This window comes from Malania oleifera, chromosome 4 (genome assembly GCF_029873635.1).
Source record: "Malania oleifera isolate guangnan ecotype guangnan chromosome 4, ASM2987363v1, whole genome shotgun sequence".
Lineage (NCBI taxonomy): Eukaryota > Viridiplantae > Streptophyta > Magnoliopsida > Santalales > Ximeniaceae > Malania > Malania oleifera.
The window spans coordinates 86461014-86533102 of record NC_080420.1 but is presented as its reverse complement, the minus strand read 5'-3'; the positions used below and the strand labels follow the sequence as shown (position 1 = coordinate 86533102).

The 72089-nt window shown below is 37.2% G+C and overlaps 2 protein-coding genes across 2 annotated transcripts; one reads left to right on the top strand and one right to left on the bottom strand.

Annotated features, from left to right (window-relative positions):
- Positions 1-26716: 26716 nt before the first annotated feature.
- On the bottom strand, positions 26717-49751 carry LOC131153859 (serine carboxypeptidase-like 20). The gene is made up of 16 exons (XM_058106309.1): positions 49663-49751; positions 35881-35901; positions 30947-31063; positions 30658-30803; positions 29410-29486; positions 29147-29269; positions 28892-28994; positions 28785-28822; positions 28581-28682; positions 28208-28288; positions 27741-27977; positions 27489-27551; positions 27282-27397; positions 27000-27113; positions 26884-26929; positions 26717-26800 (listed from the first exon to the last, which is right to left on the bottom strand). Exons 1-16 carry the CDS (start codon positions 49749-49751, stop codon positions 26717-26719), a joined length of 1557 nt encoding a protein of 518 aa, XP_057962292.1.
- A 20917-nt stretch (positions 49752-70668) lies between these two features.
- Positions 70669-71247, top strand: LOC131153858 (uncharacterized). Its single transcript, XM_058106308.1, has one exon. The coding sequence runs from the start codon at positions 70669-70671 to the stop codon at positions 71245-71247; it is 579 nt and encodes a 192-aa protein (XP_057962291.1).
- Positions 71248-72089: the final 842 nt, after the last annotated feature.

The window sequence follows — 72089 nt, the reverse complement described above, 5'->3', positions numbered from 1 at the left end:
CAAAGTCTTCTTTCTTTCTTTCTTTCTTTCTTTCATTCCTTCTTTCTTTTCTTTTTTTCCTTTTTAGCCAAGTAAAGTTTTCTCCTATAGATAGTAGATGCATTTTTGTCATCCTCTAATAACATAATAATGGCACATGAAAATATGTATATAATGTATTACTATATATTCTTGATTTAAAAATTTTGACCTCTCTCTAGCTTAATTTTGTCATCAACCTTTTTCTTACATGAACAGTTTTTTTTTTTTTTTTAATCTGTATTCTAATTCCTTTTACTATTTATTGTTGAAATATTAAAATATGAATGAAGTTATAATTAAGTGCTTCCCTTTCACGAAGCAAAAGAATGTGGTACTATAACCCATTTAATCCATTTAAGCGCAATTAATTGCTATACAATTACAAAAATCAAAAAGTGAAGTCTACACTAAGATGCGCTTTAGTTTTTAAGGATCACGTGTACCTAGAGATGCTTTAGTATTTAGGATCATGTGTACATAACATGTAAATGTGCCTAAGTTCTCTCTTTCTTATTCTTTTGGAAAGACTAATTCATCTTAATTAAATTTTTATTTTTATAATAATTTAAAATTTCACTTCAAACATCAAATTAAAGAAAAACTAATCAACCACACAACAGGTTTGCAAAACTTCCATCCTCTCCCCACATGCCACATAGGTCCATAATGATCAATAGCTATGATGCAAAGCATTTTTCTACCCTCTACACTACTGCCATTGTAAAGGCTACTACTGTCAAATTGTTCTTGTAGCCATGCAAGCAAAAACTTAAATTTTGGCTTTAGTTTTTTTCTTCTTCTTCTTTTTTTTGAGTTGGTATAGGCTAAAGGAAGAATACATAAGCTATAGGCACAAGTATTACTTATATGTCAGAAAATGAAAGAAGAGATTATGTTTAGATTAAGGATTTTGTTTGGGAAAAATAATAGAAAAAAATTATTTTCACTATATATTCTCCTTATATCATATGCTACTGAATCATTTGAAAAATTGAAATGTTGTTAAGATGAAAAAAATTTAGTCTAATATAATTAAAAATTAAAAGTAAAATCAAATAAAGACATGAAAAATCTAATTTTTTGTCTATTTAACAATATATTTTATTTTTTTCCCCTACATTTCCAGATAACTAAATATGAAAAAGTGCATCATTTCATATTTTTCATTTTTTTTCCTAGGCTTTGTTTGGATTAATGATTTTATTTGAAAATAAATGAAAAATAAGAAAGAAAATTTATTTTTAATTATATTTTGTTGTGCAAATTGATGCGTCGTGAGAAAACACACAGTTTCGGATCGTGCAATGCAACAACCAACGATGAAGAATACAGAAAACACACACACACACACAAATAATAGGAAAATCAAATAAACACACGACACAAGAATTTATGTTGTTTTGCAATGTGCCTATATCCACGGGGTTAAGCGGCATCAATATTCAAACTAAATATTCAAACTAGGGTTATAATATTGCTTATATGCTAACCTTACATGTACAAAGGACTTAGGAAGTTCCTAAAATACCTCTATATCAATCCCCAGAAGTTATGCCTCCGAATCCCCAACTTATTGATCTTCCCAATTCAAAATCGAAAAACTGCACCGAGCAAAACCGTCGACGGTTTTACTAAAATTGAATCCATTGATGGTTTCAGACAAACCGTTGACAGTTTCTTCCCTAAGTTAAATCGTCGATGTAACTGTCGACTGTTTCTTCTTGGAGCCCAACTTCCTTGTTTTTCCTCAACATGCTTTCCCTGTGCATATGTTCCACTCATCAATATGAGCCATGTACTCCAAAATATCTTTATTTATATCAAGTATTTCGTAAAACATAAAATTTTATAGAAGTGATATCATCTAATAAAAATTCATTTTTTATTTTATTTTTATGGATAAAAGGCACTCAGCTCCCTTGAGATCTGGTAAAAAGATAGTGACTTCCCCTGATATTTCATAATTTCATTTTCATCCCCCAAAGGTTTCAAAAATGTCACAAACACCCCCTGAGGTTGGGTAAAAGACACAAACTTCAACTTATTTTGCAAAAAGACAAGTATTTTGAAAGGAAGTTTCTAAAATTCTTGAAACCTCCGGAAAGATTCTTACAATTTTTTAAACCTTAGAGGACGTCGATGTCTTTTTGCTAAATTTCAAATTAGGTTAGTGTCTTTTGTCCTATTTTTATTTATATCAATAATATTAAAAATACAAATTTGTTGAATTGGGATCGTCTTATCCTTATACTCCCATCATATGTTGCCTACTTCCATAACCAATCTAAATTGCCTTGTTCAAGCGAAGGTAAGCCCCTACTAGCACTTAACCAATAGGGCTAACCCTTACATATATAAGAAATGTCTCCCTAGCTTTTTTATGTTTGTCCAAGAAAGAGGTTGGGATAGGGAACAAGGACCAAAATACTATTTTTCTCAAACCAAAAAAAAAAAAAAAAATGTGCTTTTGATGGGAGTAAGTTTTCTTTTGTTAGATAGACAATTTGACTTCCATGAGACAAGTGTGAGTTTCAAATTATTATTGTAGTTCAATCTATTTATACTAAATGTTCCCAAAAAAACAAAAAAACAAAACAAAAACAAAAAAAAGAATCAAACTTTTCTTTCTTTCTTTCTTTCTTTCTTTCTTTCTTTCCTTTTTTTCTCTGTTTAGCAAACTAAAGTTTTCTCCTATACATGGTAGATGTATTTTTGTCATTCACCCTCTAATGACATAATAATGACACATGAAAATATATATATAAAGTATTAATATATATTCTTGATTTAAATATTTTGATCTTGCTCAAGAAAGAGTAAAATTTCTAATCTTAAATTTTCTTCTTCTAGACCCCTCTCTAGCTTAATTTTGTCATCAACCTTTCTTACATGAAGAGTTTTTTTTTTTTTAATCTGCATTCTAATTCCTTTTACTATTTATTGTTGAAATATTAAAATATGAATGAAGTTATAATGAAGTGCTTCCCTTTCATGAAGCAAAAGAACGTGGACTTACTAGAACCCAGTTAATCCATTTAGGCGCAATTAATTCCTATACAACTACAAAAATCAAAAAGTGAAGTCTATACTTAGACGCGCATTAGTTTTAAGGATCATGTGTACCTAGATATGCTTTAGTACTTACGATCATGTGTATATAATATGTAAATGTGCCTAAGTTCTCTCTTTCTTATTTTTTTGGAAAGACTAATTCATCTTAATTAAATTTTTAATTTTATAATTATTTAAAATTTCACTTCTTTTTTTTTTTAAGAAGCACGACACCTCCATTTATTTATTGATAAACCTTCACTTTTGGTAGAGGAATACCGTGGTTACAAGACAATCAATGGGAGAAACAAAAGACAAATCATTAGAGGCCTCCCAAAAAACAACACCAACATCCAGCCAAAAATAAGGTTACAAGTCCAAGTAAAGCAAAACAAACCAAGGATCTACAAAACAAATCTCATGCAACAAAACAAACAAAAGATAAACAACATAAAGTATAAACCAAAACCAACAGGAAATCAGCTAAACATACCTCATATAAGTCGTACCTATCTTCTCCTATTTATGCAACCCATTGATAACTCTAGGGAGTTGACTACTATTTGTAAATAAACTATTCCTCCCCATAGCACCTTGTTGAGCCAAGGCATCTACCACTTTGTTCCCTTCTGTAAGAACCCGAACCGTGATAACTGGGTTTAAATAAATAAGAGAGGAGAAAATTGGGAATTTGGCAGATTTTGTCGATGAAGCCTCTGTTCTTCTCGTCAACGAAATTCAGAGACTCGTCGACGAGGAGAAGCCGAGGAGTCTCAGAAAACCGGTGATCTCAGATTCGTCGACGAGGCCACCGATTTGTCGACGAAGTCAGTGGAAGATTTGTCGACGAAGGTACCATTTCGTCGACGAATTGGGCCAGGCCAAAAGGGGTATAAATAGAATATTCTTTACTTCCAAGCTGAGAAACTTCAATCTTATCTCTCTCTCTCTCTCTCTCTCTCTCTAAACCTCTCCCTACTCTCTCTCTCTCTCTCTCTCTAGATTTCTTCGCTGATCATTGATGAAATTAGAAATTTGAAGTTACCATGAGGATCGTGGAAGGATTCTCTACAACTTCTACGGATGGAAATCTCGTTTCGAAGATTTTCGGGTTTTGGCGAAAAATCGAGGTAAGGCTTGGTTTTCATTTTTGATCTGCTAGTTTTGTAGGTAACTGTCTTGAGAGCATATTTTGTACTGTGATTTGTAGGTTTTGGAACTCGGTTCGCTATTTAGGGGCCTTGGACTTTAGGATTTGTTATTCGGGGAAAAGGTAAGGGGAACTATGTTTATCTTGGTTATTTTTGAAATCGAACTCGATGGAATTGTGGTTCACGGTCCTGTGTGTGTTTTGACTACTCATTTGGGGCGATCTAACAGGGAAAACTATAGGTTTTTCATTATTACAGTTTTGGAAAAAAAGGGGCAACGGGCTGTATCTCTGGTTTTGTTGAAAACCATGGGTATATGTTGATTTATACTGTGTGTCGCGACGTCCAGGGAGCGTGTGTGCCCCGGGCGGCGAAATGAAAATTAATTTTAATATTTTCAGAAAAAATGAGAATATTGGAGTCACCACTAACCTTTTAATGTGGTTAGAACACATGATTACTACCCCGTTAGGGGTAGAGTGGGTCTACGTTACCAGAGTTATGCTCGGGAGTTCGGTTACGCAAGGGGAAGGTACAAGCACTCCCTACGCGCCCATTTTTACGAACGACACCTAATTAATTTAGAATTATCCCTAAGTTAATTTAAAAAGTTTTTAAATTACTCCTTTTATGAATTTATAAATACACATGGAAAATAAATAAATAACTAAAGAAATATAATATATACATATATATTCCCTCAGAGCTTAAAGGTACGTGAAGACTGAAGGCTCATACCCCAACATTAAAATCATAGGGATTTACGTACACGAAAATAAATAGTAAAATAAAATAATGAGAGTAAATATCATAATACATAATACAAAATTTGAATATACTTGAGAAACGAAAATACAAAGAATATTGGATATTAATAATAATAATAAAAAGTAATAACAATAGTAACAATAATGAAAACATAATACTATAATAATATTCATATACTAATAATACCATATTAATATTGCAAGCTATAATGTAATAATAACATACAATGATACCACAATGAAACTACATAAATAATTAAAGAATAATAATTATATACTAATAATAATATCACATGATAATAACGCTACCTTAGCATATGAATATGTATGTATGATAATAATAAATGACATGTACTCTTATATATTGTAATAATAATACGTAAATCAAATATATATACGTACACTAATAGTAATAATAATATCTATTTTAACACACACACACACACACACACACACACACATATATATATATATATATATATATATATACCTGTATAAACTACACATCTAAAAACATACATATGTATCTGTATATAATAATAAAGATAATAATTACAGCAATACTAATACTAATAATGATAATAAGCAAATTTTAATAATACCAAACCTACCTTAATATTAACACATAATTAATGATAACATGTACAATATGAAAATAATTAAAGAAATAAATTAATCCTATAATTAACACGTAAACTATACAATTTGGAAACAAATCAAGTAAAATATTGGGAACAGTTCAAATTATAATCTATTATGCAAATATATATATATGGGTACAATATGGAAACATGTGATAATTAGGAAATATACCAAAATCTAACATGGAGATACAATAATAATACGAAAATAAATATGTAATCAAATATACGATAAGAAGGGTAGGTTAAAGTAACATAAAAATGCACATAAACATATGAGGTGATCACAATAATAAGATGTAAACTATACAATTAAGTGATAATATAAATATGGCAATAAATAATTAAGGCAATGACAATAATACACAATTAAAATATGCAATCAATAATAACATAAATATAAATATATAAGGTCATCATAATAATAATCACATAAATATGCAACATAATAGTAATAATAATATGCAAAATAAATATATAATGATAATATTAACATGACAACAAAAATTATTACATTTAAATATTACAATTGAAATCTTACCTTGGCAATGAAAAAAAAAATCCTACAACAATGAAGACAAACCAATTAGTGTACCACAAAAGAAATTTAAACGACTATCACAACAAGGATATGTAACCCGTAATAACAATGTTAAATCATAAAACACGTATAACTAAATATATATATATATATATATATATATATATAAACTGTTTAACATAATCAACAATTATTCGTAACAATATAAACAATATAAACCCTAAATATGGACATGTATACATTGAAATTAATAATGACAATAAAAACATAAAAATTCCATATACATACAAATATGACGATAACAAAAGTTTTAACTATAATATACAACAATAATCATAGCAATAATAATACAACAATAGAATATCAATACTAATAAAATCAATATGATAATCAACATAATAACAATACTAATAACAATATCCAAACAATATAGTAATTTTACTAATAATGAAATACAAACAGAATAGTATAAAAATATTATAATAATGTTATTAATAATAAGATACAAGCGATGTAACAATATTACTAATGATAATATGTAAATAATAATATTAATACTACTAATAATATAGGAATAGCAATAAATGTAAAATATATAGGTATATGTATGTATATATATATTAACACTAACAATAAAATAAATATATATATGTGTGAGTGTTGTGTGTGCTTTAGTGTGTGAGTGAGTGCGTGTGTGTGTGTAGTGCATAGATGCAAGGAAACTCACCAGATACTTACCAAGATGAAGATGGCCCTAGAAGAAAGATGGGAAACACCGCGAGTGGAAGTGCCACTGCAGGTTGCTGCTGTTGGGCTTTGGCTGGAGCAGAGGAGGGCCTTCGGGTCTGTTGTGGTTGATTCTCGGCTGCTGCAGAGAGGAGCCGCTGGCGTGGTTGCAGCAGCGCTGTGTGTGAAGTCGTGGTCGTGAACTGCTGTGCTGCAGAGCAGAGATGCTCGGCTGGTGTGGTGTGGATGGTGGTGGAAACAGATGGGGCTCACGGTGATGCTGTGGTGATGGAGATGGCTGCCGGAGTTGCCGCTGCTGCTGGGTGTTTGGGAAGCTGTTGGTTCGGGGCCGCTGTGGTGCTCCGGCGGGAGATTGTGCAGGAATAGTGGAGCTGGTATGGTGGTGTCGGGACTGGTGTTCTTGCTCAGCAGATGGAGGATGCTGCGGCTGTGGCGACGAACGAAGAAGACACGGTGGCAGTGATGGGGCTGTGAGTGGCCGGAGGGAAGCTGGGCTGGGGCTGTTGTGGTGGCTGTGACAGCAGCTGAAGAGAGGGACTGAGAGCAGAGAGAGATGGGAGAGGAAGGCTCGGGGGCGGCTCCTTGCGTGAAAAAGAGAAGCAAGAAACTAGGTTTTTTTTTTTTTTTTTCTCTTTGGCTGCCTCCGCCCCCTCCTCTTGGCTGTGCGCCCCTCATGCTTTTATAAAAAAAAAAAATTGGAAACCCTAAACCCTTCTTTGATTTTATTTCCTTTTTCTCTTTTTTTTTTAAATTCTTTTTATACTTCTTATGGTAATAATAGATCTAGTAATAATAATAATAATAATAATAATAATAATAATAGTAAAATAATAGTAATAGTAAAGTATAAATAATAATATAGGATAATAATAATAATAATAATAATAATAATAATAATAATAATAATAATAATAATAAATAACAATAATAATAATAATAAATAACAATAATAATAATAATAAATAAATAAATAAAATATACCCAAAATAATAATAGTAAAGTAACACTAATTATAATACTAGTAATGAATAATAATAAACAATACAAATAATTATAAGAAAATAATAATAAAATAATAAAATAATAATAATAAAAATAAGGTAATAATAATAATAATATAATGAGAAGGGACCCCTTTGTTATATTTGGTTAGGGCAAAAATAGGGTGTCTACACTGTGATATTGGGATGACCATGCCTTGACTTGTTTAAACTCTATTTGTTTGAAAAATCATGATTTAGATTACCAGGGTGTGATTTTTTTTGTTATATGAGCATGCATGTGTGTGTGATGTGTTGAAATGCTAGTAGGAACTGGGTTTCGAAATTGTTCTAGGTATTAAGAGTGTCCGGCTCTATATCCGAGAGCGTGTATTTATCGCCTGCCACGTAGGCAAGAGTGTCTGGCTCTATATCCGAGGGCGTGAGCCTATACCGGCAGATCAGGCCGAAGGGTATGGATCCACCAATTATGCGTCAGTACGATGCCCTGGGAGTCGGGGACTAGCCATGTTCCGATGGCGCCGTGCTTCACGGGTTGGCCGGGCCAAAGCCGAATTGTCACGGACCGGTTTCTGACCGAAGGGTGTGACGACACCGAGGATTACTGATCATGTGTATGTGTATGTGTGCGTGTATGCACTGTGAAATATTAGTACTGAAATGCATTTAATTGCGTGTATGTTGTATCATGATAACACTCAAATGCCACACACCGATACAACTTATGTTTTTCCTTACTGAGAGATGTCTCACCCCTGCTATACGTACATTTTTACAGGTCCTTCGGGTAATCGGAACTAGCGTCCTGGTGTAAGGAGCGTAATGGCCAGTGTACCGCGTTTAACATTAGGTAAGTGCTAGGACTGTAATTTTGGTGGGTTGCCATTTTGGGATGTGATGGGCGCCTGTTTGTATGTTTTGATAGAGCATTGTGTCTGCTCTTGTATAGACTCTGGTATGGTGCTGCATATGTATGTATGATTTTTTCGCTACGTATATGATTTTGTTTGGATGTGTTTAGGGTGCCTGGGAACCCTACAGGGTCGGACCCTCATCCTTTGTACTGTATCTTTGGATGATTTGTGTGATACAGGGACAGGTTAGATTACATTTTCACCCTTGGGTTCCATTCGGGATTCAGGGCGTGACACCTTCTTAATACCAATGCTTTATCGAAAAGTCTACTCCCTCTAATAAACCAATAAGCTGCTCCCAAAAATCTCACAAATACCACAAGGAGCACCTACTAGATCTTATCCAATTTACTACAATATTCAAATCACATTCAATATCAATACTAGTATGACCCAAATGTTTGCAAATCTTTATTCCCTCCAACATAGCTCTCAATTCAGCTTCATTATTTGAATAAGAATCAAAATATTTGGAAAAACCAAAAACAAAAGAACATGTACGGTCTCTAAGGATGCCACCACCACTCGCTAGCCCTGGGTTCCCCAAACTATTCCTGTCCAAATTTAGTTTTAACCTCCCTTGCCTCAGTTTTAGCCATCTCACACATTGCACAGTTTTAATTCTTTTATTCATAATTGCACTTCCAGATTCTACAATATTTGAAAATCAGCATCCTTTAACTAAGTCATTCCTGTCATGTTCCTGCTCAAAACTCTCACCCAATACTTAATGGACAGCCACACATCTGTACTACTCTCCAATTTCCCCTCCATTCTGGCCGCACATCTCCTTCTCCACAGCCTCCAAACTATTAAACAAGGAATCAAACCCATCAATGATCCCAACTGAGAAAATCTAGAAGCCCTATTAAACCACATTTGAACTCTTTCTTTCCAACTTTGTTGCCAAAGAAAAGGAACACCTACCTCCACCGAAACCTTCCTTATTTAAAATTTCACTCCAAACATCAAATTAAAGAAAGACTAATCAACCACACAACACGTTTACAAAACTTCCATCCTCTCCCCACATGCCACATAGGTCCATAATGATCAATACCTATGATGCTAAGCATTTTTCTACCATCTACACTACAGCAATTGTAAAGGCTACTACTGATGGATTGTTCTTGTAGCCATGCAAGAAAAATCTTAAATTTTGGCTTTAGTTTTTTTTTTTTTCTTCTTCTTTTGGTATAGGCTAAAGGAAGAATACACAAGCTATAGGCACAATATTACTTATATGTTAGAATATGAAAGAAGAGATTATGTTTAGATTAAGGATTTTGTTTGTGAAAAATAATAGAAAAAATTTGTTTTCACTATATATTCTCCTTATATCATATGCTACTGAATCATTTTAAAAATTGAAATGTTATTAGGATGAAAAAAAATTAGTCTAATATAATTAAAAATTAAAAGTAAAATCAAATAAAGACATGCAAAATCTAATTTTTGTCTATTTTACAATTTATTTTATTTTATTTTTTTTCTAGATAACCAAATATGAAAAAGTGCATCGTTTCATATTTTTCATTTTTTTTCCCTATGCTTTGTTTGGATTATTTGAAAATAAATGAAAAATAAGAAAGAAAATTTATTTTTTATTATATTCTGTTGTGCAAATTGATGCGCTGTGGGAAAACACACCGTTTCGGATCGTGCAATGCAACAACCAACGATGAAAAATACAGAAAACACACTCACACACAAATAATAAGAAAATCAAATAAATACACGACAAAAGAATTTATGTTGTTCGGCAATGTGTGTCTATGTCCATGGGAACAAGCGGCTGAATTTCACTATCAACATTCAAACCAAGGTTATAATATTGCTATATATGCTAACCCTACACGTACAAAGGACTTAGGAAGTTCCTAAAATACCCCAGTATCAATCATCGGAGGTTAAGCCTCCGAATCCCCAACCTACTGATCTTCCCAATTCAAAATTCAAAAAACTGCACCGAGCAAAACCGTCGACAATTTTACTAAAACTGAATCCATCGATGGTTTCAGACACACTGTCGACGGTTTCTTCCCTAGGTTAAATCACCGATGTAAGTATCGACCAAACTGTCGATTGTTTCTTCCTGCAGCCCAGCTTCCTTGTTTTTCCTCACCATGCTTTCCCTATGCATGTGTTCCACTCATCAATATGAGCCACATACTCCAAAATATCTTTATTTATATCTAGTATTTTGTAAAACATTAAATTTTATAGAAGTGATATCATCTAAAAATTTATTTTTTATTTTATTTTTATGGATAAAAGACACTCAACTCCCTTGAGATTTGGTAAAATGATAGTTGAGTTTTCATCCCCAAACGTTTCAAAAATGTCACAAGCACCCCCTGGGGTTTGGCAAAAGACGCAAACTTCTACTTATTTTGCAAAAAGACAAGTATTTTGAAAGAAAGTTCCTAAAATTCTTGAAATCTCTAGAAAGATTCTTACAATTTTTGAAACCTCAGAGGCCATCGATGTCTTTTTGGCAAATTTCAAATTAGGTTAGTGTCTTTTGTCCTATTTTTATTTATATCAATAATATTAAAAATACAAATTTGTTGAACTGGGATCGTCTTATCCTCATACTCCCAGCATATGTTCAAGCGAAGGTAAGCCCCTGCTAGCACTTAACTAAGAGAGCTAACCATTACATCTATAAGAAATGTCTCCCTAGCTTTTTTATGTTTGCCCAAGAAAGAGGTTAAAAAAAAAAAAATGTGCCTTTGATGTGAGCAAGTTTCCTTTTGCTAGATTGACAATTTGACTTCCATAGGTGTCGTGACGTCCCGGGGGCGCGTGTGCCCCGGGCGGCGGAATTAAAATTAATTTAATTTTTAAGGAAAAACATGGAATATCGGAGTCGCCACTAACCTTTAGTGTGGTTAGAACACGTGATTACTACCCCGTTAGGGGTAGAATCGGTCTACGTTACCAGAGTTAGGCTCGGGAGTTCGGTTACGCGAGGGGAAGGTACGAGCACCCCCTACGCGCCCATTCTTACGAACGGTACCTAATTAATTTGAAACTATCCCTAGGTTAATCTAATAAATCTTTAAATTATTCCTTTTTGTGAATTTATAAATACCTATGAAAAATAAATAAATAAATAAATATATACATATATTCCCTCAGAGCTTAGGGTACGTAATGCCCGAAGGCTCATACCCTCGCAATAAAATCATAGGGATTATAAAAATCAAAAATATTTAATAATAAAATGTATGTATATAAGAAAATAAAATAATAATAATCATTATAATAATGAACATAATAATAACAATAATAATAATAATAATAATAATAAATAACAATAGTAAAAATAATAATAATGGTACTAATGATAATAATAATAATAATAATAATAATAATAATAATAATAATAATATTAATATTAGTAATCCCATAATGACAATAATAAATAATATTAATACGCACATATTAACAATAAATACATATTCTAAATATCATAATGGTAACATAATAATTTCACACATGATAATAATAATACACTATAAACAAAAGGTAATAATAATAATCTTCCTAATGGTATACACCCCTAATATCCTATAAATACATTTACACTCATATGGAAATAATTGATAAAAAAGATAAACCAAGATTCAAATTAAAACATGGAAACCTATGCACAAGTAAAGAAATAATGTAATTATGGAAACAAGGTATTGCTGAAAATAATAAATACAAAATGGTTGCCAAAATTAATACACAACCCTAACTATACAAATATTAAATACAAAGTGAGTACAATAATGACCAAAAACCCTAAATACATAATTTATATGGAAGCAATTTCAACCCTAAAAGTACATCAAGATACAATAAATCAAAATATGAGAATATAATAAATCAAAACATGATATATAATGTTAAAAATATATAGTAGTAATGCAGCAATTTTAAATATACCCTAATATACAATATAATAACATAATCTCAAAATACTAAGGTTACCAAGATGAATGATATTGTGTACATTAAAATACTACAAATATGATAGTAATAAATATATAATATGTAATATCCATTATAATATTGAACATACCTTAAAACTAACATGCCAAATACACTAAAATACTAAACACAATATTACTAGATATATCAACATGCTAACCGTAACCAATATATAATATATGCAAATCAACTATATAAACATAAGCATAATAATGAAAGAATCTACATAATAAACACAATAATAGCATATAACAATAATGAAACAATCTACATAATAAATATAACAAATACATAATAATAAGAAACTTTAATAATGAAAATAATAATAAATAATAAATAATAAAAAAAAAAGATGACTAGAAAATTCAAAATTTGTCACTTGAGACCCGATCAAACAAAAAATGAATCCTACAAAAACAAAATAAGCCAATTAGTATTTATAATAAATATGACAAAAATCTAAACATGAATATTAAATACTAATATTACAACATTAAAAAAAATCCTGCAATAATAATATCAACTATTCAATATACATAATAAATAGGACAAAGATTTAAACGCCCCTAAAAAAAAAAAATCAATACGTGTGTGTGTGCTGTGCATGTGTGTGTGTGTATATGGACAGCCATGCAAAGGCGCTTACAGAGGGAGGCTGAGGGATGGAGCAGGGGAGGCCGAGTTAGGAACGTGGACTGACAGAGATCGGAACAGGATCGGGGACGAAGACCGGCGCACGGTCGCCGGGAACTGTGACGGCGGGTATCGCCAGAGTGTTGCAGCGATCTGGAACCTGCGGCTGGGCCGTGGAGGTTCTGATGAACGAGCAGTGGTCGGATTGTGATGGAGTTGCAGAGGGTCTCGGCTAAGTTTGTGCAGGAACAGAAGGCTGGCAACCCATCAGGACGGGAGGACCTTCACGGTGGCAGGAGTGACGCGCGGAATCCTGGTGGTTGGCCGGAGATGATGGCTGGGTGCGGTGGCGGTTGCTAGAAGTAAGGTGGCCGGAGATTAGGGGCTCGGAATCCTGGTGGTTGTTGGAGGAGCGCCTGGAGGCTGTCGGAGGTATTGGTTTTCAGGCTTGCTCTCCGTGCGCTGTCTGGGATGAGGTTGAGGGCGGCTGGGTTGTTTGGTTTGTGGTTGTGTTGTGAGGCCGGACTAGAGGGCTGTGAGAAACCGAGGGAGTAGAGGGGAAGATGGAGAGAAGAAGCAGAGGCTGCTCTGCAGCCGTGTGTGCATGAGGATGGATAAAGAAGGATGGCTGTAATGAGGGAACTGAGAGAGAACTCTAGTGATGGAGAGAATGAGAGAGATGGAAGAGAGGCTAGGTGAGACGTAAGGGTTTTTTCTTTTGGCCTCCCCCCTTTTCCTTTGTGCGCCCGTCCTCTTATAAAAAAATTTGTGAAAACCCTACAAAACCTTCCTTCTTTGATTTTTCTTTTTCTTTTTTCTTTTTTTTATTCTTTTATTCTTATGGTAATAATGAAAAAGGAAATAATTTAATAATAACTATCATAATAATATAAGTATCCATAAGATAATAATAATAATAATAATAATACTACTAATAGTAAATAATAATAAATAATTATAGTAAAAATAAAAATTAAGATACTATTGGTAAAATAATAATAATAATAATATTAATAAAGTAATAATACTAATATTAAAAGTAATAAATAATAATAATGATAACATTACTAAAAATAATAAGAATAATAATAGCCAAAATAAGATACTCATGCTAATAATAATAATAATAATAATAATAATGATAATAAAAATACTAGAAAAATAATAGTAGAGTACTAATAATATAGGAAAATAATAATAATAAAAATAATAATAATAATAATAATAAAAATAATAATAATAAAATAAGAGGGGACCTAGTGTTCTATTTGGCTAGGGCAAAAATAGGGTGTCTACAGCTGCCCCTTTTTATAGGCTTAGTTGCTTCAATGTAACGTTAGGAACTTTCCTACGTTTTTTGTAGCAATAAGCCTGCAAAGATAAAAGACACCTATTTTAACCAAGCCATTCAACGCTCTATGGCTTTTCAGGTTAATCAAGAGTTGTTTATTTCTGCCAACCAGACAAGATCTGCACTGAATGTAAGAATCCAGGTTGAGGTACACAGGGATGGCTTGCTACGAATGTAAGAATCCGAGCCGCAGGGATACGATGATCCAGCCATGGGACACAATGATGGCTTGCTTCGAATGTAAGAATCCGAGCCGTAGGGACACGATGATCTAGTCATGGGACACAATGATGGCTTGCTTCGAATGTAAGAATCCGAGCTGTAGGGACACGATGATCCAGCCATGGGACACAATGATGGCTTGCTTCGAATGTAAGAATCCGAGCCATAGGGACACGATGATCCAGCCATGGGACACAATGATGGCTTGCTTCGAATGTAAGAATCCGAGCCGTAGGGACACGATGATCCAGCCATGGGACACAATGATGGCTTGCTTCGAATGTAAGAATCCGAGCCGTAGGGACACGATGATCCAGCCATGGGACACAATGATGGCTTGCTTCGAATGTAAGAATTCGAGCCGTAGGGACACGATGATCCAACCATGGGACACAATGATGGCTTGCTTCGAATATAAGAATCCGAGCCGTAGGGACACGATGATCCAGCCATGGGACACAATGATAGCTTGCTTCGAATGTAAGAATCCGAGCCGTAGGGACACGATGATCCAGCCATGGGACACAATGATGGCTTACTTTGAATGTAAGAATCCGAGCCGTAGGGATACTATGATCCAGCCATCTCAACAAGTAACAAGGTGTGTAAGCAAAGTTTTGAAAGTTGTTACTCTATTTGGAGAATGCACTTGGGGTAAAGTCTGAATGTCATTGAATGAATCCCCCTGTCTTTGGTATTTGTTGCCCCAGTTCAAAATAAATCAACGTATGTCTGGGGTCAACTTGCCCTAGTTTTCCAAGTAAATCAATGCGTGCTTGGGGTCAGTTACCCAGCTCATATTTAAACACAACAGGAATCTCTCCATCAAGGATGTCAAATAATCATTTGAAAGCTCAAGACAAGTGTGAAGGGTGCTCTATTGCTGCTTGTGATGCTAGAATGCAATGATATGCCGCTATATGTATGCATGTTGCTAACTTATAATGCAGTGATATGTTGCTATTAATATGCATGTTACTAACTTGTGATTATATGTATGCATTTTTATTTTTTGTGTAATGTATGAAACGCACAATGGCGATGCATGAAATGTATGGTAATGCGTGAAATGCATGACAATGCATAAGATGCATGGTAATACATGAAATGCATGACAATGCATGTAATGCAGGGCGATGCATAAGATGTATGGTAATACATGAAATGTAGGTAATGCGTGAAATGCATGATAATGCATGAGATGCATGGTAATACATGAAATGCATGACAATGCATGAGATGTGTGGTAATGTGTGAAATATAGGTTAATCCATGGCAATGCATAAGATGTATGGTAATGCATGAAATGCATGACAATATATGAAATCTAGGTAATGCATGAAATGTATGACAATGCATGAAATTTGAGGTAATGCATGACAATGCATGAATATTTTCTCTCAATGCACTTGTGGTCAATGACCTCATCTTTGGTTTCCACATGAAACTCGGCATATTTGAATGGATCTGTAACTGATCTTGGCTTAATCTTCTTTATTCATCCAGTCATGAAAGTGATCGACTCAGCTCAAAAATCGCAAAATCTGCCCTAGTTGAATGGACCTACAACTGATCTTGACTCTGATTTCCTAGTTCAATCCGATAAGAAAGTGCTTGAATGGGACCTACTGAGACTTAACTCGGAATTTGCCCCGGTTAAATTCATCTGCCACCGATCTTGACTCTATTGTTGGATTTCTTTTGAACTTGACATAACATTTGCTGCTCTTTCTCCACAAGGATCTTCTTTATAGAAATTTCTGGTGATTCTGAAACTCTTTGACTATCCATCCTCTTTTAATGCTCTGAAGAATAAGAAGGGTTAATCTTTTTTTTTTTTTAAGGAACGAGGAATGATTATGCAATTATGACATCAACTTGCTAAATCAAAAGGCCATCTGTACAAAATAAATGTTTTATCATGTTTCAATGCTTTCATAGGGGAAAATTCATACCAGTATTCAAGAGTCGTATAACGTTGATTTTCCAGCCTAGATGATTGTCCTTCTCTTCAACTGCCCCTGTTTTATCAACTCATGCTTTGATCTCAAGATGGTCTTTAAGACTCGGGACGAAACGTAGGCTTAAGGATGTAGGATTTCAGAATAAAAGGGAAACTAAGGTTCAAAAATACCACCCCAAATAATGTCTTATGCCCCTAGTTCCTGTTGAGGCATTTTGCAAGATGTTGACCGAACTTGTTATTTAAACAAGCTGCCTACGTACCTTTTCAGGATCAGGTCATTACGTAGTTCAGACTCAACATTGAGTCTGACAAATCATTTAAGACAACAAATGTATACCAATCTGGTCAGGACTTTCATTTGGACCATAATGTAGGCTAAGGATATGGGTTAAAGAAGAAAGGAGTTACATAAGGCTAAAAAATCATCAATTTTATCAGGGGTAATTTGGTCAAAGATCACATATGTAGCAAGTCCCTTATTTTCTTTCTTCTTCCTCCTGCCCTTTTCTTTTTTTCTTTCCCTTTTGATCTTCTTTTCCTTCTTTTACTACAACTTTCACTTTTCCTTTTATAAAGGAATCTTGACTTCTTTTTCATTTGAACTTCAATTGGGACCAATCTTTTAAAAACTGCCCTAGTGTGGGGTGTGATCCTTTAACAGGTTAATCAAGGAATGAATTTTTCAGGCTCAAAAGGGTTGTCAAGGGGGATTTCTTCTTTGACTCTCTTTTAGGTAGTAGAAAAGTGGCCTGCCATCCTTTTGGTAATGATTATTGTCTCAAATGATTTGCCAAATGCTAAGGGAACCAAACCCAGGTTGAATTTTTTGGTGATCTGACTTTTAAGAAAAAGCTGGTTCAATATTCAGGCTCAATTTGGTTAACAAATGGTAAGTCATTGTTTGGGTTCTTTTTAGGGATAACTGGTCGGCCAAAGAGGGTCATCCATCATTTGATCAAAACATGAGTGATTAATTTATCAAAACAGTGCAGCCACCTCGTTGAATTCCTTGGAAAGTAAAAAAAACTTCTTCATAACGTCTGAATTCAATGATTGTTTCATCCTTTAACAACTCTTTCTAGCTCATGAACACTGGCAATATTACTTTCCCTATACCGACATGAAACATAAGCAAACAGAATTTGGCAATTGGACTCATGATGCAAGTGAGATAACGAAATGCATAACTCATTTTATTGAATATAGAAAATATTCTGAGACACAGGCGTCCACGGATTACAAAAAGCAAATAACAACGGAAAACAAAAGAACATCAACTAAAAAGGATTAGATAGTCAAAAGTTTGGTACTCCATCACTTTAGCCTTGGTGGACAACAACTGAAACCATTGATTTAGGAACCTCCCTGATATGTTAACCACTTCCTTCCTCGTGTTTGGGCAAAGGATTCCCCTGGACTCCTGGTTGCTTATCATCAAAAGCTAACCATCCTGCGTCTCTTAACGATTGCACCTTATGCTTGAAAGCCCAACATCGGTCAATAGTATGGCCAGGAGAGTTAGCATGGTACTCACAATGAACCCCGGATCATACCATTGTGGAGGAGGGTTCGCAACAGGCGTCCCAGGGATTGCAGATACCATCCCCCTTTCCCGCAGCTGCGGAAATAATTCAGCATATGTCATGGGAATGGGGTCCACCTTTCGGAAGTTTCTATTCACATTCCTATCTTGTGCTTGCTGATTCGGTGGACCAGAGTGAACAATTTGGGGCCTTGTGCCTGTATGCATCGTTTGATTTACCATGGGCTCAAAACCAAAGTTTCTTTTGGGCCATTGGTTCCCACCTCTGGTGTACAGATTCTTCCAATTAAACTGCCCCTGTATCATTTGTGCTTCTTCTTCCTTCTTCCTACTAGTCCACCTTTTGCCTAAACCATTTTCTATGCCGCTATCCTTGACTAGGCCTGCCTTGATATCACCTTCAATTCTTCCTCCCGCAGCCACAATGTCCATAAAATCATGGGGAGTTGCTTCCCGAAGGTGCATACGGTAGGGGTCTTTTAATGTGCTCACGAACAAGGAGATGGCCTCTCGGTCACTCACCGGGGGGTCCACTTGGATCGACATATCCCTCCACCTATAAGCATATTCTTTGAATGTTTCGGTGGATTTCTTCTCCATCTCTTGTAGAGTCATGCGATCAGGCGCCATTTCCGTCACATGGCGGTAGTGAGTAACAAAAGCGTTGGCCAAGTCCTTCCAAGTGCGGACCCGAGCCTTATCTTGCTGAATGTACCAACGGATGGCGGACCCGGTCAAACTGCTTTGAAAGCAATGCATCATTAGTTTTTCATCATCCGAGTAAGCGGCCATTGTTTGGCAGTACATCACTAAATGTGTTCGAGGGCACCGGGTCCCTTCAAACTTTTCAAAGTCTGGCATTTTAAACTTCGGCGGCAGGGTGACTTTCGGCACCAAGCAAAGGTCATTTGGATTAACTGAATCGAAAGTATTAGAACCTTCCATTGCTTTTAAACGCTCTTCTAATATGTCGCAGTGACGCTCAGCCTCAGATTTACTGATCCCCATATCAGAAGGTACTAATGGAGGAGTTCCTACTACTGGGAACCCCTGTGCTGGCGTAGCAGGGATGAAAGGAGGCATATTTGGTGGTGGACCCCCCATGACACCAGGCGGTGGAATTGATGTTTGTCCATGATCTGGGGTGAACCCTGGGGGATGAGCGGGGTCCACATCTACTTCGGGATCAACATGCACTGCCTTTCCCTTGTTCATCAGTAACTCCAGAACCTTACTTATCTTGTCATTTATTTCTTCTTGTCCTTGTTCTAGACCCAGGACTCTATTTTCCAATTGTTCACTCATTTCTCTCACTCTTCGCCTGGTATTGTACTGATGCGTGGTGGTCTCAATTATTGCTTTATATTACTCAAACGACCTCTTTGAACTGAAAAGCAACAATTTCCTCTTTGGAATCATGAATGCACAATTATGTACTGAATATGTTTTGATGCATGATTAGGGTATGCAATAGGTGTTTATGCATGGATGCAACTAGTGCACTTATATATACAAACAAAGATATAAACATGCATGCAGCCTATCGTGCATGACTATGTATGAAATGAAATGCATGAATATGATGTCCTAAATTACTACTTAGCTAGAATTCTAGAAAAATCCCACTAATAAAACGGGTCAAGATTAACATGACCATTGGTGGGCCACGATTTCAATTCAATTTCTCCCTTACCCATTCATTTCCTTGATGATGGTCCATGTACCTCAGATTCTATAAAGGGTCAAATTATGTTCTGAGGTTGGGGTTGACCCAGGCTAGTCAACCCATCGGATTCATTCAATGTAGACTTATGGACTTTAGTGTGCACTTGGGCCTTTAGTATTTTAAAATATGGGCTTCGAACTATTTCATGATAGGTTAAGGTCCTAATTGAAAAGGAATTAGGCTTGGATTACTCAAAAAAATGTTGGCCCGAATTTTTAGGTGATAGGGCTGAAGCCCATTTTTGGAAATCTGGGTTTGACCCTCTTTGGAAATCATGTCTGGGCCAAGTTTTCACTTAGGAAAATGTCGGGCCTAGGTTTGTTTTTAAAGAATTGGGCCCGATTTATTTGAAAAGGATTGGGTCGACCCATATTTCATGATGGGCTGAGGCCCTAGTTGAAAAGGAATTGGGCTTGGATTACTTGAAAAAAATGTTGGCCCAAATTTTTAGGCAATGGGGTTGAAGTCCTCTTTTGAAATCTGGGTTTGACCCTTTTTGAAAATAAGGCATGGGCCATGTTTTTGCTTAGAAAAAGGTCGGGCCCAAGTTTGCTTTTAAAGAATTGGGCCCGAGTTATTTGAAAAGGGTTGGGCTAACCCATATTTTAAAATGCTTGGGCCAAGTGCTTCATTTTTGAAAGGATGGGTCATGGTCTCATTTTTGGGCTTTTTTAGAATACTGGCTAAGTAGTATGTAAGTCTAAAATGGATGCAGCATGCATGGTATAATACAAGGTATCTCATAACATATATACAACACACTATACATGGAGAAGGATGTGGCTCCTGTCCCAACCTAGGGTAGGTACGCATACATGGGGTTTTTCATGGCTCTATCCTAGTTAGGGAAGACTATAGACAAGTACGTGTGGGTAGGCTCTAATCCCTATGTAAAACAGGTTCCCAATCTAACCTCCATCCTCACCCAAAAGGGGTTTGGACAAAGTTTAAACTGAGTGGAGTGGTTTGCGGGTCCCCACAAGCCCTGCCACGTGGGGACAAACGCTATTACACTTCTATCTAATCCTAGTAAGGAAAGCTTGGGTATAGAGCGTGAGAGTGTGTGATTTTAATTTTTAACCTAATTCCACTATCCCCACATTTATTCACATGCTATAAACAATATGGAAACAAGATATTTACAATTAATATATATATTCAAAAGATAAGGAAACACAATATATGCAATTAATATGTTTATTCACAAAAAATTTGGAAACAAAAATAAGGAAACAAAATATTTACGATTAGTATACAAAATATCTATAATTAATTTACTTTTTCAAAATATCTTACAATTAATATGCTTTATTCAGAATATCTACAATTAATATTTAAAAAATTAGGAAACAAAATATTTTTAATTAATTAAGGTTATTTACAAATTATGGAAGTAAAATATCTACAATTAATCAAAGTTATTTATAAATTACAATATTCACAAAATAAGGAGTAATTAAAAGATTTATTAAATTTGAACTTGGGATAATTTCTAATTAATTAATGGCTTGACTCTCTAACGTCCCCAGCGGAGTCGCCAAGCTGTCGCGGCGTCCCGGGAGCGCGTGTGCCCCGGGCGGCGAAATTAAAAATCAATTTTTATATTTTCATGGAAAAACATGGAATATCGGAGTCGCCACTAACCTTTAGTGCGGTTAGAACACGTGATTACTACCCCGTTAGGGGTAGAATCGGTCTACGTTACCAGAGTTAGGCTCGGGAGTTCGGTTACGCGAGGGGAAGGTACGAGCACCCCCTACGCGCCCGTTCTTACGAACGGTACCTAATTAATTTGAAACTATCCCTAGGTTAATCTAATAAATCTTTAAATTACTCCTTTTTGTGAATTTATAAATACCTATGAAAAATAAATAAATAAATAAATATATACATATATTCCCTCAGAGCTTAGGGTACGTAATGCCCGAAGGCTCATACCCTCGCAATAAAATCATAGGGATTATAAAAATCAAAAATATTTAATAATAAAATGTATGTATATAAGAAAATAAAATAATAATAATCATTATAATAATGAACATAATAATAACAATAATAATAATAATAATAAATAACAATAGTAAAAATAATAATAATGGTACTAATAATAATAATAATAATAATAATAATAATAATAATAATAATAATAATAATAATAATATTAATATTAGTAATCCCATAATGACAATAATAAATAATATTAATACGCACATATTAACAATAAATACATATTCTAAATATCATAATGGTAACATAATAATTTTACACATGATAATAATAATATACTATAAACAAAAGGTAATAATAATAATCTTCCTAATGGTATACACCCCTAATATCCTATAAATACATTTACACCCATATGGAAATAATTGATAAAAAAGATAAACCAATATTCAAATTAAAACATGGAAACCTATGCACAAGTAAAGAAATAATGTAATTATGGAAACAAGGTATTGCTGAAAATAATAAATACAAAATGGTTGCCAAAATTAATACACAACCCTAACTATACAAATATTAAATACAAAGTGAGTACAATAATGACCAAAAACCCTAAATACATAATTTATATGGAAGCAATTTCAACCCTAAAAGTACATCAAGATACAATAAATCAAAATATGAGAATATAATAAATCAAAACATGATATATAATGTTAAAAATATATAGTAGTAATGCAGCAATTTTAAATATACCCTAATATACAATATAATAACATAATCTCAAAATACTAAGGTTACCAAGATGAATGATATTGTGTACATTAAAATACTACAAATATGATAGTAATAAATATATAATATGTAATATCCATTATAATATTGAACATACCTTAAAACTAACATGCCAAATACACTAAAATACTAAACACAATATTACTAGATATATCAACATGCTAACCGTAACCAATATATAATATATGTAAATCAACTATATAAACATAAGCATAATAATGAAAGAATCTACATAATAAACACAATAATAGCATATAATAATAATGAAACAATCTACATAATAAATATAACAAATACATAATAATAAGAAACTTTAATAATGAAAATAATAATAAATAATAAATAATAAAAAAAAAGATGACTAGAAAATTCAAAATTTGTCACTTGAGACCCGATCAAACAAAAAATGAATCCTACAAAAACAAAATAAGCCAATTAGTATTTATAATAAATATGACAAAAATCTAAACATGAATATTAAATACTAATATTACAACATTAAAAAAAATCCTGCAATAATAATATCAACTATTCAATATACATAATAAATAGGACAAAGATTTAAATGCCCCTAAAAAAAAAAAATCAATACGTGTGTGTGTGCTGTGCATGTGTGTGTGTGTATATGGACAGCCATGCAAAGGCGCTTACAGAGGGAGGCTGAGGGATGGAGCAGGGGAGGCCGAGATAGGAACGTGGACTGACAGAGATTGGAACAGGATCGGGGACGAAGACCGGCGCACGGTCGCCGGGAACTGTGACGGCGGGTATCACCAGAGTGTTGCAGCGATCTAGAACCTGCGGCTGGGCTGTGGAGGTTCTGATGAACGAGCAGTGGTTGGATTGTGATGGAGTTGCAGAGGGTCTCGGCTAAGTTTGTGCAGGAACAGAAGGCTGGCAACCCATCTGGACGGGAGGACCTTCACGGTGGCAGGAGTGACGCGCGGAATCCTGGTGGTTGGCCGGAGATGATGGCTGGTTGCGGTGGCGGTTGCTAGAAGTAAGGTGGCCGGAGATTAGGGGCTCGGAATCCTGGTGGTTGTTGGAGGAGCGCCTGGAGGCTGTCGGAGGTATTGGTTTTCAGGCTTGCTCTCCGTGCGCTGTCTGGGATGAGGTTGAGGGCGGCTGGGTTGTCTGGTTTGTGGTTGTGTTGTGAGGCCGGACTAGAGGGCTGTGAGAAACCGAGGGAGAAGAGGGGAAGATGGAGAGAAGAAGCAGAGGCTGCTCTGCAGCCGTGTGTGCATGAGGATGGATAAAGAAGGATGGCCGTAATGAGGGAACTGAGAGAGAACTCTAGTGATGGAGAGAATGAGAGAGATGGAAGAGAGGCTAGGTGAGACGTAAGGGTTTTTTCTTTTGGCCTCCCCCCTTTTCCTTTGTGCGCCCGTCCTCTTATAAAAAAATTTGTGAAAACCCTACAAAACCTTCCTTCTTTGATTTTTCTTTTTCTTTTTTCTTTTTTTTTATTCTTTTATTCTTATGGTAATAATGAAAAAGGAAATAATTTAATAATAACTATCATAATAATATAAGTATCCATAAGATAATAATAATAATAATAATAATAATACTAATAGTAAATAATAATAAATAATTATAGTAAAAATAAAAATTAAGATACTATTGGTAAAATAATAATAATAATAATATTAAGAAAGTAATAATACTAATATTAAAAGTAATAAATAATAATAATGATAACATTACTAAAAATAATAAGAATAATAATAGCCAAAATAAGATACTCATGCTAATAATAATAATAATAATAATTATAATTATAATTATAATATATCAAAAACAATAAAATAAATGAAAAATAAAAATAATTATAGTAAAGTAAAAATAAAATAAAGATAATAAAAGTACTAGTAATAATAATAATAATAATAATAATAATAATAATGATAATAAAAATACTAGAAAAATAATAGTAGAGTACTAATAATATAGGAAAATAATAATAATAAAATAATAATAGTAATAATAATAAAAATAATAATAATAAAATAAGAGGGGACGCAGTGTTCTATTTGGGTAGGGCAAAAATAGGGTGTCTACAATAGGCAAGTGTGAATTTCCAGTTATCACGGTAGTTGGATGTCTTATTGCATAAGAATGTAATGGAATGAAATAAAATTCGTCTTTGTAATTTTTTATTTTTATTATATAAATTTTTTTATTTCATTCAATTATATTATAGCACATCAAATATTGTATTGGTGTTTAGGTGTTGAAGTTCGAACATGGAGTTCAGATTTGTGTGAATTGAGCAAAACACAAGTTAACGCTAAACTAGAATAAATTTCGTATGAGAAATCCTAATTCAAAACTATAGAATTTAGGTTCTCAAACACAGACTAAAATTTAATTTTACTGCTGAGTTAGCATTCACAAATTTAGATAAGAAGCCAAAAATAAAAAAAAAAAAAATTAAGGGTTCATTTAGTTATCAGAAATAGTTTTTGTCTTTCATTTTAAATTTTTTGAAGAATTATAAAAGTAATAGCTAGTCTATGTTCTAGTTTTCAAAAGTTAGAAAATAAAATGTTTGTCTAGATGTGGAAAATGATTTTCTCTTTTCATTTTTAGGTTTTCAAATAATTAGAAAAAAAATCCTACTTTTCAATTTTTAAAAATTATGTAAATAAACATCTAGAAAATAATAAAAACATCTTTTCAACATTTCTACACTAATTTAATTTTTTTTTTTAAACAGAGTGACAGTTTTTTTTGTAGTTATTTGAAAAAAAAAATTAAAATATGAAAATTATTTTCGACAATTGTTGGATAGTACCAAAATATTGTTTGCCTTCTAATTTTTCATATAAATGTTATTTAACCGAAAATTAAGTTAAATTTTTTGTAATTTTTTTTTTTAAAAATAAAAATTATTATTTTTTTATAATTTACTGGATCCTAAAATTCTATCTTGCTTTGTTCTAAGCCTCATAATAGGATTCCTTTGCCTCTGAATAAATTAAGATTCTTTGGCCTTTTTGAAAGTGCTTTTGATAGAATTAAAAAGAAAAAAAAAAAATCAATGACCAGGCTGATTGATTTCTTCATGTGCGCGCTAAAAGTTCGCCGGTCCTTGCAAGGCTACTTTGTGAATCAACGGAAGCGCATGCCTTTGCACTTGTGAGAAAATACCTGATTTTCATTGTCATGATAGAATTTTAACTGAAATCAAATGATCGCAGGTCATCAGACTCGCAAGGAAACTGCCTACTGGTGATGTGAGTGCATTGAAGAATCATGCAGCCGAGCAGGAAGAGCAGCTGGATGAAAACGACCTAACGTAGATTCTCAACTCCGGAAGATAATTAGTAGCCACCATGATACCATTTTTTTATTTGCTACGTAAGAAAATTGCTTTAGTCTAAATATTCAGTGTGTTACTGTTTCATTTTTATTGCTTACACTAGCGAAATATGTTTGATGTTTACGTAAATATTTGGGAGGGAGAAGGGTACTCCTAGTCTAGTCGTGGGGTATTGTATTGCTAGTGTATTTTCCCTTTCATGGATGCCATAGAAAACTTGGTCAAATTAATTTACTCACTACTCACCCCGGTGATGATAATTGTTTGGTTAAAAAATTTTCCATCATCGATCCACAAAATACTTCACACGTAATTATTTTTCCCTTCCTCTTATTAAAAGAAAAGATAAATCTGACATTTATTCTCGATGACTCATATGGGTGACGAGTGTCAAATTGGCTTTCCCTCTAGCCAACGACTATAAAAATCCAACGACTCCACCGGTTTGCTCTCTGGAACGTTATGCCCAGCCCCCTGCAGTTGCAATATATGCAGCATATATTACATTACAATCTAATACAACAGAAAAGAAAAGGAAATGGTTTTCAAGAAGAGACCTTGATAGTGAGAAAGGTGAAATTGTGGTCGTATCCTTGCATATAACTACAAAATTTTAAACAGAAATTAATTATGTAGAAGACTTCAATTTGCGCAATAAGAAAGTAAAGTATACCCAGCGACTTGTCCTCTTGACCACCACGGCCTCCATTCATCCTTAACTTTGAACCCAAGTGATTCAGTCCATGCCTGGCTTCCCGTGAATGGTACAACCATATCATGATCACCGCTGCATGCACACCAACCCAAAAAAGATTTAGGCCGGCCAATAGAAGGAAGAATGAAAATGAATAGAGAACAGTTAATGTCATTTCATAGGTTGGTTTATGAGGTACGGTGTTTCCAAATCTAAGAAACAACAAATGTCCCAAAAGTAAAAGCTCTTTAGGGTAATTACCTGTATACAAGAGCTTTGTATCCTTGCGTGGTGAGGTTTTTATGGTAATCGATCATGCTTCCAGTATCATGGGAGTAATTTATGCTATTCGTGCATAACACCCAATCGATACTGTTCTGTAAATTTTTTAAGAGCACAACAAGGGCAAAAAATTGTAAATTTTCAAAGCTTTTAGCTTTGGCTAGGAAATACAAAATGGACATTTACCTCTGCATGAATTGCTTTCTTAACTTCTGCATCATTCAACCACTTGGTTGCGATCTCGTCGTTCTAAAGTTATTTAAACCATTTTGAAGAAAAAAAAAAAAAAAATAGAAGAGACCATCCGGAGGATAAGATTAAGATAAAAACAGAAACTTAATTATCACATAAATATGAATTTGATCCAACAAAAATACAAATGTATATCCAAGATAAAAGAAAAATTGAGTGGATGAAGTATAAAACTGAGTAACTCACTACGCATGGGACTGTAGCGCTGTCATTGCTAACTAGTTGAGGCCATAGTGTTACAATGCCTTGCGGCACTAGCGCTCGGAAAGGCCATGCATGACCAGACATTATTTTCCTCACACCAAGAGGCTTATCTGTCCTCCCTAGTTCCTTGAAGCTAGATGGTAGGCTCGAATTTCCATTTGCATCTGGATTATGGTAGCAAGGTTCAAGGATGTTGTAGGGGTTTAATCCATCAATAATCTGAGTCAGTCGTATCCCGGGAAGCCAATATTTTTGAAAAGGGAACAGAAATATAAAAGCACGTTAGCCACTATTTTGTTAGAACTTGGAAAACTACTTCACTTATTCCTTATTCAAGTTCAAATGAGTCTTGGAAAAAAAAAAGAGTATTCTAAAAAAAAAATGAGTCAAATGATTGTATTTCCCTTTCTATATAAGAAAATTTACGAGTGAACAGGAAAACATCTTACAGCATCAACTTTGTCAAGTTGTCTTTTGCAACTTCTACTCGTAATATTGTAGTAGGCTGCTCCACAAGCAGCAAGAACATCCTGAACCAATACATGTTCATTGTTCAAACTGAATAAAGAGCAATTGAGAGGTAGGAAAAGCTGACTTTAGTTAGAAACAATTGATTAATTGCATTCAACAGGGACGAGAGTCAACCAAGTTTTTTATGTCTAGATCTCTCCAAATATGTTTGATTGAGAAGTTGGATTTTTTTGACTCCCTTCAAGGCCAATGCAATCACAACTATAATCAAATTAGGAGAGAGAGAGAGAGAGAGAGAGAGAGAGAGAGAGAGAGAGAGAGAGAGAGAGAGGAAAATTTTTAGCTACTTACCTCAAAAATAGCATCTGAAATTAGAGCCATCCCGTGTGCGAAGCGGATATAAGAATTCCCATCAAAATAGTCATCCGTGTATGCATTTCCCACCATGTAACCCTGTGTCAAACGCAGTTCATATATATATATATATATATATGTATGCATGTATGTATATGTTGAGACTTACCTATTTGATGTAGAGTTACTAGAGTAGCATACCTTGAAATTGATATTGGGCTTTGCACCAGCTTGAATTCCTACAGGACAGGAGAAAGGTTAAACACTATAGGTTATCTCTAGACACACTCAAGTTAGCATAGGCAAACCTTTCACTATTTCAATAGCGAGGGTGGGCACATAAACTCCTGCGTAAGACTCTCCTGCTATGTAAAATGGATTGGCTTGGAACTCCTGGTATTCTTTGAACCACTGAAGGCAAATTTGCAAATGCTTGTAATTATATTTTCTCACAGACTCAAGAATCAACATAGACATAATTGAAATCTAAGTCATCATGAGGTTTTTTTTTTTTTACTTTCAGGGAAGGTGAATTTTATAGTAATTTCCGGGTTTTATTTTACCTCAAGGAGAAAATTGTGTGTATCCAAGGCAGTTTGTACATCACCAGTAGTGTAAGCATTTCTATCTGTCGAGTAGGAGAAGCCGACTCCAGCAGGAGAATCCAAATAAATAATGTTGGAAACCTTAGTAAAAGGCAAAAATTGCATAATCAATTAACTTGAAACTAATGGCAATTAAGGCCAACAACTTCATTTATATAATTGACTACTTTTCACTAGCTTGCTAATTAATGGGTTTCTAATTAAAGAGACGGATTATTAACCTTAGACCAACTGTATGGATTAAGATGCAGTGTAGGGAGCTGGTCTTTAGTCTCTCCTGCTTGGAAGTTGAATGGTCCTGTATGACATTTGATTAAATAGCTTCTCCAAGTAATTAGAGTTCTATTTGAAGGTGTTGATGACGATGTAATAAAAATCGTAGTCACTACTGTTGGAATTAATATTTTAATAAAATGTTAAACAACAACTTTAATTACAGGATGGGCTCAAAGTATTACCATGTGACTTAATATTTGTATAACCTCCTCTTTTATATGTGTACGTGTATATATATATATATAACAACATAAAATTTCTTCATGATATTTTCCATATCTATGTAATATGGACAATAACATTGACTTTGGGAGATCTGTTGGGGGATCTGGAAAGAAAGAAACAAAAGATTCTTTGGGGATTACTCCTCCTCAGCCACCAAAATTTTCCCTAGATGCATTTCTAACCTCTTCTTTTGGTCTAGGTCCTATCCCACTCTCTCAAATTTGGATTGAGAAGAGTTTCATTACATTTTAACTGATTTAGGAGGTTAATTCGAAGGCTGTCTTATGTCATGGGGTTGCTCCTAGGTATCTGGCATCTCTTTATTGGTTGTTCATATTGTAGGTTGGTTGTTTCATTGCAATGTTCTCATCATCAGGCGATGACTGATTTTAGGTCGGATCGACCTAAAACTTGCATGCAGGGAGGCTGACCTGACTTTAAGAGAGCAATGTATGTTTGTGACACAACCTTACTCCAATCTTATTTAATTTCTTTTTAAATTTTTTTTACTATATATATATATATATATATGTTCTTTCTTTTTATAATTCTTTGATTATTATTTTGACAACATAAAAATGACCAACTTTTACAATAATAACCTCAAATTCTAAATGGTATTTTTATACGTCCATTTAAATTAAAGAAGTAGTAACCAAGAAATTTTAAAAAGAAATAACGAATTAGATAGTAAAATAAATAATGGAGGAGGCCAAAGAAATTTGTTCAACATTTTAAATAATTTATTGCATGTGTTAATCAAATAATTTGTTTAGCATTTAAAATTTGAAAGCTAAAAAAATGACAGATTAAGTAGTAGAATGAAATCAAACAAAATTGAATAATTAATAACAAGTTGGGCAATCTGGCAAAGATCAAAGTTGTGGTGTATCATCAAATTCAAACACACACACACACACACACACACACACACACACACACACATATACCATGTTAAGATACAATACCATGCTCATAAATAAATCCGTCAAAACTGGAGCAACCAGGTCCACCATTAAGCCAAAGAACAAGGGGATCAATCTTTGGATTCCCTTCTGACTCAACAAAGTAGTAGAAAAGTTTTTTCACCGCGTTCCCGTCAATGGTCAGATACCTTCAAACAAATCCATGTGAAAAAATCCATATATATATATATATATATATATATATATAGATAGAGAGAGAGAGAGAGAGAGAGAGAGAGAGAGAGAGTATTATGTTTATATATATATATATGAATACTTTAGGCTTAATTACCCTGAGTAATGTTTGGAGGGTAAAGTGCCTTCGAAGTTAGGAATGTTTGTGATTTGAGATCCTTGTGGAGCTCCTTCCACGATAAAGGCATCCCAAAGTATGACAAATGTCAAAATACTGCAAAACAAAAACTCACACAAGGTTTTATGCATGGTCCTATACATAAAGTTTTTATGATATTCTTGACACATATATATATATATATATACACACAGAGAGAGAGAGAGAGAGAGAGAGAGAGAGAGAGAGAGAGAGAGAGAGAGAGAGATGTCAGAGAATAAAGGAATGAATTGAGAGAGAATGAGAAGGAAAATAGAAAATCTGAAACGAAAATGATGCACTTGCACAAATTAAAAAGGACAGGATTGCAAATGAATCTTGGGAAGAGCACAAGCCAAACATGGGTATATATAGGCATTGGGGTTAATTTGGAGTCATGTGCCTAAGCTAAGCAAGAGACTTATTAAGACATCTACAAAGACTATGGTTTATGTGCTTTTCAGTTAATGCTAAAATTAAGCAATACCTTTTACAACCAAGTTGCAGCAAATACATGATTTAGGCTAAAAAAGGTGCAATGAGAGATATGTCGTGTATTGGCATTAATTTGTGGAATCTTATTAGCTAATGTAGATCATATGTTTATTAGCAAAAATATTATTTGTAAATCACATTTTTAATCATTACTTTTATGCTCAATGTGTTTATAGACCACATTTTAAAATATTTTAATTTACTTTACTAGCACTCTAATCTACTTTCTTATTTAAATTCCATACTTCTTCAATGACATTGAATGTGCTCTGTAATGATTCATGCCTTTTGAAAATCCCTAATAAATTGCCGCTTAAATGCAGGTTAAATATTATAAATCTAAAAGGAGACGAGAATGAGTCAAAAAAGGAAGGGTGATCTTAGAGCAGGACTTAGAGGTGGCAAACTCATGCATCTTTAAAAAAATTAAAGGTTTTTTTTGGGTAAATTTAAATCAGCCTCCATTGGATAATAGATGTATTTATGAACCACACAAAGACTAAAATAAAGTACGCATGAGAATATTTTTGCAAAATACTAAATATAAATATAAATATAGTAAAAATAAATTTGTTATCTTATTCAAGAAAGAGAAATACTTTTGGGCACCGTCAGCTTTGGCACATCCAGCTCAATGTGATGGACATGTCGGGACTAACCCCACTTGATTTGGACCTCGTATGCCTAACTTAGAAACCTGAGTGCTAAAATTCACTAAGTTTGTTAAGTTTGTTTGTACTCTAACTTTATTTCTAAGTGCACAAAAAGCTCCCAGGGAGGATTTTTTGGGCACTGTCAGCTCTGACACGTCCAGCTCAATGTGATGGATGTGTCAGGAGTAATCCTGCTCAGTTTGGACCTCGTATGCCTGAATTGGACACCCGAGTGCTTAAAATCAACTAACTTTACTAAGTTCGCCTCTAAGCGCATAATTTTTAATTGGGGAAGAGTTTTTGGACACCGTCAGCTCTTGTCACGCTCCGAACCCGGAAATGGGACTCGGGGGTGAGAATGTAACCTAACATGTCCCTGTATTATACAAATCATCACAGATACAGTACAAAGGATGAGGGTCCAACGCCATGGGGTTCCCAGACATCCTAATCACATCCAAACACAATCATATACATAGTGAAAAAATCATACATACATATGCAGTACCATACCAGAGTCTATACAAGAGCAGACACAATGCTCTATCAAAACGTACAAATGGGTGCCCAACACATCCCAAAATGGCAACCCACCAAAATTATAGTCCTAACACTTACCTAGCGCTAAATGCGGTACACCGGCCACTACGCTCCCTACACCAGAATGCTAGTTCCAGTTACCCGAAAGACCTCTAACAATGTACGTATAGTAGGGGTGAGACACCTCTCAGTAAGGAAGAACACAGGTTATATCGGTGTGTGACATTTGAGTGTTATCATGATGCAACATACACGCAGTTGAATACAATCCAGTACTAATTTACACAGTGCATACATGCACACACAACAAATGATCAACAATCCCGGTGTCATCACACCCTTTAGCCTAAAGTCGGTCTGCGACAATCCGGCGTTGGCCCGGCCAACCCGCGAAGCATGGGGCCACCGGCACATGGCTAGTCCCCGACTCCCATGGCATCGTACCGGTGCTAACTGGTGGATCCACACCCTTCAGCCTGATTTATCGGTATAGGCTCACGCCCTCGGATATAGATCTAGACATTCTTGCCTACGTGGCAACCGATAAACACATGCCCTCGGATATAGAGTCGAACATTCTCAGTACCTGGAATAATTCGGAACCCAGTTCCTACTAGCATTTCAACATATCACACACACATGCATGCTCATATAACCAAACAAACCATGCCTATTTGGTAATCTAAATCATGGTTTTCCAAACAAATACAATTTAAACAAGTCAAGACACAGCCATCCCAATATCACGGTATAAATCACACATATACTCGGTTTTCAACAAAACCAGGGATGCAGCCCATCGCCCCCTTTTTCCCGAAACTGTAATAATGAAAAACCCATAGTTTTTCCCTTTAGATTCCTCCCAAATGAGTAGCCAAAACACACACAGGACCATGGACCACAGTTCCACTGAGTCTGATTTCAAAAATAACCAATATAAACATAATTCCCCTTACCTTTTCTCCATAACACTCCCGAACTCCAAGGCCCCTAAACAGCGAACCGAGTTCCAAAACCTACAAATCACAGTATAGAATATGTTCACAAGACAGTTATCTACAAAGCTACCAGATCAGAATTGAAAACCAAGCCTTACCTCAATTTTACGCCGAAACCCAAAAATCTCCAAAACGAGATTCTGATCCGTAGAAATCGTAGAGAATCCTTCCATAATCCTTGTGGTAACTTTAGATTTCTGATTCCATCAACGATCGGAGAAGAAATGTAGAGAGAGAGAGAGAGAGTAGGGAGAGGTTTAGAGAAAGAGAGAGAGAGAGAGAGAGAGAGAGAGAGAGAAAGATATTTGAAGTTACTTATTAAGGAAGTAAAGGAAATTCCTATTTATAGCCCTTTGACCCAGCCCAATTCGTCGACGAAATGGTGCCTTCGCCGACGAATCTTCCACTGACTTCGTTGACGAATTGGTGGCCTCGTCAACGAATTTGGGATCTCTGGTTTTTTTGAGACCCCTCAACTTCTCTTTGTCTACGAGTCTCTGAATTTCGTTGATAAGCAGAACAAAGGCTTCGTCGATGAAATCTGGCTTCATCAACGAGGCTTGCTCTTTTACCAAAATGTCCCTCTCTTTAATATTTAAACCCATTTATCACGGTTCGGGTTCTTACAATCTCCCCTCCTTACAAAAATTTCATCCTCGTAATTTGCCATCTCTCATTCACAGTCTCATACCCGGAATACACATATACGAACTACCAACAAGAAACTGGTGACTACTACAGCGCAGTCCCATCATACATATACACATACATACCCTCACTTATGGTGGAGGAATACCATGGTTACATATACAACAGTCTCAGGAGTTCACAATACACACACACCCCCGATGACTAACCACCTATCCCAACCCACAGTAGGATCATGTACATGTGCTCAACACAACTGTGGATACTTTTGGCGTATTTCCATTTCCAGTTCTTAAGAAGCTTCCTCAACCTCGTGGTTTCACCACAATACGTTCACTAACGGTATCTCTCTGGTACGAAGCTTCTGAACTTTATAGTCCAGAACCTGAATAGGTATTTCCTCATATGCTAAAGTATCCCTAATATCCAACTCATCATAACTAATAACATATGAAGGATCCAACATGTACCTCCTCAACATGGATACGTAAAACACATCGTGGACCCTCGAAAGTACTGAAAGTAATGCAATCTTGTAGGCTACCGGACCCACTCGCTTAAGTACCTCAAATGGTCCGATACACCTCGGGCCCAACTTGCCTTTCCTCCCAAATCTCATCACCCCTTTCATCGAGCAATATGCAAAAATACCTTACCTCCCACTTCGAACTCTAAATCATGGTAGCGAACATCTGCATAACTCTTCTGCTAACTCTGAGATGATCTAATCCTCTCCCGAATCAAACCCACCTTCTTAAACGCCCGCTGTACAAGTTTGGGTCCTAACACCTAACATTCACCAACCTCACCTCAACACAAAGGCGACCGACACCTCCGACCATACAAAGCCTCGAACAGTGCCATCCCTATACTAGACTAGAAGCTGTTATTATAAGAGAATTCTATAAGTGGCATAAATTGTATCCAGCTACCACCAAAGTCTAAAAGACATGCTCGTAACATATCTTCCAATATTTGTATCGTTCTCTATGACTGTCCATCAGTCTGGTGGTGGAACATTGTACTGAAAGTAAGCTTCGTCCCCAATGCCTCTTGCAAGCTCATCCGGTACTCCGTGCATTCTCACAATCTCATGCACGTACAAATCTGCTAGCCTACTCAAAGGATAACCAACTTTCATCAGTATAAAATGAGTAGATTTCGTCAATCTATCTACGATCACCTAGATAGCATTCTGCTCGTGAAGCGTTAGTGGCAATTTGGTCACAAAATCCATGGAAATATGCTCCCATTTCCACACCAGAATAGGCAAAGGCTGCAATGGCCCCACCGGCCTCTGATGTTCAGCTTTCACCCGCTGATATGTCAAATACTGCTCCACCAACTAAGCAATCTGCCTCTTCATACCAGACCACCAGAAGGTCTCGCGTAAGTCCCAATACATCTTTGTACTACCAAGATGTACCATATATATAGAACGATGCGCCTCCTCTAGAATTGTCCTTCTGATCTCATCATCATTTGGAACACACAACCTGGTCCCAAACCTCAGCATACCTCCCTCAGAGATGTTGAATTTTGTAGCCAGTCCCTGCTGTACCTTTCCATAACCTTGCCAACTCTGCATCAGCAGCCTGCGCAAGATAAGCCTGATGATCACCAACCACCAACTCTATACCTGATCTCTCCAAATCCCGTCTAATGTGACACTGAGTTACAACCGTAGATACAGTCGTAGGCGCTGACTTCCGAATCAACACATCAGCTACCGCATTAGCCTTCCCCAGGTGATAATTGAAATTGCAATCGTAGTCCTTAATCAATTCTAGCCACCATCTCTACCGCATGTTCAACTCCTTTTGCGTGAAGAAATATCTAAAGCTCTTATGATCAGTGAAGATCTCATACTGCACCCCGTACAGATAGTGTCTCCAGATCTTCAGTGCATATACAACAGCAGCCAATTCCAAATCATGCGTAGGGTAGTTCTTCTTATATTCCTTCAGTTGTCGAGAAGCTTACGCCACTACCTTACCTTGCTACATAAGCACACATCCCAAGCCCTTTAGAGACGCGTCGCTATAAATCACAAATCCACCATCCCCCATAGGAATGGTCAACACTGGATCAGTAACCAATTGGTGCTTAAACTCCTGAAAGCATTGCTCGCAATCACTAGTCCACTCAAACTAGACTCCCTTCCAGGTCAATCGTGTCAAAGGTCCAGACAGTTTAGAGAAACCTTCTACGAACCAACGATAGTAATCCGCCAGTCCTAGAAAACTCTGAACCTCCTGCACATTCTTCGGCCTTACCCAGTCGACCACAACTTCAATCTTGTTAGGATCAACTGATATACAATCCCCAGTAACCACATGGCCTGAGAACGCAATCTGATTCAACCAGAATTCACATTTCTTTAGCTTAGCATACAGTTTCTTCTCCCGCAAAATCTGTAACACTAACCTCAAATGTTCCATATGCTCTTTCGTACTCCTCGAGTATACTAGAATATCGTCAATGAATACCACTACAAATCGATCCAAGTACTCATGGAAAATCCTGTTCATCAGATTCATGAACACTGTCGGAGCATTTGTCAACCCAAATGGCATGACCAAAAACTCGTAGTGGCCATATCTAGTTCAGAAAGCAGTCTTCGCTACATCCTCCGATTTGACCCTTACCTGATGATATCCTGACCGCAAGTCAATCTTCAAAAAGACCTGCATCCACTGCAACTAGTCAAAGAGATCATCTATACGAGGTAAAGGATAGCGATTTTTCACCGTTACCTTGTTAATCTCATGGTAATCAATGCACATCCACATCGACCCGTCCTTCTTCTTCACAAACAGTACTGGAGCTCCCTAGGTAGAAACACTAGGTCGAATGACCCCTGTCTAGTAATTCCTATAACTGCTCCTTCAACTCCTGAAGTTCTGTTGGAGCCATTCGGTATAGAGCTTTAGAAATCGATGCCTTACCGGGTAGCAACTCTATCGCAAACTCCACCTCACCATCCGGAGGTAAACCGGGTAAATCCTCTGGAAACAAATCTGGGAACTCGCTGACTACCCGAATGTCCTTGAGTCTTAACTCATTCCATGGCGGTTCCTTCATACAAGCGAGGTACCCCTGACATTCGTCCAAGAGTAGCCTCCCCGCCTATAGTGCTGACAGAATCTGAGGCATTGGACGCATACATGATCCCTCAAATTCATACTCCTGCTCCTCATGAGATCTAAAAACTACAACCTTCCTACAATAGTCAATCATAGCATAACTGGAGAACAACCAATCCATCCCTAGAATGACATCAAACCCCGACATGTCATGTACCACAAGATTTGTAGTTAGAAGCTTTCCCTGAATTTTTACTGGACAACCTACCAACATCTTCCTACAGAAAGATACACTCCCAGATGACATAGTAACAGATAACACCTCATTCATGTCTTGGGTCTCAACCCCACACCGTCCCACAAAATTCACAGACACAAAGGAATGGGTTACACCCGAATCAAACAAAACAGAAGCTTTATTCGAAAGCAATAATAAGGTACCTGTCACCACGTTACCTGCATGCTCAGCATCCGTTGGAGTAAGAGAGTATACTCTGGCCGGAGCTGTATCCGCTTGAACAGTTCCCCGAGGTATCTGATTGCTTCCTCGATTCCCACTGAATGCATGCACATCTCGCCTCGGTGCTCGACAATCATGAGCCATGTGACCTGGCTGACCACAGTTGTAGTAGTTACCCTCAAATGACCGGCACTCACCCTCGTGCCTCCTATGGCATCTGGTACAGTGACCACTAGTCTGGCTCATCTGAGAATCCTAGTACTCGGTATTCTGACGGTAACCCGAGCCCTTGCTCCTTTTCTTCCATGATCCCTGACAAGATCCTATCTGAGAACTAGAAGGTACTGTCTTTTTCCTTGATTCCTGATCCGCCTCTTCCTCTCGAATACCAGTCTCAGTCACCGTGGCTTTATCCACTAACACTGAGAACTCACGGATCTGAAGCATACCCACCAATCTACGGATATCCTTCCTCAAACCCTTCTCGAAGCTCCAGGTCTTTTCATACTCGCTCGAGATCATACATGGTGCAAAGCAGGACAGCTCCATGTACCGAGCCGCATACCCCTACACCGTTATACTCCCTTAAGTCAGAGCAAAAAACTTATCTGCCTTCACATCACGTACAGAAGCCAGGAAGTATCTATCGAAGAACACCTCCTTGAAACAGCTCCACGTCATCTCCTCTGAACTGGCTCTCTGCTTCTCCAGTAGACTCACCGCAGTCCACCATCGACCCGCCTCCCTGGATAGCTGAAAGGTGACATAAAGGACTCGCTGCCTATCTGTGTAGTGCAGGACCTACAAGATCCTCTCAGTCTTCTCTACCTAATCCTCTGCTACCATTGGGTCAGGTCCTCCAGAAAACGTCGGAGGATGCATACGTGTGAACCTCTCAATGGTGCACCCCGTAGCAACAGGAGAGTGCTCGCGTCTCCTCACACTTTGCCTAATCTCCCGTAACACCTACCTCGTCAAACCTCAAGGCATAGAAGGGGACTCATCATTTGCAGTCTCCTTAGAGCCACTTCCCAGGTCATTATCCTGGTGCTCCATTCTGCAGCACAATAGGAATCTATCAGTATTCCCTACGACACATACAATTAACACAATGATCTAGACTAATCGTGTTAACTACTTCCTGCCAGGTCCAGGTCTATCCTATCACACCGACACGAAAGTCATCAATGATCTGCCCTGCTTTTACTGGAATCGTCATTCTAGGAAAAACATAGAATACCTTTGACAAATCCCGGTCTAGAAACCAAACAACCCTCAACCAACTCTACCCATATCCAACGTCCTATACTCTGGTATGTACTCACAACTAAGCCTAACCAAGTCTACAAGATCTAGTAACCTAGTTAGCTCTGATACCAAACTGTAATGCCCCGAACCCGAAAATGGGACCCAGGCGTGAGAATGTAACTTAGCATGTCCCTATATCAAACAAATAATCATAGATACAGTACAAATGATGAGGGTCTGACCCCGTGGGGTTCCCAGGCACCCTAATCACATCCAAACACAATCATATACGCAGCGAAAAAATTATACATACATATGCAGTACCATACCACAATGCTCTATCAAAACATACAAACGGGTGCCCAACACATCCCAAAATGGTAATCCACCAAAATTACAGTCCTAACACTTACCTAGTGCTAAATGCGGTACACCAGCCATTACACTCCCTACACCAGGACGCTAGTTTTAGTTACCCGAAGGACCTGTAAAAATGTACGTACAGTAGGGGTGAGACACGTTTTAGTAAGGAAGAAAACAGGTTATATCGGTGTGTGACATTTGAGTGTTATCATGATGCAACATACACGCAGTTGAATGTAATCCAGTACTAATTTACACAGTGCATACACGCACACACAACAAATGATCAGCAATCCCGGTGTCATCACACCCTTCCGCCCGAAGCCAGTCCGCGACAATCCAGCGTTGGCCCGGTTAACCCTCGAAAGCACGGTGCCACTAGCACATGGCTAGTCCCTGACTCCCATGGCATCGTATCGACGCTAACTGGTGGATCCACACCATTCGACCTGATCTGCTAGTATAGGCTCACGCCCTCGGATATAGAGCCAGACACTCTTGCCTACATGGCAGCCGATAAACACATGCCCTCGGATATAGAGTCAAACACTCTTAGTACCTGGAACAATTCGGAACCCAGTTCCTGCTAGCATTTCAATATATCACACACACATGCATGCTCATATAACCAAACAAACCACACCCATTTGGTAATCTAAATCCTGGTTTTCCAAAAAAATACAGTTTAAACAATTCAAGGGACGGCCATCCCAATATCACAGTATAAATCACATATATACTCGGTTTTCAACAAAACCAGGGATGCAACCCATTGCCTCCTTTTTCCCAAAACTGTAATAATGAAAAAACCATAGTTTTCCCTATTAGATTCCCCCCAAATGAGTAGCAAAAACACATATAGAACCGTAAACCACAGTTCCACCGAGTTCGATTTCAAAAATAACCAATATAAACATAGTTCCCTTTACCTTTTCCCCGAATAACATGCCCAAACTCCAAGGCCCCTAAACAGCGAACCGAGTTCCAAAACCTACAAATCACAGTATTGAATATGTTCACCAGAAAGTTACCTACAAAGCTACTAGATCAAAATTGAAAATCGAGCCTTACCTCGATTTTACGCTGAAACTCGAAAACCCCCGAAACAAGATTCTGATCCATAGAAATCATTGAGAATCCTTCCACAATTCTCATGGTAACTTCAGATTTTCGATTCCATCAACGATTAGAGAAGAAATGTAGAGAGAGAGAGAGAGAGAGAGGGAGAGAGAGAGAGAGAGAGAGAGAGTAAGGAAAGGTTTAAAGAGAGAGAAAGAGAGATATTTGAAGTTACTTAGTGAGGAAGTAAAGGAAATTCCTATTTATAGCCCTTTGACCCGGTCTAATTCGTCGACGAAATGGTGCCTTCGTTGACGAATCTGCCACTGACGTCGTCGACGAATCAGTGGCCTCGTCAACGAATCTGGGATCTCTGATTTTTTTGAGACCCCTTGGCTTCTCCTCATCGATGAGTCTTTGAATTTCATCAATGAGAAGAACAAAGGCTTTGTCGACGAAATCTGGCTTCGTCGACAACGCTTGCTCTTTTACCAAAATGTCCCTCTCTTTAATATTTAAACCCATTTATCACGGTTCGGGTTCTTACAGCTTTGACAGGTCGAGCTCAATCTCACGGATGTGTTGGGACTAACCTCACTTGGTTTGGACCTCATATGCCCGAATTGAACACTTGAGTGCTAAAATCCACTAATATTGCTAAGTGTTTTTTTTTTTTTTGTATTTGTATTCTAACTCTACTTTTAAGTGCGCAAAAAGCTCCCAAGGAAGAGTTTGGGAGTTTTTTGGTACTATTATTTCTGCATGTCCATCTTAATGTGACAAACGTGTTGGGACTGATCCCATTTGGTTTGGACCTCATATGCTTGACTGGCACATCTGAGTGCTAAAATCCACTACTTTACTCAGTTTGTTTTTATTCTAACTTTATTTCTAAGTGCACAAAAAGCTTCCGAGAATGAGGTTTTAGGCACCGTCAGCTCAAGCATGTACATCTCAATGTGACAAACATGTCAGGACTGACCCCACTCAGTTTGGACCTTGTATGCTCGACTTAGACACCTGAGTGCTAAAATTTACTAAGTTTGCTAATTTTTTTTTTACACTAATTTTGCTTCTAAATGCGCAAAAAAACTCTTACGGAATAGCTTTTGGGCATCATTAGCTCTGGCACATCCATATCAATGTGACATACGTGTTGGGACTGACCCCACTCAGTTTGGACTTCGTATACCTGAATTGGACACCGGAGTGCTAAAATCAACTAAGTTTGCTAAATTTGTTTATATTCTAACTTTCTTTCTAACTGTGCAAAAAGCTCCCAAGAAAGAGTTTTTGGGCACCGTCAGTTCCGGCATGCCTAGCTCAATGTGACAGATGTTTCTGGACTGACCCCACTTAGTTTGGACCTCGTATGCCCGAATCAAACACTTGAGTACTAAGATTCACTAAGTTTGCTAAGTTTGTTTGTATTCTAATTTTGTTTCTAAGTGCGCAAAAAAGCTCCCGAGGAGGATTTTTTAGGCATCGTCAGCTCTATCACGTCTAGCTCAATGTAGCAGACGTATAGAGACTGACCCCACCCAGTTTGGACCTCATATGCCCGAATTGGACACTTGAGTACTAAAATCCACAAAGTTCGCTAAGTTTGTTTGTATTCTAACTTTACTTTTAAGTGCACAAAAAGCTTCCGGAAAGGATATTTTGGGCACTATCAGCTCCAATACGTCCATCTCAATGTGATGGATGTGTCGGGAATGACCCCACTTGGTTTGGATCTTGTATGACCGACTTGGACACTTGTGTGCTAAAATCCACTAAGTTTGCTAAGCGCATAATTTTCAATTGGGGATGAGTTTTTGGGCATCATCAGCTCAAGCATGTCAAGCTCATTGTCATGAATGTGTCAGGACTAAACTTTTGTGTGTGTGTGTGTCTAAGGGGGACTTAACTTCCTTTTTAAAGAAAAAAAATGCGGCTAGGTATTGCCCTAATGCTCTAAACTGAGAGGCATCCTTCCGTGCTCAATTTGGGACATCTACTAATCATTCTCAATTTTAAGGCACTAAACTATGCTTAATCAATTTAAATTTTTTAGCAACCTTTTTATGTCACGCCAGGAGCATCCTTCTATAAAGCTAATTACATTCCCAAATGCTCACTCTAAGGCATCCATTTATCTTGCCCATTGATAAGGACATGATTTTTCATGCTTAATCTATGAGCATGAAACCTTTATGCTTACTTGGAAAACATCCTCTTATGATCACTTTGGAATATCCTTCTATGAATGCCGAATTGGTAAATAGATTTTTGACTATACTCAATTTTATAGCATCCTCTACTAGGGAATATATAATTTATTATTTGGATTCTGATCTGGAAGGACTACCAAAGTGTTTCAAGGAAGGTTTATCGCCTTATACTCATTTATGCTAAACATTGGATAAACTGGCTATTCACCTTATCAATATCTCAAAGTAATAAAGCGATAATGGGTTCTATTTGATGCCTAAATGAATGTCCATGCTTGACTAAGAACCTATGCATCCATATGTTTGTGCAATGTGGTTAGTTTACAAGCATTCACCAACTTATGGTTGACCTCAAAGAGGAAAATTTATTTTTATACTTTTATTTATTCATATGTGCTTAATTTGAAGTATCTTTTGTGATCTCACTAAAACATATAAAAGTATCTATCCATACTGTGACACCCAAAATTTTCATAACATTTTTTTTTTAAATAAAACATATAATCTGAAATCGGCCACGTCACCCACTGATACCTTAATACATTACCCGACTCGAATAGGGTACCGGGGACACAATCATCATCATATTCACAACCTAACAGTGGAAGTCATTTATATATACATACATACCACAACAAATACACATACCAGAGTACTAATCATCCATAAATACATGTCTAACATATTCCTAAATAGAAACACAAAATACTCTAGGGAAACCCTACATCCCTAGTTCATAACACTCATCCTGTCTCCGCAGGGTATCAGCTCCCCTCTATCTCGAAGCTCTATCACCCGGTCTACCTCAGTTTCTTAAAATATTTAAATGATTTGGTGAGACAAATCTCAGTAAGATGGAATAAATTGTCTACAGTGTGTGGCAGTATGAGTTCCATCATAATACAACATATATTCATGTCAGTGATAATATCTTCTGAGTAGATATATCATTTCCACAATCATAATCATATATATATATATATATATATATATATATATATAATACACAAGCTTTCATAAACTTTTAATTTCACTTCCAAATCCATTTTTACGTAACCCATATTTATCAGCGAAGTTCTCGAGAATAGGGGAGAATACACGCCCATACATGTAACTCCCCTCTACACTGATATCTTTTGTATCTTTTCCCAAATAACTCGGGTTTGGCTACAATAGATACTCATCAGGACACTCACCTTACTCAGTAAGCCCTCAAGCGGAGTGTTTTACTTCGCTTTAATTATTTATATTATTAACTCACGCTATTTCATTTCTTATTTCCATTCTCATTTCCATTTTTATTTCCATTTCATTTCCATTTTCATAACTAGCTCAAGAGTGTCCTCAATTACATCCACGTCCGTAACGTATCATTGCCGTGAGGGTATTTCTACACCATGCTTCACCACATGGTCGAGGTCACTCTCCATACACTACGCCATGCTTCTTCCATAGTCGAGGTTGTGCGACCCAAAGGCTGGACCTAACCATGACTGGTTTATCCGGTTAGATCAAAATATCATATCATATATCCCAAATCTGTAGTACGACAAGTCTTCCTATAACCCTAATCCAGACTTAGGAGGCATAACAACTCTACTATACAGCTCAGTCAACTGTCATGCCACATGCTCCAAAAGTCCATTTAGTTGCACTATCACCACTAACAATGGTACCATGCTTAATATCACAACCCATCATTAGGGTTTCTATATCCATCCATTAGGGTTATCATTACCACATACCCGAAATCATTATGCGGTATTGGCATTTCATCTATCACATTTCAATGTTCATATTCCAATATACACATTTCAGAATTTCACATTTCAATTCTTATAATTCAATATTCACATTGCAAAATTTAACATTGCAATGTTTCCATTTTCACATTCATATATCAGTACTCACATTTCACCATTCTCATTGCAGCATTATCATTGCAATAATTAATTTCCACCATTCTCAACTCATTTCATTATAATAATGATATTTTAATCAAATTGAAACTCATATCATCTCATAATATCATATACATATCTCATTTCACATTATTCACATTTCTCAATAAAACATTCCCATATTTCATATTTCATCATTTCTTCGAAGATACTTTTCAGTACAAATCACTTTTCATCATTTTCCACATTTCAAATTGCATATCTCAATTCACATTTCATAATCTCATATTCTCAATGTAAATCATTCAACTCAATTTCAAATATATTTCAATATAAATCATATGTCACACAAATTTTCATCTAATACTCATATCATAATAAATTTTAAGTAAAATACCATAATTCCATTTCCTATATTTTGTTAATCAATAATTTTCTGAAAAGACTGCTATAATTTATTCCCCCTACCTAACTTACTGAGAGGTCCATTAACACCCTAAATCATACACTCCTCGGCTTTTGTAACTCAAAAGCCTGAAATTCATTTTTACCCCACATTATTCAAATCAATATCCATAATATTAACATTTCATATTCCCTATGCCCTATATATTCCAAATTTACAATTAGAACTAACATTTAACACCCTTACGTCAATTTTGGAGTGGTGCCCTGGAACCCCAAATTGAAAATCTACTCTGCCAAAGTTGCAGAGAATCTTCCCACAAACCTCATTGTGGTTTCTGGTCGTTAATCCATGCTCTAACGAAGTCGAAAATGAAGAGAGAAGAGAGAATGGTTCATAGGGTTTTGGGAGAGAGAGAGTGAGTGATTTTTGTTTTTTTATAAACAAATGACTCACAGGATTTCCTTATCAAGCTCACTACATAGAAAACCGTCAATGGTTTTCTCTGACTCACAAAAAATTGTTGTCAAATTTCTATTAACCAACTCAATTTTACCATTAACCTGTTACTAGCCCACAGTTAAATTCCATAACTATCGACGGTTTTCTACCCACTCCAGAAAACTGTCGCTGATTTTCTCCTCTCCCAGCTAGAAACCTCCTTTTCCCAATTTCTTTTATTATTTTATTTTTCGGGTCTCTACATTCTTCCCTTCTTAAAAAATTTCGTCCTCGAAATTTTCCATTTATCACATTTCAATTTTTAAAGAAAAATACCACCATTTTATTAATTACCCTCATGTATGGCGGAGGAATACTGTGGTTACAAAGGGGGTTCTAGGAGGTCACAAACATTTAAAGAAAATTCACCCCAAAACCATTAAGATACTACCTATCCTATACTATACAAATCAAAATACATACCTTTAACCCTGATTCCCACTGAAAATATGTGGGTATCTCTAGCACATCTGCTCCTCTATTTCCTAAAAATCTTTCTCTACTACATGGTTGAGCCACAGAACTTTTACCAATGGTATGCTTTTCGTGCGTAGCTCCTGCTCTTTCCAACCCAAAATCCGCACTGGCACTTCTTCATAAGACAAGGCATCACTAACCTCCAGTGCCTCATATCTGATCATATAGGAGGAATTTGGGACGTATTTCCTCAACATGGAAAAGTGAAATACGTTGTGAATTCTAGACAAATCTGGTTGTAACGCCAACCTATAAGCAACTGGACTCACTTTTTCAAGAATCTGAAATGGTCCAATATACCTAGGGCTCAATTTACCTTTCCTCCCAAATCTCATAACTCCTTTCAATGGTGCCACCCTCAGAAACACATGATTCCCAACATCAAACTCTAATTCTCGTCAGTAAGTATCTGCATAACTCTTCTGTCGACTCTGTGTTGTTCTGATCCTGTCCTTGATAAGTTTGACTTTATCCTGAGTTTGTTGTATCAGCTTTAGCCCAATATTTGTCTTTCCCCAATTTCATCCCAATACAATGGAGATTGGCATCTCCTACCATATAATGCCTCAAATGGTGTCATCCCAATGCTAGCCTGATAACTTTTATTATATGCAAACTCAACTAGTGGCATAAACCGTAACCAACTGCCTCCAAAGTCCAACACACAAGCATATAGCATATCCTCCAATATATATATAAATATCATCCTCTCTGTTTGCCCATCTGTTTGAGGATGAAACGCTATGCTGAACGATAACTAAGAATGCATGGCTTCTTGCAAACTCTTCCAAAAACAGGATGTGAATCGTGGGTCTCGATATGAAACTTTGGACACTAGCACGCCATGCATTCTAATTATTTTCTGCATATACAACTCTACCAGTCTATTTAAGGAGTAATTTACTCCAATAGGTAGGAAATGGGTAGTCTTCGTCAGTCGATCCATGACCACCCATATAGCGTCCTTTCCATGTAGTGCCAGCAGTAATCCTATGACAAAATCCATCGCTATATGTTCCCACTTCCACTCACGAATATATAGTGGTTGCAATGACCCCGTCGGTCTTTGATGCTCAACTTTCACCTACTGGCATGTCAAACACTGCGCTACAAACTCAGTGATCTCTCTTTTCATACTGCTCCACCAAAAAGACTCCCCGAAGATCCCAATACATTTTAGTGCTACTAGAATGTGCCATATATAGGGATCGGTGCGCTTCATCTAGAATCACTTTCTTAATCTCAAGGTCAATAGGTACACATAGTCTAAAATAGAACCTCAAGGTTCCATCATCTGAAATGCTAAAATCTTCCTCTAGACCATCCTGTAATTTCTCTATAAGCTCTACCAACTCTGCATCACTCATCTGAGCTACTTTAATTCTTTCCTATGGAGTCAGTTGCAACACCAAATTAGCAATAAATGCCTGATGATCACCCTCTACGAGTTCTATCCCAAATCTCTCCAAATCCATTAGGATTGGATGTTGTATCACCACTGCAGATGTTGATGGACCCACTAATTTTCGGCTCAAGGCATCAGCCATCACATTAGTCTTTCCCAAGTAGTAACTGATGGTGCAGTCGTAATATTTTATCAGTTCTAACCATCTCCTGTGGCTTATGTTCAATTCTTTCTACGTGAAAAAAGTGTTTTAAACTTTTATGATTAGTGAAAATTTTACACCTACTCCCATAGAGATAACGTCTCCAAATTTTCAATGCGTAAACCACCGCTCCAAACTCGAGATCATGGGTAGTGTAATTTTTTTTATATTCTTTCAACTGTCAAGAGGCATACGCTATCACTCTCCCTTGCTACATCAGAGCACAACCAAGTCCTTTATGTGATGCATCACTGTAAATTACGAAACCCTCTTCACCTAAAGGAATCGTCAACACTAGTGCAGTGATGAGCCACTACTTCAACTCCTGGAAGCTCTACTCACATTCGTCAGTCCACTCAAATTTCACAGATTTCCTAGTCAATTTAGTTAAAGGACCCGACAATTTAGAAAAATCATCAACAAACCTGCGGTAATGCCTAGCCAATCTTAGGAAACTTCTGATTTCTTGCACATTCTTTGGTTGTACCCAGTCTACTACCACCTTAATCTTGCTTGAATCCACTAAAATACCACCCCTGGATATTACATGTCCAAGGAAGGTAACTTGCTCCAGCAAGAACACGCACTTCTTAAGTTTCACATACAATTTTCTGTCTCTCAGCACCTGTAGTACTATCCTCAGAAGTTCCTCATGATCCTCTAGGCTTTTTGAATAAACCAGTATATCATCAATGAATACCACCACAAAATGGTCTAGATACTAGTGAAAGACCATGTTCATCAAATCCATAAACATTATAGGAGCATTTTTCAATCCAAATAGCAAAACCAAGAATTTTTAATGGTCATACCAGGTCCTGAATGTCGTCTTTGAAACATCTTCTACTCTGACCTTTACCTGATGATACCCACACCATAAATCTATCTTTTTGAAAACCTATGTCCCCTATAGCTGATCAAATAAATCATTAGTGTGGGGAAGTGGGTATTTATTCTTAATAGTCACTTTGTTAATTTCTTGGTAGTTGATGCACATTCTCATCGACCCATCTTTCTTTTACACAAACAATACTGACACTCCCCAGGGCAAGCCGAATAAACCCCTTGTCTAATAGTTTTTGTAACTTTTCCTTCAATTCTTTTAATTCTGCCGATGCCATTTTGTACAACGCTTTTGAAATTTGTGCTATTCCCGGAACTAGATCAATAATAAACTCTACCTCACGATCAAGAGATAGTCCCGAAAAATCCTCAAAAAGAACATCAAAAAAATCCCTTACTATCGAAATGTCATCTAATGTCAATTCCCTTTCTGATTCCTTTTTCACACATGCCACATATCCCTAACAACCCTTTAACAACAATCGCCTTACCTGAATGGTGGATAACAACTGTATTGGGATGCACAAACAAGACCCCATGAACCTGTACTCTTGTCCACTTATGGGTTTGAACACTACCACTCTCTGATTACAATTTATACTGGAGTAGTGAGCAACTAGCCTGTCCATCCCCAGTATCACCTCAGACCCATACATATCCAAGACCACCAGATTAGCTAATAAAGACCTTCCCGGAATGCATACTAGACAGTTCTCGAGTACCCTCTCACATATCCCCACAGCCCCTATCAGCGTAGCCACTAACAAACTGACACCCAACTGTTGTGTTTCTAACTCACAAAATTTAATAAACTCTCGAGCGATAAAATAGTGAGTCACCCCTGAATCAAACAAAGTAGTAGCTACAAATGACAGAGTTGAAACTATACCTGTCATAACATCTCGTTCCGCCTCAGCATCCCCTGGTGTGAGCGCATAAACCCATGCTAGGGCAATATTTCTCTACTAGCCGACTCGAGGTGCCTGATAACCTCCTCCAAAATGGTTTAGGAATAGGCACAATAACTAGCGGTACATGGCAGTCCCTCGCCATATGCCCAGGCTGATGACACTAATAACAAACCCTCCCCCTGTTTCGACACTCTCCTGGGTGCCTCCTGTAGCATATAGGACAAGAAGGGGGCATCTACCTGCCCTGAACTGCCTGATCTCCCACTACCTGTCTCTATCCTCCTCTGCTGTCCTACCTCCTCCAAGGCCCTCAGCTGAACCTTGCCTGCAAATATGAAGGCTCGCGCCTCTTTCCATGGCTCTATGCTATGGTGCCTCTCTAAAGGCTACTCTCAATCACTGCAGCTCTATCCACCACCTCTAGAAATGTCTGGGCTTGGAAGCCTATAACCTACTCAAACAGACTATATCTCAGGCCCTCCTAAAACTTCCTCGTATTCCTTTCCTCATCCGGTACCAACTATGGAGCAAACTGTGACAGTTCAATGAATCTAGCTGCATACTGCTATACTGTCATCGGTTCTTACAATAAGTGTAGAAACTCCACTGCCTTCGCACTCCTAACTGTAGTGGGGAAGTATCACTCAAAAAAGATCTCCCTAAAGTGGCTACATGTCATCGTTATAGGGTCAAGTTGTTGCTCCTCCAACAGTCTCGTTGATCTCCACCAACGTTTTGCCTCCCCTATTAGTTTAAATGTCGCAAATAGTACTTTTTGCTCATCTGTACACGGAAGAACTGTCAACATATACTTTATGTCCTAGACCTAGTTCTCAGCCACAAGTGGGTCAACTCCTCTAGAGAATGATGGGGGTCTCATACACGTGAACTGCTCAATCATACAACTTTGTTCCCCTGAACCTCTAGCCATCTCTGCCATCACCTGTTGGGTGATGCTACTTAATATAGCATCAGGATCTCCACCACCCATACTGGAAGGCCCTACATCCTCACCCTCAGCATGTTCACTACTACTCCCTAATCCATCCTGCAAATGGAATAAAACGGTTTCAGAACCCTTTCAATATAACTCACCCAGCATACTAAAACCCACAAAATATTCTGCTACAGAAATTTCTCTTAACATTTTAAATCCCCATTTAAAATTCAACCCTACCACTTAGAAATAAGAACCAGTGATAGTATCCATGGTTTTCTAGAAGTCGTCACCCCAGGAAAAACATAGAAACAACGACGAAACTCCTAACTCCAAGTCGAAAAATAGAACCCTAAATTCCATTATCATCCTCTAACAATCGCTAACCCATATCTCAATCCATCCACCCACTATTTTCATCAAAATCCATTCCTATACTCTCGTATCACATTCTGTTGTTTACTTAAGTTTGCATAACCTAGCAACCTAGGCTCTGATACAAAACTGTGATGCCCCAATTTTTCATACCGTTTTTTTTTTTTAAAAAAAAAACATATAATCCCAAATCGGCCTCGTCACCCAATGATACCATAATACATAACCCAACTCAAATAGGGTACCGGGTACATAGTCATCATCATATTCACAACCTAACAGTGAAAGGCATTTATATATACATACATACCATAGCGAATACACATACCAGAGTACTAATCATCCATAAATACATGTTGAACACATTCCCAAATAGAAACACAAAATACTCTAGGAAAATCCTCCATCCCTAGCTCATAACACTCACCTTGTCTATGCAGGATATCAGCTCCCCTCCATCTCAGAGCTCTATGACCCGGTCTACCCCGGTTTTTTGAAATATTTAAATGATTATGTGAGACACATCTTAGTAAGACAAAATAAATTATCTATAGCGTGTGGCAGTATGAGTTCCATCATAATACAACATATATTCATGTTAGTGATAATATCTTCTGAGTAAATATATCATTTCCAAAATCATAATCATATAGATATAATACACAAGCTTTCATAAGCTTTTAATTTTATTTCCAAATCCATTTTCACGTAACCTATATTTACCAATGAAGTTCCCGAGAATAGGGGAGAATACACATCCATACATGTAACCCCCACCCCCACTATACTGATATCGTTTGTATCTTTGCCCAAATAACTCGAGTTCGACTACAACTGATACTCATCAGGACACTCACCTTACTCAGTAAGCCCTCAGGCGGAGTGTTTTTCTTTGCTTTAACTATTTATATTATTAACTCACACTATTTCATTTCTTATTTCCATTTTCATTTCTATTTTCATTTCCATTTTCATAACTAGCTTATGAGTGTCCTCGGTTACATCCATGTCTGTAACTCGTGGCTTCCCTGATGATATTTCTATGTCATGCTTCACCCCATGGTCGAGGTCACTCTTCATACACAACGCCATGCTTCCCCCCATGGTTGAGGTTGTGCAACTCGAAGGCTGGACCTAACCGCGGTTGGCTTACCGGTTAGATCAAAATATCATATCATATATCCCACATCTGTAGTATGACTGGCCGGCCTATAACCCTGATCCGGACTCAGGGGGCACAACAACTCTACTATATAGCTTAGCTGACTGCCATGCCACACGCTCCAAAAGTCCGTGTGGGTGTACTATCACCACTAGCAACGGTACCATGCTCAATATCACAACCCATTATTAGGGTTTCCATATCCATCCATCAATGTTATCATTACCATATACCCGCAATCATTATATGGTATTGGCATTTCATCTATCACATTTCAATGTTCACATTCCAATATACACATTTCATAATTTCACATTTCAATTCTCACAATTCAATATTCATATTACAGAATTTTACATTGCAATATTTCCCTTTTTATAATCATATATCAGTATTAACATTTCATCATTCTTATTGTAGCATTATCATTGCAATAATTCATTTCCAGCATTCTTAACTCATTTCATTATAATAATGATATTTCATCAAATCGATACTCATTTCATCTCATAATATCATATACATATCTCATTTCATATTATTCACATTTCTCAATAAAACATTCACATATTTCATATTTCATCATTTCTCAGAAGATACTTTTCAATACAAAACACTTTTCATCATTTTCCACTTTTCAAATTTCATAATCCCGTGCTGGTTCCTGATCGTCAATCCAGGCTCTAACGAAGCCGAAAACAAAAAGAGAAGAGAGAAGGGTTTGTAGGGATTTAGGAGAGAAAGAAAGAGAGTGAGTGAGTGTGTGATTTTTGTTTTACTATAAACAAATGAGTTGTGGGATTTCCTTACCAAACTCACTCCAGAGAAAACCGTCGATGATTTTCTCTAACTCTCAGAAAATCGTCATCGATTTTCTATTAACTAACTCAATTTTACCATTTACTTGTTACTGGCCCACTGTTAAATTCCATAACTATCGAAGGTTTTCTATTTACTCCAGAAAACCGTCATCGATTTTCTCCTCTCTTAGCCAGAAACCTCTTTTTCCCAATTTCTTTATTATTATTTTATTTTCTAGGTCTCTACACTACAATTGTATGTGAGTTCCATTTATAAACACTTAATCCTTGATCAATCAATTGGATATGTATACTCCTTGAGATAACATTTGAATTATTTAAAAATTATTACTCATTCATTATAAGCATATATGTTGGTAAAAATCAACCTAGTTAACTTGATGGTTTGGTTTTGCACCAAACTGTCGACGGTGTCAAGGAAAACTGTCGACAAAAATGAAACGAGGTAAGTTGATGGTTTGGTTCGGAACCATACTTTTTGTTAGAGAAGTGTCTATAAAATAGACACATGAGCATTTTAGACATACCAAAAACCCTAAGAATACCATCCTTCTTTCTCTTACACCTAAAACCCCCTCAAATTTCCTCCTAAAATCTTGCTACCATGGCTCGTAAGACTAAAAGAGGAGAAGAGAGTTCCTCTAGGAGACATGACAAGGAACCAATTCATGATTCTACGCCTCCTCCTCAAACCCAAGAAAAGTTAAGGAAATCTACTGAAGAGTGGTTCAGATTGTTTGTATCAAGGAAAGCTTACTTAGGATTCAAGAAGGACATCTCCGAAAGAAACATCGTAAGTAGCAAAGTTGTTCTGATAAGATTCCTTGAAAACAACTTTCCATTTTTCATTGAAAAATTCAAGGCTATCGGTTGGGAGTTCCTTATGACTCATGATAATCTAGTAAATCTTGAGTAAGTAAGGGAATTTTATGCCAACTTTGTGCCATCTACACCTCATGAATCGGCACACTCAATGGTTAGGGGTAAGGTGATTTCTTTGGATGCCGACACATTTAATGCCATTATGTTGTGTGGAGGATATAATGTTGCAAGTCTCCCAGGCAAAGTTTGGCCTGTCTATAGGGATTGGTTTAACCCTCATGAAGCACTTCAATTAATAAAAGGAAAATCCAAATGTGCCAGCTATGGCAAAACCAAAAGCTAAAGATTTCACAGTTGAATTTAGGGTATTACATCATATGAACACCTACAACATCTCTCCAATACTTGGTGGACATGATATTATGATGCATGGAGACAATTTTGCCATGTACAGTGTTTGGTATAAGCACAGGATTTATCTGCCTTCCATCGTTGTGTACAACATGTAAGACAATCTGCGCAAGAAGAATGGGTGCTTGCCTCTTTCACGTCTGCTTACATGCAACTTCTCTACCACAATGTTGTATTTGTGGGTGCTACGACTGAATATACTACTTCGGATGATGTATACTACGAGTCCACCCTACGGAGAATGCACTTTGTGAAGGATGAACAATCCTTGATGTGGCTAAAGCAAGGACAATTGACACAGAGTCCAACCATTTTCTTACATGAAGAGTTTTTTTTTTTTTTAAATATGTATTCTAATTCCTCTTACTATTTATTGTTGAAATATTAAAATATGAATGAAGTTATACTTAAGTGCTTCCCTTTCACGGAGCAAAAGAACGTGGAGGTACTATAACCCATTTAATCCATTTACGCGCAATTAACTCCTATACAATTACAAAAATCAAAAAGTGAAGTCTATACTTAGACGCGCTTTAGTTTTAAGGATCATGTGTACCAAGATATGCTTTAGTACTTAGGATCATGTGTATATAATATGTAAATGTGCCTAAGTTCTCTCTTTCTTATTCTTTTGGAAAGACTAATTCATCTTAATTAAATTTTTATTTTTATAATTATTTAAAATTTCACTTCAAACATCAAGTTAAACAAAGACTAATCAACCACACAACAGGTTTACAAAACTTCCATCCTCTCCCCACATGCCACATAGGTCCAAAATGATCATTGACCTATGATGCTAAGCATTTTTTTACCCTCTATACTAGTGCGATTATAAAGGCTAACTGTCGGATTGTTCTTGTAGCCATGCAAGCAAAAACTAAAATTTTGGCTTTAGGTTTTTTAATCTTCTTCTTCTTCTTCTTCTTCTTTTTAAGTTGGTATAGGCTAAAGGAAGAATACACATGCTATAGGCACAAGTATTACTTATAGGTCAGAATATGAAAGAAGAGATTATGTTTAGATTAAGGATTTTGTTTGTGAAAAATAAAATATTTTCACTATATATTTTCCTTATATCATATGCTACTGAATCATTTGAAAAATTGAAATGTTATTAAGATGAAAAAAAAAAAAATTAGTCTAATATAATTAAAAATTAAAGGTAAAATCAAATAAAGACATGAAAAATCTATTTTTTTTTTTCTATTTAACAATATATTTTATTTTTTTCCCCTACTTTTCCTGATAAATAAGCATGAAAAAGTGCATCGTTTCATATTTTTCATTTTTTTTTCCTAGGCTTTGCTTGGATTAATGATTTTATTTGAAAATAAATGAAAAATAAGAAAGAAAATTTATTTTTTATTATATTTTGTTGTGCAAATTGATGCGTCGTAAGAAAACACACTGTTTTGGATCATGCAATGCAACAACCAACGATGAACAATACAGAAAACACACTCACACACAAATAATAAGAAAATCAAATAAACACATGACACAAGAATTTTATGTTGTTCTGCAATGTGCCTATATCCATGGGAGTAAGCGGCCTCAATATTCAAATTAGGGTTATAATATTGCTTATATGCTAACCCTACATGTACAAAGGACTTAGGAAGTTCCCAAAATACCTCTATATCAATCCCTGGAGATTATGCCTCCGAATCCCCAACTTACCAATCTTCCCAATTCAAAATTCGAAAAACTGCACCGAGCAAAATCATTGACGATTTTACTAAAATTGAGTCCATTGATGGTTTCAGACAAATCTTTGATGGTTTCTTCCCTAGGTTAAATCATCGATGTAACTGTCAACCAAACTGTCGACCATTTCTTCTTGCAGCCCAACTTCCTTGTTTTTCCTCACTATGCTTTCCCTGTGCATGTGTTCCACTCATCAATATGATTCACATACTCCAAAATATCTTTATTTATATCAAGTATTTTGTAAAACATAAAATTCTATAGAAGTGATATCATCTAAAAATTCATTTTTTATTTTATTTTTATGGGTAAAAGGCACTCAGCTCCCTTGAGATCTGGTAAAAAGATAGTGACTACCCCTGATATTTCATAATTTCATTTTCATCCTCCAAAGGTTTCAAAAATGTCACAAACACCCCCTGAGGTTGGGTAAAAGACACAAACTTCTACTTATTTTTGCAAAAAGACAAGTATTTCGAAAGGAAGTTCCTAAAATTCTTGAAACCTCCGGAATGATTCTTACAATTTTTTAAATCTCAAAGGACGTCGATGTCTTTTTGCTAAATTTCAAGTTAGGTTAGTGTCTTTTGTCCTATTTTTATTTATATCAATAATATTAAAAATACAAATTTGTTGAACTGGGATTGTCTTATCCTTACTAGCACTTAACCAAAAGGGCTAACCTTTACATATATAAGAAATGTCTCCCTAGCTTTTTTATGTTCGTCCAAGAAAGAGGTTCGGATAGGGAATAAGGACCAAAATACTATTTTTTTCAAAAAAAAAAAAAAAATTGTGCTTTTGATGGGAGTAAGTTTCCTTTTGCTAGATAGACAATTTGACTTCCATGAGACAAGTGTGAGTTTCAAATTATTAGTGTAGTTCAATCTGTTTATACTAAATGTTCCCAAAAAAAAAAAAAAAAACAAAACAAAACAAAAACAAATAAAGAATCAAACTTTTCTTTCTTTCTTTCTTTCTTTCTTTCATTTTTTTCCCTATTTAGCAAACTAAAGTTTTCTCCTATGCATGGTAGATGTATTTTTGTCACCCTCTAATGACATAATAATGACACATGAAAATATGTATATAAAGTATTAATATATATTCTTGATTTAAAAATTTTGATATTACTCAAGAAAGAGTAAAATTTCTAATCTTAAATTTTCTTCTTCTAGACCCCTCTCTGGCTTAATTTTGTCATCAACCTTTTTCTTACATGAAGAGTTTGGTTTTTTTTTTTTTTTTAATCAATACTCTAATTCCTTTTACTATTTATTGTTGAAATATTAAAATATGAAGGAAGTTAAAATGAAGTGCTTCCCTTTCACGAAGCAAAAGAACATGGAGGTACTGGAACCCATTTAATCCATTTAGACGCAATTAATTCCTATACAACTACAAAAATCAAAAAGTGAAGTCTATTCTTAGACGCGCATTAGTTTTAAGGATCATGTGTACCTAGATATGCTTTAGTACTTAGGATCATGTGTATATAATATGTAAATGTGCCTAAGTTCTCTATTTCTTATTTTTTTTGGAAAGACTAATTCATCTTAATTAAATTTTTATTTTTATAATTATTGAAATTTTCACTTCTTTTTTTTTTTTTTTTAAGAAGGGCGGCACCTCCATTTATTTATTAATAAACCCTCACTTTTGGCGAAAGAATACTGTGATTACAAGACAATCAATAGGAGAAATAAAAGACAAATCATTAGAGGCCTCCCAAAAAACAACACCAACATCCAGCCAAAAACAGGGTTACAAGTCCAAGCAAAACAAAACAAACCAAGGACCTACAAAACAAATCTCACACAACAAAACAAACTAAAGATAAACAACATAAAGTATAAACCAAAACCAACAGGAAATCAGCTAAACATACCTCATATAAGTCGTACCCATCTTCTCCTATTTATACAACCCATTGATAACTTTAGGAAATTGACTACTATTTATAAATAAATTATTCCTCCCCATAGCACCTTGTCGAGCCAAGGCATCTACCACTTTGTTCCTTTCTCTATACCAATGTTTTATCGAAAAGTCTACTCCCTCCAATAAATCAATAAGTTACTCCTAAAAATCTTTCAAATACCACAAAGAGCACCTTCTGGATCTTAATTTACTACAATATTCGAATCACATTTAATATCAATACTAGTATGGCCCAAATGTTTGCAAATCTTTATTCCCTCCAACATAGCTCTCAATTCAGCTTCATTATTTGAACAAGAACCAAAATATTTTGAAAAACCAAAAACAAAAGGACAAGTATGGTCTCTAAGGATGCCACCACCACCTGCCGGCCCTGGGTTTCCTAAGCAACTCCTGTCCAAATTTAGTTTTAACCTCCCTTGCCTCGGTTTTAGCCATCTCACACATTGCACAGTTTTAATTCTTTTATTCACAATTCGCAGTTCTAGATTCTACAATAGCTAAAAATCAGCATCCTTTAACTGAGTCATTCCTGTCATGTTCTTACTCAAAACCCCCCACCCAATACTTAATGGACAGCCACACATCTGTACTACTCTCTAATTTTCCCTCCATTCTAGCCACACGTCTCCTTCTCCGTAGCCTCCAAACTATTAACAAGGAATCAAACCCATCAATGATCCTAATTGAGAAAATCTAGAAGCCCTATTAAACCACATTTGGACTCTTTCTTTCCAACTTTGTTGCCTAAGGAAAGGAATACCTACCTCCACTGAAACCTTCCTTATTTAAAATTTCACTTCAAACATCAAATTAAAGAAACACTAATCAACCACACAACAAGTTTACAAAACTTCCATCCTCTCCCCACATGCCACATAGGTCCATAATGATCAATACCTATGATGCTAAGCATTTTTCTACCCTCTACACTATTGCAATTGTAAAGGCTCGGATTGTTCTTGTAGCCATGCAAGCAGAAACTTAAATTTTGGCTTTAGTTTTTTTCTTCTTCTTCTTTTTTTGGTATAGGCTAAAGGAAGAATACACAAGCTGTAGGCACAAGTATTACTTATATGTTAGAATATGAAAGAAGAGATTATGTTTAGATTAAGGATTTTGTTTGTGAAAAATAATAGAAAAGATTTATTTTCACTATATATTCTCCTTATATCATATGCTACTGAATCATTTGAAAAATTGAAACGTTATTAAGATGAAAAAAATTTAGTCTAATACAATTAAAAATTAAAAGTAAAATCAAATAAAGACATGAAAAATCTAATTTTTGTCTATTTAATAGTATATTTTATTTTATTTTCCCTACTTTTCTAGATAACCAAATATGAAAAAGGGCATCGTTTAATATTTTTCATTTTTTTTCCTAGGCTTTGTTTTGATTATTTGAAAATAAATGAAAAATAAGAAAGAAAAATTGTTTTTTATTATATTATGTTGTGCAAATTGATGTGTTGTGGGAAAACACACCATTTCGGATCGTGCAATGCAACAACCAACGATGAACAATACGGAAAACATACTCACACAAATAATAAGAAAATCAAATGAACACATGACAAAAGAATTTATGTTGTTCAGCAATGTGTGCCTATGTCCACGAGAGCAAGCAGTTGAATTTCACTATCAACATTCAAACATGGGTCATAATATTGCTTATATGCTAACCCTACACATACAAAGGACTTAGGAAGTTCCTAAAACACCCTTGTATGCCTCTGAATCCCCAACCTACTGATCTTCCCAATTCAAAATTAGAAAAAATGCACCGAGCAAAACCATCGACAGTTTTACTAAAACTGAATCCATTGATGGTTTTAGACAAACTGTCGACGGTTTCTTTACTAGGTTAAATTGTCGAAGTAACTGTCGATCAAACTGTCGATTGTTTCTTCCTACAGCCCAGCTTCCTTGTTTTTCCTCACCATGCTTTCCCTGTGCATGTGTTCTACTCATCAATATAAGCCACATACTCCAAAATATCTTTATTTATATCTAGTATTTTGTAAAACGTGAAACTTTATAGAAGTGATATCATCTAAATATTCATTTTTTATTTCATTTTTATGGATAAAAGGCACTCAACTCCCTTGAGATTTGGTGAAATGATAGTTGAGTTTTCATTCCCAAACATTTCAAAAATGTCACAAACACCCCCTGGGGTTTGGCAAAAGACGCAAACTTCTAATCATTTTGCAAAAAGACAAGTATTTTGAAAGGAAGTTCCTAAAATTCTTGAAACCTCCGGAAAGATTCTTACAATTTTTGAAACCTTAAAGGATGTCGATGTCTTTGTAGACACCCTCACGTGGTTTGTGGGCCCCACATCTCTTGGTACGCTAGCTCGGATTCCTACATCTAGTGCACGTTACCCCTCCTGGTACGCTAGCTCGAATCCCTACATCCGGTGCATGTCATCCCTCCTGGTACGCTAGCTCGGATTCCTACATCCAGTGCATGTTACCCCTTTTCGTACGCTAGCTCGGATTCCTACATCCGATGCACATTATCTCCTTTGGCATGCTTGTGCTTGCTGGCTCGAGTTCCTATAACCCTTAAATGGCTCATGGACCCTACATGGCTTGTGGGCCCCACATATCTCCATTGGGCCCCACATGGTTTGTGGGCCCCGCATCTTCTGGTACGTAAGCTCGGATTCCTACATCTGGTGCACGTTACCCCTCCTGGTACGCTAGCTCCGATCCTTACACCCAGTGCACGTTACCCCTCCTGGTACGCTAGCTCGGATTCCTGCATCCGGTGCACATTATCCCTTTTGGTACGCTAGTTTGGATTCCAACATCCGATGCACGTTACCTCCTTTGGCATGCTTGTGCTTGCTGGCTCGGGTTCCTATAATCCTCAAATGGCTCATGGACCCCACATGGCTTGTGGACCCCACATATCTCCATTAGGCCCCACATTGTTTGTGGGCCCCACATCTCCTGGTACGCTAGTTCAGATTCCTGCATTTGGTGCACGTTACCCCTTTTGGTACACTAGTTCGGATTCCTACATTCGATGCACGTTACCTTCTTTGGCATGCTTCTACTTGCTAGCTCAAGTTCCTATAACCCTCAAATGGCTTATGGACTCCACATGGCTTGTGGGTTCCACATATCTCCATTGGGCCCCACATCTCTTGGTACGCTAGCTCGGATTCCTACATCCGATGCACGTTACCCCTCCTGGTACGCTAGCTCGGATTCCTATATCTGGTGCATGCTGTCCTGAGTTCCTATAACCCTTAAACGGCTTGTGAACCACACATGGTGCATGGGCCCCACACATCTTCGATGGGCTCTGCACAGCTTCTAGGACCCTCATATTATTATTATTATTATTATTATTATTATTATTATTATTATTATTATTATTATTATTATTATTTATCTAATTTATCAAATGCAAGCATGCTTTGTTCCCCCCATCATCACTCACCACATGTCATGTTTCCTCCCTTTATCATTCTTCCCATGTTATATTCCCTTTATCATTCTTCATCCCATACTTTGTTCCCCCCATCATCACTCACCACATGTCATGTTTCCTCCCTTTATCATTCTTTCCATGCTATATTCCCTTCATAATTCTTCATCTCATACTTTGTTCCCCCCATCATCACTCACCACATGTCATGTTTCCTCCCTTTATCATTCTTCTCACGCTATATTCCCTTTACCATTCTTCATCCCATACTTTGTTCCCCCGTGATCACTCACCACATGTCATGTTTCCTCCCTTTATCATTCTTCCCATGCTATATTCCCTTCATCATTCTTCACCCCATACTTTGTTCCCCCCATCATCACTCCCCTATGTCTTCTTTCCCATGCTTGCCCCAAGCTAAGTCTATAAATAGTCTTCTTATTCCAAGCACAAGGGAGGAGAGTTTTTCTTGATGGTAGGAGAAGATTTCGAATATTGAAGTCTTATATTGTGAGTTTGTGAAGTTTTGTTTTTTTTTTTTTCTTGGTGGATAAAAGTGAGGTTACGTTTCATTCTCTTAGAAGATCAAGCGAACGACTGATCCTGTTTTCTATTGGGTTGGGTCACCCTATCTGAAGAAAGCGGTCCGTAGTGTCTCGAGTTAGAACTCATGAACCACCCTTGGGAAGACACTATAGACTAACCCCTACAGATTCACAAACATGAAAGGAAGATCGGAGGAGAAGACGATAGGTAAAACTAATGAACTTTTTCTTCCTATGTTACATCTCCGTCCCCTTTCCCAAACCGGCTTCTACCGGTTTATTTGATTTTATTTCGGTTTTTATTTTAAATAACTTCCTTTTAACCCATAAAAAAAAAAAAAAAAAATTTCATAAAGACACAAAAAATCTAAAAAGGAAATTCAAAAATTTTAAGGCTTTAAAACTTATTTACATTTGAAAATTTTTGAAGAAAATCCAAGAAATTTTCCAACATTTTTTGCAGAGGTTAGATCTGTTTCCTTACATTCAAAATTTTCAAAAATACATTTTTAAAGTCATATCTTTAAAACTATGACTTTCATGGTTGTTGTCTTAAATTCTGTTGTATTCGGAAGAACATTGGAAAACCCCGAAAAATCAATGGTCTGGACTAAGACCTTAAACTGGTTTTCCCCAAACCGATCAATGTTTGACCGATTCACCATTCCTAGACAGATTCATCCCGATTTTCTCCATTTTGCTTGTATACTATTATTATATCCAAAAAATTCACAAAAATCACAAAATTTTAAAAATCCTAAAAATATTTTCACATTTTGATTTCAACTGATTTTATTTGTGTTATTTTGAAAGTTCAGGAAAAATCACAAAAATCATTTTCACACTTAGGAAAAATTGCAAAAATATCTTTTTAGGCATAGAAAATCATTTCAATCCCGAACAAATTTCAAAAACCTCTCGAAATAGTATTTTTCTACTTATAAAAACCCATAGATTTCAAAACTCCCGGGAACGTATTTTGTATTCTATTTTCAATTTTCCTTCCCAATGATTGCAACCAAGGGCATTGACTCTTCGGAGTATTAGATTGCCCCGGTTATGAGGGAATACCTATAAGGTATTTTCATTCTTTTTATTTTTGAAAGAGAGTAGTTTTGAAAGGCTTATCAAGTTTATTTCAGGAATAATTTTTTATTAATCTGGTACCGTTCGTAAGAACGGGCGCATAGGGTGTGTTAATACCTTCCTCTTGCGTAACCGTACTCCCAAGCCCGACTCTGGTGACGCAAAGCAATTCTACCCCTAACGGGGTAGCAATCACGTGTTCTAACCACACCTCAAAAGGTTAGTGGCGACTCCTTCACAAATTTTTTTCACGAAAAATCACATTTTCAAAATAAACATTCATTTTTCCCAGTTCGCAAGCTGAACCCATTTTTAACTAGAGATTGGTTCTCAAGGTCGGGTCTGGGATGTTGCGATAGCTTGGCGACTCCGCTGGGGATGATTGAGAGTTAAGCCGGTGATTAATATAGAATTATCTCGATCTCAAATCTAAATAAGCCTTTTTGATTACTCCCTTTCATTTTTGTACAAATTTGGTTGCATATACATGAATAATTGTGAATGCCTTGCTTGCTTTGATATGTGAATAAACATGTGTTTGGTTCTATTTGTTTTTGCTAAGCATGTGATTAGCAGTACCTTGGATAAGCATGATGTTTTGTTTCCTTTGCTATTTTATTAAGCATGTGTTCTGAATAATGGATGGATGTGGGGTAGGGGGTGTAGGTTGAAATGGTTAAACTTACACACTCTCACAGCTCTATACCTAGGCTTTCCTAGCTAGGATTAGAAAGGAGTGTAATAATGCCAGTTCCCATGTGGCATGGCCTATGGGGACCCGTGAACCACTCTGCTCAACGTGAGCTTTTTCCGGACCTCTATGAGGGAGGATGAAGTTTCAATCTGGGGACCTTTTTCATTAGGGGTTAGAGCTTAACCACACATGATTGTCCATAATCTCTTGCCTAGGGTAGAGCCTCATAGGACCTTACATACATACTTACCCCGGGGTTGGGACAGAGGCTCCCTCCTTCTCCTTGTGACCTTATATGATTATAACTTGAGATTTAAAACATGTTGCATGATTACTAACATTATGCATTTCATACTAGGCATTCCCATATGCTTGGCCAAGGTTTTGTTTAAAATCTGACTCACTCATGGAGAGCACAGTAATCCATCATGAAACCGAACCAGTGGGGTAACTGTACTCTGAAAGTCAACAAAAGGAAGATGGGGAGGGGGGGGTTTGACAGCACGCTAAGGAATCGGTGCTAAAGATACCAGACAAGGTGACATCATACACTGATCTAATTCCCTAAAGGAGTTGAGAGGACATTTGGAAAGGGGCACGCCTCCAGGACGATTGACATTTTCTAAGACGTACGGACAACATCGGAGTTCTGTTGCATGTTTCCGTAGACTCCCATATGATTGAAGCATTAGTGGAATGCTGAATCGTCGTATTGCAACTTTACTTGGATGGGGTTAGACCTTGCTCCCACCATAGAGGAACACATTTCACTATGCATTAGCCAAACAAGCCGATGCCCTACAGAACGTAGGAGTCCTTCGAACACTCTTATCTCAGGATTTGTTTAGGGGCCACCGAGGTTAAGGCAAAATTAGGAGACGCGAAGGGTCATTGGAACACCTGAAAGAGCTCTGAAGAAGGAGAAAGGAAGAAAGCCCAGCTGGCATCTACTGGCATTAGCCATCTACGGCCCCTTGCCTTATCATCCATAAAGAATTGGGAATCATCGTATGCACACCATTGCATTCGTAGCGCAAGTAAGGGAAGGGGTGAATCCAGTCTATGGTATTCTGGCCGAAACATTCCGATCTCTTAATGGATGCTGGACCAAGAGACATGCTCGATTAACCTGCTGTGTGCCATTGATTTATATGTGGATGATGGGCCATTTTTCATTCATCTGAGGATTTTTTCGTGCTTCTTTCTCAATGATTAGGATACCTTTAGCAGAGTTCGAGGTAGCTCATTGGGAGGAACACGCCAGCAGGACCGAATGGAAAGACAGACTAAGGAATCTAGTTAGCAAAGGGATTATATGGCAGGAACCATGGATCGACCAGCCCAAAGTGATATACAGATGCAGAAAACCTTCCTTGGGTCCCACTGCTAGGTCCCTAGGGTGGAATATCCTACATACCGCTTATGTCTAAGGCAGTATCGCAATTAGTTCGTACCCCTGAACCCTGACTGGTTAAGACGCCTCGGTCACTTAGGATGATGATAGCCAAAGGAAGATTCAAGAGTTTGTTGTATCATGGAGGCATGTGCACATAGTTAAAGCAATCAGTCAGAACTCGGGAGTCTAGGAGAGTTATGAGCTATGGAAACGTGACAAGGTGAACCCTCAGGTCCTGTGCGAGGGAAAAACTCCAACAGACAAGAAACTACCGAGAGAAACCATGTTTCCATCTTTCACCTCCAGAGAACAATTGCCAAAACGAGGTTCGGTAGATCCTCAACCCAAGCTAAGCAAGCGACTGAAGATTCAGAGCTCTCCGTCAAAGAAAGCATCTGTGGTTTTGAGAAAGGAGAAGCAGAGACTTGAAAAGGTGCTTGATCAAAAGGTCTAACAGATGAGAGAGTCAAAAGCAGAAATTGAAGAAAAATTCCAATACATACAGGGCCTAGAAAAGCGGTATGACAAACAAAGATACCACTTCAACAAAGTTCTTGAAAATCTAGAGCCTTGTGTTAACAAGGCCAACTACCGGGAAGCCCAGTACAAAGCATTGAAATAGAAGGTGGACAATGCAACACTCACAAAGTCAGAGCCAACCCCAGAAGATTCAAGCTGGCTCGTCGGAAGCAGACCAAGAAATTAGAATTTGACATCTGTGTAGACAAGTTGGAAATTTTCTGTGTTTCTCACTAAAAATTGTATGAAAATTTGAAATGAAATGATAAGGATTTTTCTTCAGAACCTTGGCTAAAGCACATAAGACTGCATGATTGTACCTTTTTCATACATACTCATAAACATCCATTACATGCATTTGTATTGAAGGATGCGGGTTTTCATGAATAGGGAGGTAGAAACAAGCCAGGCGTGACTAAGATCTAGCAAGATTGAGGCAAATACGCACTGGAAAACCCGGGAAAGATAAGCGCCCTGGTCGAACAGTTAGAGAGTCGTGCTTGGGGATGAGCAGGGTTAGGAAGGTGAGCAATCCGATGAAGAGGATATTGGACTACTTCTAAACCAAAGGGAGAAGTCCAAGATTAGATCATTGAAGAAGGAAAATGACCTATCCATTCACCGAATTTACCACCGATTCAGGGAAATCTCGCGGTTTAGCCACCATTCACCTCGAAGAAATCACCACGTGGCATGCCGCCTCTTATCCTGGCAGTAACAGGAATGGGGATGCCCTCATCAGCAATTGTGGGCATAGGGACAAGTAAAACCACGATGGAATACCGTTGTGATGAGCTGGAAGAGTGGCTAAAAGCCATAGAGGGGACTCGGGCCGTTAGTACCGCCAGACCCTCAGATTATTGTCTGGTGCCTAATGTAATCCTTCCTCCAAAGTTTAAGATGCCAGACTTCTAGAAGTTTGACGGGACCACATGCCCTCAAACCCACCTTCGGATGAATTGTCAGTCGATGGCTACCTATGTCGATAATGAGAAGTTGATGATGCATTGCTTCCGAAGCAGTCTTATAGAGACAGCGACTAAATGGTATGTCCAGCAGAACAAAGCCCAAATCCGTACGTGGGGTAACTTGGCCGATGCCTTCGAAGTGCAATATCGCCATATCTTGGAAATGGCTCCGGACAGGATATCTCTTTCTGAAATGGAGAAAAAGCCAACAGAGACTTTCAAGGAGTATGCACACCGTTGGAGAGATGCGGCCACTAAAGTGGATCCTTCGGTTGGTGACCGTAAGGCAATATCAATGTTCGTAGGGATGTTAAAAGATCCCTACCGTTCATACATGGTAGGGTCCACCCCCCATAACTTCATGGACATTGTGGCGGCAGGGGCCAGAGTGGAAACCGATGTTAAAGTTGAACGGATAAAGACTAGCAATACCGATAACGGCCCAAGTAAGAAGTAGGTCAAAGGTAAAAAGGAAGAAGAGACCCAAATGATACAAGGGTCTATCAAGAGCCTAAGGTAGTGAAGCCGAAGTTAACAACCTAGAGGAAATTTCTACATGGAACCAGTAGTAAACCAGACACTACATATGGGCCCAAGGCACCAGTTCGCAACCCCTCAACTAAGACCAACACCGACAAATAATCAAGTTCGAGAAAGGGATACACCAAGGAATGCTAGAAGGATTGACCCGATCCTAATGCCCCACGTTGACTTGTTTCCTCAGCTGTGTGAGAGAGGAATGGTGATGACCATACCAGCCATTCCCATCACCAATCCCCCACCGCAATGGTTTGATCCCAATGCCCACTATGCATACCACAAAAACTCTCCGAGCCACTCCATTGACCAATGTTGGGCTTTCAAATATAAAGTTCAATCATTGAAGGATGTAGGGTGGCTGGCCTTTGATGACAAGCCGACGAGCATTCAGGGAAACCCTTTACCCAATCATGAGGGAGACCAAATCGGTATGGTCGGGGTAGAACTCCGAAAGGCACAAGAAGCCAACCTAGATCATTTGGCTTTGGATTGGGTATACTAGGAGCTCAGGAAGGCGGGCTTAATAGAATCAGAGGCCACCTGTCCCAAATGAGCGCGGTGCGAATGCCAAAGTTCTTTGAGAAAGACTGTTCAGGGTTGCAAAACCTTTTGGACAATCCTACACAAAATGTTGGATGACAAGTCCATAGAAGTTGGCTCGATTCAAAAGGATGGAGAAGTTTCAACTCTGGGAGATAAAGAACAAGAACATCCCCCATGCCCACACCAACCTTTCATATCCTTGGCAAAAAAGTCCAGCTATGTCCACAAGACCCCAACCCATTTGGTTATCTCGGTACCTCAACTGTTCCCATATTAGAATGACAAGGTGGTGCCATGGAAGTACAATTTCCAAGCTCGAGGCGTGGAAGATACAGGCAATATTGCTGGTGTAACCCGTAGCGGCAGAGTATTTGCACCGGCACAGTTTGGGAAGTCGGATATAGAACAAATTGGTGAATCAAGAAGAAGCACTAAAAGGCTAGTTCAACCACAAGAGGTTGAAGAATTTCTAAATTTTATCAAACATAGCGAATATAGTGTGGTCGACTAGTTAAAAAAGATGCCAGCACATATATCCGTTTTGTCTCTGCTTTTAAACTTAGAGGTTCATAGAGAAGCACTACTGAAACTGCTTAATTAGACGTATATACCTCAAGACATCACTGTAGAAAAATTCAGCCATGTAATCGAAGGCTTGTCCGCAACCAACTACATTACCTTCAGTGATGAAGAAATCCCATCGGAAGAAAGGGGGCATAACCAGGCACTACACATATCGGTCAAATGCAAGGACTATATGATAGCTCGGGTGTTATTCGATAACGGTTCATCCTCAACGTCTTACCAATGACCACTATTCAGAAATTGCTAGTAGACCCTTCGTATGTCAAGTAGAACAATCTGGTAGTGAGGGCTTTCGACGGAAACCGTAGGGAGTCTGTAAGGGCAATTGAGATTCCCATACTGATTGGGCCAGTCATCTTCGACATCACATTCCAGGTAATGGGCATCATACCTGCCTACAGCTGCTTATTGGGAAGGCCATGGATCCATAACACTGGGGCGGTCGCATCTTCCCTACACCAGAGGCTGAAGTTTGTAGTAGGGAATCAATTGGTCTGTGTATATGTTGAAATCAATGTTATGATAACAAAGCCCACTTCCACTCCTTATGTGGAAGTCGCGGAAGAGGCATTGGAGGACTCCTTCCGAGCCTTCGAGATCGTAAATGTCGCAACTATAGCAGAAGGATCTCCAATCCCACACCCTCAGATCTCCTCTGCAGTGCATATGATGGCGTCTGAAATGATCAGGCAAGGGTACCATCTGGAAAAAGGGCTTGAAAAATACCTACAGTGGATCCAAAATCCATTAATGCTTAAAGAATGAAAGACAGATATAGCCTTGGCTACATACCTACAGCGGCAGACCGGAGGAAGAAAGCTGAAGAGAAGAAGATGCGGAGGTGGAAAGACTCACCGGTGAAACAAGCTCCAAGGAAGGACTATATGTCTCGTCCATAAGCCAAACCTTCGTAAAAAGTAGTTAATCCAACCTAGAGGCAGAATTGCGGCAACTGAGCATATCAGTGTTAGATGCTGAAGTCCCCTCAAGCACATCTGCAGAGTGGATCCGTCATCTCCAACCAGGAGTACAACTTTAGAATTGGAGCTCTTTTGGTTTACTAGATATCATCATGTAATGATCTTTATTCAAATTTTTTTAGTTTTGTTTTTTCTTTTGTATTCCCTCGGCCACTGAAAAATCAGGGAAGCTCCTTAATGAAAATGAATTATGCATTGCTTGTTATTTATGTGCATCTTGGAAATCAACTGTCAAAATTTGTTTGTTAATTTCATGCAAGAATAAAGAAAATAACAACACCAGAATCCCTCACCAAGTAATTGACATTAACTTTGAAAATATAATCCATAAAACTGAAGTTCAAGATCAAGAAATAAACTTATCCCCTGAAATGGAAAGAATGTTAAAATCCGATGAAAAACCAACCTTGACCAGTAGCGATCCCACTGTTGTACCGAGGAAGAACCCAAGCAGGTGAAAATAGGGGCACTACTAAAGGGTGAAGAAAAGGACAAAATGATTGAATTACTAAGGGAATACTGGGACGTGTTTGCCTGGTCGTACCAAGACATGCTAGGTTTAGACACAGATTTAGTAACCCACAAGATCCCACTTCACTCGGATTCAAAGCCAGTAAAGCAAAAACTGAGGAGAATGCAACCGGAGATGTTACTCAAGATAAAGGAGGAGGTATAGAAACAACTTGAGGTAGGATTCTTGGAGGTAGCCTAGTACCCTGAATGGATGGCCAACGCTGTCCCAATAATCAAGAAGAATGGTAAAGTACGAGTTTGTGTCGACTACGAGGATTTAAATAAAGCAAGCCCTAAGGACAACTTCCCTCTCCCGCACATCGATGTGCTGGTGGACAATACCGTAGGGCATGCTTTATTTTCATTCATGGATAGATTCTCGGGATACAACCAGATCATGATGGCACCTAAGGACAAGGAAAAAATGACCTTCATCACATTATAGGGGACTTTTTGTTATAAAGTCATGCCATTCGGACTAAAAAACACCAGAGCCACTTACCAGAGGGCTATGGTAACCCTCTTTCATGACTTAATGCACAATGAGGTTGAGGTTTATGTCAATGACATGATCGTTAAGTCACGAAATGAGAAATACCATGTGTTAAACTTGGAAAAATTGTTCGAGAGGCTGGAAGTGCCAATTGAAGTTAAACCCCGAAAAATGTACCTTTGGTGCTATGTCCGAGAAGCTATTAGGGTTTATAGTGAATGAGAAAGGGATTGAGGTAGACCCTGACAAGGTCAAGGCCATTCGAGAGATGCCTAGCCCAAAGTTCGAAAAGGAGGTGTGAAGCTTCTTGGGTAGGCTCAACTACATTGCTCGGTTCATATCTCAATTAACCGCCACCTGCGAACCTATCTTCAAGCTGCTAAGAAAGAACAACCCATAAAATTGGAATGAAGAGTGCCAAGTGGCCTTTGAAAAAATAAAGGAGTACCTCTTGAATATCCCAGTACTGGTGCTACTAGTTCCTGGAATTCGTTAATCTTGTACCTGGAAATTTCAAAAAACTCCATAGGTTGCGTATTGGGCCAGCATGATGAGACCGGGAGAAAAGAAAGGGTCATTTATTACCTTAGTAAGAAGTTCACAAATTATGAGTCTAAGTACTCTGATCTAGAAAAAACATGTTGCGCTTTGGTATGGACGGTCAGTAGGCTGAAGTTATACACCTTGTATTACTCCACCTGGCTGATCTCCAAAATGGACCCAATCAAGCACGTGTTTGAAAAGCTCACAGTAACTGGACGAGTAGCATGATGGCAGATGTTGATGATGGAATATGATATTTCTTATGTCACCAAAAAAGCTATCAAGGGTAGTGGCATTGCGGAATATCTAGCTGAAAGAGCCGTGGAGGATTACCAACCAATGGAGTTCAAATTCCCAGACCAAGATATAGACTCCCTAACCCAAAGGGAAGAAGACCTCGAAGAATGGATGATGTTGTTCGATGGGGCAGTCAATGTTTGGGGAGATGGGATAGGCGTGGTGCTCATATCACCAGATGGGAAAAATTATCTGGTGGTAGCTAAGCTCATCTTCCCTTGTACTAACAACATAGCCAAATACGAGGCATGTATATTGAGTTTGCAGACCGCTTTGGATCGGGGTGTTAAGCGACTAATAGTAAGAGGAGACTCGACCTTGGTCGTCCACCAACTGACCGGAGAATGGGAAACTCAGGATTCCAAGCTGGTACCGTATCGAGAGCACATTCAAAAGATGATAGAAGGGTTTGACAGTATCAGTTTCTCTCACACGCCAAGAGAAAACAACGTAATGTCTGATGCATTGGCCACACTGGCAGCTTTATTCAAGGTAGAAGAAGGGGTGAAGATCGAAACTATTTAGATCAGAGTACAACCCGAACCTGCCCACTACACGGTATAGAGGAGGCCGATGGAAAACCGTGGTTTAATGATATCAAAACCTACATCCATAAAAATGAGAATCCTGAAGGGGCAGCCAATAATGATCGGAGGACTATCAAAAGGTTGGCCACGGGTTTCTTCTTAGATGGAGAAGTTTCGTACAAAAGAAATCATGACATGACCCTTCTACAGTGTGTAGAGGCATAGGAGGCTCGACAAGTCATGCGTGAGGTTCACGAGGGAGTCTGCAGTACCCATGCTGGAGGCCACTCATTGGCATGAAAAATATTTAGGATCGGGTATTATTGGATGACCATGGAGAGAGATTGCATTGACTATGCTCGAAAGTGCCATAAGTGCCAAGCTTATTGTGATCGGATCCAAGTCCCACCGCCCCCACTTCATGTTCTCTCTACACCTTGCCCTTTTTAGCCTGGGGCATGGATGTGATCAGGCCGATAAGCCCAAAGACCAGTATCGAACACTGTTTCATCTTTGTGGCAATCAATTATTTCACTAAATGGGTAGAAGCCACCTCGTACTCCAATGTCACACAGAATGTGGCAAGTCGTTTCGTCAAAAGAGAGTTGATATGCCGGTACGGAATCCCTGAAAGAATAATCATGGATAATGCCAAGAACCTGAACAACGCAGTAATGACCAAGCTATGTAATCAGTTCAAGGTCAAGCATCACAATTCAGCGCCGTATAGACCACAGATGAATGGGGCGGTGGAAGCAGCCAACAAAAACATTAAGAACATTTTGGAGAAGATGACAGAAAATTATAGAGATTGGCATGAAAAGCTTCCCTTCGCCCTGA

Coding starts and splice junctions, on each gene's coding strand:
- LOC131153858 (XM_058106308.1), top strand. CDS start 70,669: ATGGAATATGATATTTCTTATGTCACCAAAAAAGCTATCAAGGGTAGT.
- LOC131153859 (XM_058106309.1), bottom strand. CDS start 49,751: ATGGAAAGAGGCGCGAGCCTTCATATTTGCAGGCAAGGTTCAGCTGAG. Junction 27,552..27,740: donor GCGCTACAGTCCCATGCGTA/GTGAGTTACTCA, acceptor AAATAACTTTAG/AACGACGAGATCGCAACCAA. Junction 26,930..26,999: donor TCAAGAGGACAAGTCGCTGG/GTATACTTTACT, acceptor AAAATTTTGTAG/TTATATGCAAGGATACGACC.